The sequence below is a fragment of the Caretta caretta genome, chromosome 8, assembly GCF_965140235.1.
Source record: "Caretta caretta isolate rCarCar2 chromosome 8, rCarCar1.hap1, whole genome shotgun sequence".
Classification (NCBI taxonomy): Eukaryota; Metazoa; Chordata; order Testudines; family Cheloniidae; genus Caretta; species Caretta caretta.
Genome location: NC_134213.1, coordinates 11,467,852 through 11,539,940, shown reverse-complemented (window position 1 = coordinate 11,539,940; position 72,089 = coordinate 11,467,852). Strand labels below are relative to the sequence as shown.

Here is a 72,089-nt window from a genome sequence, read left to right as displayed (position 1 = left end):
CAAGCCTGTTTTTAAGCTCTGAAACTCCAGGGAGCCCAGATGGTTGGCAGGTCACTTCCTGGAGGACAGTGAAGCTCTGCCATCAAGCATTTTTGTACTCTTTGTGTTCAGATTTACATACCCTGTGATAATCCTGATGGGGTGCAGCTGTTTTTGAAATTCTGTTATGAAGAATAGACAGGAAAGGAAAATGCTGGACATTCCAAAGGAGTTAAAAGAAAAAAGGCAACAAACCCCACAACAATGAGCTGGCGTCAAAAGGAACTGAGGTAGGAAGAAAATAACAAAACAGAAAATCTAAACAACTCTTCTTGAACAATCACTATAGTAATGTGGTGGGATAAGAAGGGATAGAAAACAGGATCATATTCCTTAAGGAGATTCAATAGACTCAAAAGGCACAGAAAACGTTATTTAGGTGTACCACAAACAATAACAAAATCTAAAGCACAGAGTCTGGCTGTATGTTATATTAGCTGGCTGCAGCCCTGGAATGGGCGACAAAAGAACGGGTTGCAGCTCCTTGATTCTGGGGCTGGTTCTATGCCAGCCCTGGCCCTGCTGTAGATTAGAGCAGCCTAGCTGACTATGACCCCAAACAACTTTTATGCCAGCGGCAAAGAGCCGTAGCGCTGCAGCCATTTCCCCTCCTGATCCAATACACAACCCTTGCCCAACAATGCAACATGGTGCCTACACAGAAGCTGGGGAGATCTAGTGGTTTTTCCAGTCCGTTTGTGCAACTAAGGGGCCAGATCAAAGTATAGAATCTTTATTGTCTGGAAAAGTGACTTGCAGTTACCACTCATCCAGTCTTCAGACAAACAATTTTAAATGTGTTGTCCAGGGTCTGCCCAAAGTAGGAAACATATTGTCTGCTTAAATAGACTGAATATTAGCAAACAGCTCATGTGTATCCCTAATAAAACAAGAAGTTAGCATTTCTATTTGTCATTACGTGTAATACACCAGTATGACTTAATTCCTTGATGTGAATTTTGTATGTTGTGTTCCAACGTTTTCATTGACCAGGAAGCAGTGACCAGCAATGTACGGAGTTTATTGAACTATTCCTGGGGAGGATTTGGGCATTGATTTGTTTTAAAAGCACAAATGGTTTCATGTGGAGGATATGTAGCTCAAAAGAAAGATAAGGACCATAGCATCAACACTAAGATTTTGGAAGGTTCTCAAATGAACACTAGCCAAGAACCACCATATTAGATGGTCTAGAAAGAGGGGAGCTTTGGCTTTTTCCCCAATCGCTTTATTCTAGGATGATATTTCATGACCTTATTCCCTCTGTTCGGTGACAGCTGTCGCAGTGCATTTCCTCTGTCTTCTCTGAGACCTTTTCCAGTGCAACTCTCTCAGATTGCTCCGTTAGAGAAACCAGCTATCAACAATCTTCCCTCAGCCCCACTCCACCTCAGAGCCAATGTAAAGTGTCATCTCCATCATACCTCTGAGCACTAGCAGCCCAGAGCGTGATCATTCAAAAAGGTGTGATGCTAGGGTAGTTCACACAGACCCGTCAGGGATAGTGTCACTGCCTGCCCTATAACCCTGGGTGCTTCTGTGCTGGGCAGCTTTGGCTCAGAACCCTAACACCAGCAGCATGTTCACGGCACTGTAGCCTCACCCTGGCTTCTCCTTGCCAGAAGACACTAACAGCCCTTCCTGTCCCAAATCTCCCCCAAACCATCTCCCTGCTATGTTCAGTCCCTCTCACTGGACCCTCACAAAAGCTATTGACTTTGCTGCCTCCAACCAGATAGAATGCACCCCAGACTGCTAGATTAGCTGTGAATTTTACCCTTTTGTTTAATATACAGCACTGAGATGATCTTGTAAAAGGATAACAAGTTTATTAACGGTAGAACCCAGATTTAAATGATGCCAAGCAGAAGGAACAGGGATAGAAATGGTTACAAATAGATACAAGTACAAATATGCTTCTAAATCTAAAATCCAACTTAACAAACTAGAATCTTTTGTTCAAAGTAGTTTTCATTCTCACCATAGTCATTCTTCCAGCACAGCTGGCCAGTCTTCAGCCAGGATCCAACACAGAGCACAAAGCTCTCTGTTTCCTTGCCTCCTCAGGTGAAGGATAACCCAACATCTTTTTTCCAGGTCCATATATTCCCCCAAAGTTCATTGTCCTGGTGTCAAGAGCCAGGAAGGTGTCCTGGGGGATTCAGTCTTCTGTCTCTTCTGGGGGTGGGAGGGGGTGACACCACCTTGATCAAAGCGCCCGCTCCTGGTGAGTTCTCATATGATGTTTCCTGCTGCAATTTTACAATGCAAATGCAGTCTTCCCCTCTGCCTGGGAGCTGATTGCTTTGCTTACTACTGGTGTATCCCCATTGTCCATGGCTCGCAAGGTAGACAGGGCATTCACAACCCTTTGTGTAAGAAAAACCTGGTTATCAACTTTTCCTGACCTGCTTAGTTTAAACACATTTTAGTCACATATTTCTAGCACATCTGCATAGCTCTTTGTATGTTAACTGTTCATACGTCATGCCAGACTACAAATGGTCAGTGAGTTACTAGTTTTCCAATGAGATATTACAAAACACCTTCTAAGTAATTATCATGACAACAGTGTGTGTGGGGGCGGGGAGGGGAGTGGGGTGCACTGAGCTTGTCAGGCAGCTGAGACTCAGTGCTACATACCAGGGAGCCCCTTGCTCTCTGACTCGTAGGGTCACAAAAGGATACTCCCATACCTGGGGATTCCATCTAGCAGAATGTGGCTCTGTTGCAGAGCAGAGTGGTGGCCATGTTAGCCTGTATCAGCAAAAACAACGCGGAGTCCTTGTGGCACCTTAGAGACTAAGAAATGTATTTGGGCACAAGCTTTCATGGTCTAGAACTTCATCTTTTGTAGTGCTAATGAAAGCTATTTTTCCTCCCTTGGTATCCTATTGTTAATTGAATTGTCTTGTTAGACTGACCTCACACTTGGTAAGGCAACTCCCATCTTTTCATGTATTTATACCGGCTCCTGTATTTTCCACTCCATGCATCTGATGAAGTGAGTTCTAGCCCACGAAAGCTTATACCCAAATAAATTTGTTAGTCTCTAAGGTGCCACAAGGACGCCTCATTGCTGTTGCAGAGCGGAGATGGAACAAAACGGCAGACTTTTATCCCACCTGCCCAGAACTTTGGATAAATTGGAATTCCTCCAAATCCCCCTGTCTTTGGTTCTCCAAAGCTGAGGAGGCTTTTCAAAACCAAAACCAGGCCTCCTTTGTTGTTTTCTCTAGCAAAGCCCCTGAAAGGGAACACTCCTCCCTCTGACCCTTCTTCTCTGCCTCTTTCCAAGTGAAATGCCTTGATTGTGTAAACAAGAACTTTGAGTGTAGTTTTATTGACTGGATCCTCCATACCCTGTATGAATGTACTATATGCACAGAGCATTTTAGGTTGGAACTCTTAACCTTTCTCCTATTTCCCCTTCTCTACTTGAACCCAACTCCTCATATACCAGCAATAAACTGAAATTCATTCAGCTTTGGATTTACGCACCTGACTTATTCTTCCTGAAGGGTATAAGCAGAAATCCAGAGAAGTGGTGATTGAAATACAACATTGTTGTTTTTTTCATCCTGAAAAGATAATAGCATTTCCTTCTGTAATATTTTCACTGTCAAAAATAATGAGGGTTTAACAGCCTCTTGTGGCCATTTAAAACAAGTGCACCAATTGTGTCTGCTACCTGTCACCAGAATGCACACAAATTGGACATCGAATAATTGCACGCATATCAAGCCAAATGCGAAGAAGCACCGACCTCCCTGTTAGTCCTAGAGGTAGCCCATGCCAGAGACACAGACATGAGATATCTGAAGCCCTGTTCAATATGAATGCAGGATTAAAGCAAATCCAACAGCAACCAGGAGCAAAACCATGGAGAGATTTATAAGGAAGCAAAACATATTTTAAAATCATTGAAGAGTTTGCGAGGAGAGAAGGAGGAGGGGTATTTAATACTGAAATGAAATGGTTTTAAAAGCTACCGCAGAAATGACCTTAGCAGCTGAGTTACCATCAGTATAGGAAATCGGAGCGGAGATCAGAGAAGAAAAGAGAAAAATACTCACCTGCACTTGTTCTCAGAAGACAGTGTTCCCATAGGACCATATTCTTGGCTACATGTTCTTGTACATGGCAGTGAATGGAATTCTCAGGCAGGTGACATTTAAAAAAGAATTGCCTTAGTAGTGGGTGGGATGCGTCTAACTAGTGGTCCTTAACATCCTCAGCTATAAGACTAGATTAAAAATAACCTCCCATAATAGGCAAAACCCCTCAGTCAGTCGTCATTATCTGCACTGAAAGAGGGAAAAGAGCACAGAAAGAAGAGATGACACAGCATCACGTGGAAGGAAAAAAGTCTTGGTTTTATTTTTCATTAGAGGAAGAAAATGCCTTTTACAATGGAAAATGGATGAATATCAAAGGCCAGAATTCTATTAAAGAAGTAAAACGACTCTTAACAGCTCCTAAAACATTAAATTCTAGAGAGGATCTGGTATGATATCAGTAAGCCAAAGCCTAATTTTATCTTGTAATGAGCCCCAACAATAAGTTAGAATCATAGAATATCAGGATTGGAAGGGACCTCAGGAGGTCATCTAGTCCAACCCCTGCTCAAAGCAGGACCAATCCCCAACTAAATCAGCCAAAAGTTGCTTTTGTAAAGATCAGATAAGTAGCAAGGTTTACATGGCTGCTCTGCTTCCTGGAGAAGAAGAGCATGGCTGTTTCCACCCCGAATGAGCCTTATCAGGGTGTCCATAAGTCAATCCAACACTAAGATAACAACGAGGGATACAGTCAAATGATTATTACAATACAGTTCTGACTGACCTTCTGTGTTGGTGTCAGGCAAACAACCTACCAGACGGATATTCCTATATATTCAGGATATTCCTGAGTTTGGCCATGTCAAACCAAAAGACCTTTACAAATCTAACAGCTGAAGAAGAGATTGTCCAGGACTTGTCTGAGTAAAACACTGACTGGTTTCAGCAGCTTTGCGACATATTGAGGGCTACTTGGTTAGAACAGAAAAAGGCCACTTATTCTTTATGGAATGTTATAAGGGCTGGATGAACTGCTAGAGCGTGGACGAAACTCAGCTGAGTAGGAACCATGTTAATATCCTATGTCACTGTGGATTTTTAATGAGGGTCCAGGGTGCTTACATTTAAAAATTCAATATATCATTCGGGACCCTCGTCACTCAGGGCTAGATTCACAAAGAGACTGTGGCAGGCAGAGTAAAACAAATATTTGAAACACTGCTGAGGGAGAAGGTCTCTCTGTGGGAGAAGGGGGAGAGAATCTTATCAACTCTATTTCTTTTATGAGCTGAGGAATACAAGTGTTCCGTCCTCCCTCCTGAAGTGTTTCTCCCCTGCTTCTGCACATTTCAGTGCCCACCTTTTCATCCATTCTGTGACCCATGTCCCATCCATGCTTCCTAGGCCAAATAACTTCCCCATCTACTCCAGCCCAAGAGTCCTTGTACATGGTTTCACACTCACACTGGACCCACAAGCGAGATTGAACTGCAGTGCCCCCTGCAGGATCAGGGAGGAGAGACATTTTAATGTGGTCTTTTAAACAAAATGAAAGTTTTACAGCTGTGCTTCAAATAAATGATTCCCCTGGAGACACAAACAGCATTTCCAGCCAGAGCCCACGATCACTGAGGGCCCAACCCTGCTGGACTCACACTGGAATCATTCCCATTCACTTCAGTGCGGTGGAATCAAGTCCCCAGGGAAGCGATATGAACACACAGCACACATCCAGGGCCTGATCCCTTAAGGAGCTGAGTAGGGTTGTCAACTTTCTAATTGCACAAAACCGAACACCCTAGCCCCGCCCCTTCCCTGAGGCTCTGCCCCCTTCCCCAAGGCCCTGCCCCCACTCACTACATTCCCACTCCCTCAGTGGCTCGCTCTTCCCCCACCCTCACTCACTTTCACTGGGCTGGGGCAGGGGATTGGGGTGCGGAGAGGGCTCTAACTGGGGGTGTGGGATCCAGGGTGGGGCCAAAAATGAGGTGTTCAGGGTTTTGGAGGGAGCTCCAAGCTGGGGCATGGAGTTGGGGTGCGGGAGGGGGTGAGGACTCTGGGGTGGAGCTGGGGATGAGGAGTTTGGGGTGCAGAAGGGGGCTCCAGGCTCGGGGGTGGGGCCGAGGGATTCAGAGTGCAGGAGAGTGTTGTGGGTTGAGGCAGGGGTTTGGGAGGGTGTGAGGGCTCTGGTCTGGGAGTACTGGCTCAGGGCTGGGTCGGGGGTGGGGTGCTGGAGGGGGTGAGGTCTCTGGGTTGGGGTGCGGGCTCTGGGATGGGGCCGGGGATGAGTGGTTTGGGGTGCAGGGAGGGCTTGAAATGAAGGAACTGGAGGAAGTAGAAATGCTCACAATCATGGCAGTTTGCTGACAGATTAGTGATACTAAGGTTAGGAAGCTGGGTCATGGCTCTTAAATTCTTTCAGCAGATCTACTCTCTTTGATCAATCCATTACTTTCCATAAGTTTAATTAAACTATATGCAATATAGGTGACACCTATTTTAAAACAAAGAAATCCTTTCTTCTTACACCTGTCATATTACCCCTTGGCATAGAGAGCAGCAAAGCCTGTTCTGATACTTGCTCCTAGTGTGCACTATGGCTGATTACTGGAAATGCTTAATGCCATGATCTGTGACAGGAGTGGCGGGTGATGCACACATGACTGACTGATAGGTATCTGAGTTTAGGGGGTCTAGGACTCGGCAGATCATTACTGTCAGTTCTGTTACACTGCTGCTGCTTGACAGACTCTCCATGTGATTCCTAGTATTAGTCGGTATTTTCAGGTGTTCATCAGTGAGGACACATATCAATTCTATAGACGTCACCCACACAACGAGAGAAAGGAGATGCTGTTGCTGATCTACATGCTTATTACCCCTTATTATGATAAAGATAGATGTAGAATTATAGATATAGTCGTAGTATGAATGCATCATATCTGCAATCCATAACCAACTTCTGCTGGGGCTAGCAGCTGAGTCCGGCGCAGGGTTGGAGCCACCAGCCAGGTCTTCCCCAATCCCGGCCCTTAGCCCACAGTGATTTATCTCTCTGCTAGCTGCCCCGGGCACCTGAAACATACTTCTGGGGAGGGTCGCATGATTGCTCTTGTGGCTTCTTTTTGTTTCCCCAACAGAAAGTCATTTTTCTGTGGGGAAGCAAAGGAATCTGCGGGGGACATAAATTCTGTGCATGCTCAGTGGTGCACAATTCCCCCAGGAGTAGTACATGCTCTTTTGCATACATGTCAAACAAAGCACAGTTTGAAAATAGCCATATTTCCTCTTGAGTGTCTTCTTTGGATGAGATGTTAAAGTGAAATCCCTTCTGCCAATATCCAGTGGCTGTCCCGATAGAACTTAAAGATTCCAGGGGGTTATTAGATGGTAAGAGCAGGGGATAGCCCTGGTTTTCATGGCAGACAACTGCTCTTCCAATAAACAGATTCTGAAGTTCAAAGCTGTGTGTGAATTGTAGCTAAGCACATAATGGGTATTGTGTTTGCCTATGCGTCCATTGTAATAATCACTTTTCTAAACACCCAGAATATGAAAAAAACACCATGAAAAATCCACCCCAGGACCTATTGTATTTGACATAAATGCTAATGGATAACTTCTGCTGTCACACACACTGTGCAAACCTAATGGGGAGGGATAGGATGTGAGGGTAGAATCTGGCCCTTCATAGTTATACTGCATTAAAGTATTCAGATTTGATTCTAAAGTGATGCAATTGTACTGTATACAAGAAGGGTCTAATGTCTTTGGATTCTATATTAATTTCCTAACAGTGACATCCTTTCCTATTCCCTGCTGGAATTTACATATCAGCTGTAAAAACAAATCTTTGGATGTCTACACTAGGTGAATTTCTTTTTGCTTTTTGACCATTTGCATGGTTTAATAGAGCATCCGCAGCAGAAAGCACTAGTCAAATTCTCTCTGTGTCTGAGAACCACTCTATGCCCTATTCTTTGTACATATTGCAATAATGGTTTTTACTGGCTGCATATTATTTCAAGGTAACTTGGCGTTTTGATATCACTTTTTTTAAAGCATCACCACAAAACTATGCCAATAGGACTGATTCTGGTCTCACGTACACCACTGCAATTCTAATTACTTCAGTAGGGTTACTACTGAGATATACCACTATAAGTGAGAGCAGAATTGGGCCCAATATGTTAAATTGAATCAAAGAAAAAATCCAAACAATGACAATAATTGTTTTATGGACCAGGGAAAACACCATTTTTTTCAATCTCCTGTTTGTCTAGAAGGAAAATGAGGGAGAAATTCGAACAAGGAATAAAAGGAATACACAGAACGAAGGAGTAGAAGGACTAAAGTGATATTTTATACTCCTAGAGATAAGGAAAAATAATCATTGAAAATACTAAAAGAAATGAAAAGGAGTACTTGTGGCACCTTAGAGACTAACCAATTTATTTGAGCATGAGCTTTCGTGAGCTACAGCTCACTTCATCAGCTACAGCTCACTTCATCAAAAGAAATGGGAGTTCTTAGTATGTTGCTATTTATGATCAAAATGGCTAAAAACAGTGCCTTGTATAGATCCAGATAAACCATTGTATGCTGAAATAAAAGGATAAATGATTTGCTTTCTTTGGTAGAAGGATTAAAAAGATTAATTCCACACGTGCATTTTTCCTTATAATTGTGTATATTGGATATAATTGTATATCTAACAGCTGTGTTGTTTCACAAATAATGTGAGAATAAGTTAAACCTTTGCAAATTACACAGTAAGTAACCACTCACCAGACTTTTCTAATGAGTCATTTATCCCATTTCTGCAAGATGGCAGTGTCTGCCCAGACTTTATCCAACTATTTTAGACACTGTTTCAAATACTCGTTCTTCTACTGTGATTAGTATCTGTCAAATACTTTTTGGTACTAAAAATAAACAGCCTAATGGAAAAGATGCTCAATCACGAAGGGGTTTGCAAAGAAAAAAGAAAACACCCAAGTTATAAGAAGTCATGAGATATACACAGAAAGTATGTATTGTAGTTTCTAATGCTGATAAATACCACTTATGTCTTCAGGCTTGGCTATACTTGCGAGTTACAGTGCAATAAAGAAACAGGAGTACTTGTGGCACCTTAGAGACTAACACATTTATTAGAGCATAAGCTTTTGTGGGCTACAGCCCACTTCATTGGATGCATTAAATGGAACATATAGTAAGAAGATATTTATATACATACAGAGAAGGTGGAATTTGCCATACAAACTGTAAGAGGCTAATTAATTAAGATGAGCTATTATCAGCAGGACAAAAAAAACTTTTGTAGTGACAATCGAGATGGCCCATTTAGACAGTTGACAAGAAGGTGTGACGATACTTAACATGTGGAAATAGATTCAATATGTTTAATGACCCAGCCACTCCCAGTCTCTGTTCAAACCCAAGTTAATGATATCTAGTTTGCATATTAATTCCAACTCAGCATTTTGTCCTTGGAGTCTGTTTTTGAAGCTTTTCTGTTGCAAAATTGCCACCCTTAAGTCTTTTACTGAGTGGCCAGAGAGGTTGAAGTGTTCTCCTATCGGTTTTTGAATGCTGTGATTCCTGATGTCAGATTTGTGTCCATTTATTCTTTTACGTAGAGACTTTCCGGTTTGGCCAATGTACATGGCAGAGGGGCATTGCTGGCACATGATGGCATATATCACATTGGTTGATGTGCAGGTGAACGAGCCCTTGATGGCGTGGCTAATGTGATTAAGTCCTATGATAGTGTCACTTGAATAAATATGTGGACAGAGCTGGCATTGGGCTTTGTTGCAAGGATACGTTCCTGGGTTAGTGTTTTTGTTGCGTGGTGTGTGGTTGCTGGTGAGTATTTGCTTCACGTTGGCAGGCTGTCTGTAAGCGAGGACTGGTCTGTCTCCCAAGATCTGTGAGCGTGAGGCATCATTTTTCAGGATAGGTTGTAGATCTTTGAAAATGCGTTGGAGAGGTTTTAGTTGGAGGCTGAAGGTGATGGCTAGCGTGGTTCTGTTATTTTCTTTGTTGGGCCTGTCCTGTAGTAGGTGATTTCTGGGTACTCTTCTGGCTCTGTCAATCTGTTTTTTCTCTTCAGCAGGTGGGTATTGTAGTTTTAAGAATGCTTGATAGAGATCTTGTAGGAGTTTGTCTCTGTCTGAGGGATTGGAGCAAATGCGGTTGTATCGTAGAGCTTGGCTGTAGACAATGGATCGTGTGATGTGTCCTGGATGGAAGCTGGAGACATGTAGGTAGGAATAGCGGTCAGTAGGCTTCCGGTATAGGGTGGTGTTTATGTGACCATCACTTATTAGCACAGTAGTGTCCAGGAAATGGACCGCTTGTGTGGACTGGTCTCGGCTGAGGTTGATGGTGGGATGGAAATTGTTGAAATCATGGTGGAATTCCTCAAGGGCTTCTTTTCCAATAAAGGAATAAAGGAGCCCCGGGCGCACTATCTCACTACGCGTCCACACTGGCAAGGCACATAGAGCGCTCTGACTCCATGGCTAGAGCGCTGCTGGTACTCCACCTCGGCGAGTGGAATAACATTTGATGAGCCCTCGCTGGAGTGCCGCGGCACCAGTGTGAAAGAGCTGTTGCTTTACTGCACTCTGATCAGCCTCCAGAAATGTCCCATAATCCCCTTAAGTCAAGTGGCCACTCTTGTCATTGTTTGGAATCAGCTGTAGGAATGCGGAAATGTCCTTTGAAAGCTCAGTTTCTGACAGCCGGCTGCTTATCTGCTCTGAGACAAAGCAACCATTAGTGTGGAATGCAGTGTGAGAAAGAGCGAGGTGGGAGGGGCGGGGGGTCTGCTGCTGTCTGAACTTACAAGACAGCATGCTGACATGCTCTCAGCCCCCCAAAAACCCACTCTCTCTCCCCCACATACACATAACACACTCCCTGTCACACTCCACCCTCCCCCCATTTGAAAAGCACGTTGCAGCCACCTGCATGCTGGGATAACTGCCCATAATGCACCACTCCCAATGCCACTGCAAGTGCCACAAATGTGGCCATGCCAGTGCGCTTGAAGCTGTCAGTGTGGTCGGACTGCAGCGCTTTCCCAACTGCGCTCTCCGAAGGCTGGTTTAACTCAAAGCGCTCTACATCTGCAAGTGTAGCCATGCCCTTAGCTTCAGATTTTCTTCTGTCATAGGTCCTTATTATCCTACGCAGAGGGCCTATGTACCCATTAAAACTCCTTAAGGGTGTAAGTGGGACTTAAGTAATGCATAGATTTTGCATTGGCCCTTTCCACCAGAGTGATTTCTAATCTAAATATTAGAAAGCTGCCCTACAACAAATTTCTGTATACAATGCCCATAGTCGGAGTAAAAGTCTGAGGGTATTAGCTTATTCAAACAGTATCTATGGTCCTATAAGCAGGCAGGATGGGCTTTATTCCCAACCAAAATCTTGAAGTGTGTGCATAGGTCCTGGAGCTAGAGGTGCTGGGGGTCCTGCTGCACCCCCTGGTTTGAAGTGGTTTCCATTTACAGTTTTGTTCAATGGCTTTCAGCACCCCCACTATAAAAATTGTTTGGGCATGACGGAGCATGTATCAGTGTTTGCTGTGTTCCCCTCCGTGCCTAATCTGGAGGGAATATAGAGAATTCTTAAACCTTTAACATCTTTTTCTAAAAAACACCTTTGCATTTTACCTTTAAGAACAGATGGTTCATCAGACTGCCAAAGGGCTGCAGCTACTTTCCTTGGTCCTGGAGACAGAGAGCATAACCCTGTTACAAAGATCAATGATTAGCCTGAGGTACTAGCTTTTGCTTCCAGTTCTTTCACTTAAGACTGGAGTGGAACCTAGCTCTGTATAGAAAATGCAAGATGCTCTTCGACTTCATTGTATATTGTTTGCTTCTGTCAAACTATAAAATGATCATTCCTTTTCATTTACCTACTGAATCCTACCTATAGGTCAGATTCTTCTCTCACTCACACTGGTGTAACTCAGTTGACTTCATTTGAGTTACCTATGACTTGGCCTAGTGTAAATCAGATTAAAACCATGCCTGCATAAAACAGTGGACACTAAGGTAAAAAAAAAAATTAAAAGCCCAGCAAATATAGTCACACTTCGTGTCATGTTGTCTCTGTAGTATAAATATCTGCTTATGCTGTATGAGCTTTCTCTAGTCTCAGCAATAATCTTTGCTACTGTCTCTGCAGAGATCAGCAACAGCTGTGTCTTCAGTTTCATTAACCACATAATGTAGGCTTTAGAATGCTATGTAACCCTGATGTCCAGTTACAAATTATGAGACTGATCCTGCAAGATGCTGAGTGTTTTGGCCCCTGTCCTGCAACACATTTCAACTTGTGCTTGACTCTGAGAGTACGCTGAAGTCAACGAGGCTACTTATATGCTTACAATTAAGCATGTGCTTAAGTCATTTGCAGGATCAGGGCCAGAATGCTCAGTATCTTGTTGGGTGTAGCCCTATGCACTTGGTGGGGCATATCCTGTGCTTGCTTAAGTTCTTGAAGATCTGTGCTGTCAAGGAGTCCCTGCTATGGCGTGGAGTATTTAGAAAGAGAGGTTCCTCCCCCAGATTTTGTTGTACAAACTAGACTCTGTCCTGGTCCATCTACTTAATCATGAGCCCTTATTTAGTTGGTAAAGTGGTTTCGGAAGCACAATCCTCTCTGCATCCTATTGGTGACAATGCAGGTCTTGAAGCAGAGCCTTCTGTCCAAGTGTCCTTAGGAAGGATACCAATAAGTATATGAGGGGTCTGAATGATGGTTTTTGGAATTCACAGGCTGTGATCATGTAAACAGCTGCAGTCATAAGGTGAAATTCTGCTCTCTGATCCAGAAAGTAGATCTCAGCTCTACTCTGGTTCTCTTCTGACATGGCTGGGACTCCGGTGGTTGTCAGTGGGACTTCTGGAGAGGGGATTAGAGGACTCAAGATCTGTCATATTGATCTGGGAAAATAATTTTCCCCTATGGATCCAACTTTGCCTTTTCCGCACTGTTATATTTCTGTGGCGAGCTCTGTGAGTGAAACATTCACCTCTTTGAAGAAGCTCCCAGTCTTCTCTAATAACATAGTAATGTAGTGCTAACACTGGATTGAAATTTGCTTCTGAATGGGGAAACGCTGAGCCGTGCACTGTGCATTATTTGCTGTTGAAATGTTTCACTGGGATTGCAATCACAACTTGGAGCCTAGTTAATACCTTTGAACAAACTGCTCCATTTACGCTCATTAGTAGTATAGCCACATAATTCACTCCGTGCCCTTTGAGCCTTCTCTGCCAAAGAAACTTCCTGCTCATTGAGGATCTTATAAATCGCTGTTATGTCTCAAATGTGGGGAAGAGAGGTGGAGAGAAACAGTCATCACTCACTGAGGGTGGCCTGGCCTTTATATTGCAATGTTTTGGAAAGAAGTGTCTTTTGAGCCATCTGCTTGTTAAAGCATTGCTCAGGCACACATCCCCTGGGAAATTTCTTCACCTTCATAGGTCACTGGGAAGCATTGATTTCAGTTTGTTTGGAGTTTGCAAGAGCATTCTAACTTGCTGGGTTCCTTTCAAGGTGTCATCGCTTCTCTTGTTCTCTGATGAGAATCTTAGCACTGGGAAAGCCTTTGACTGTGGACAAGGATCAAGTCCAGGATTTTTACGATATCTCAAGACTTTTCCTACATGACATTCTGGACAGAGCAGCTCCTATCACTGAATGGATTGTCGGACACTGCGTGGGAATTTCTTGTGAGACACTTACGCTGACAGTTGGCTCATTGGTCAGCTACACTCTGAATATAAAGGATACTGTGCACCTAATTTTGCACTGGTGTACAACTGGAAAATCAGTATGGCACTGTGGCAACCGAAGGCAGGATGTGGCTCCGTAGCTCTATTTCAGAGTTGTACGAGTTCCTTTGTTGGAAGGGGAGCATTATCAACATTTGTGGAAAGCTTGCTGTTCTCTGATGACCCTGGGTCAGCACTTGCCACTTTCATTAGAAACCTTAGATCTAGTGATGATGATGATTCTCTGTGTCATTTCTTAATCCTGGTGCTGCTTAACAACAAGGAAAGATGCTTTCCCCACTCAACACACGATCAAAACAGCTGAGGTATGAAAACTCTACTCTGTCCACAGGGAGCCAAATGCTACTGATGGAGGACATTACTACAGAAGGAATGAATGTTGTAATGATGGATGTTATGAAGCTAATGGATGTGCCTAGTTATGTAGAGGAATCATCTAATAATAAAGCAGTTGCAGGCATGTATCACAGATAATAATGAATAATCTGGAGCCCTCACTGGCAATCTATTGGGAATGCAGGTGGCTTTCTCCCTGTACCCAATTGTAACCTAGATATTCTGGCCCTGATTCAGTGGCTCTCGCAATTCTGTTGGCAGGAACATTGCTAGGAAGGATGCGAAATCTAGGGTGATGTGATTAGCACTAGTAAACAAGCTATTCAAAGGACAGCAACTCTAGGCCTGCCCCTGCTCCTATTGAACTCAATGGCTATTCAGACACATTGCTGAATTCTAAGTCAACTGTACCCATCAGGGGAAAAAACCAAGGCATTCCCCTGTGGACAGCTCACTGCAAAACTCTGCTCAGTGTGCAGCAGTCTAAAAAGCAAATGAATTGCTCGGTCACATAAGGAATGGGGTAGAATGTTGTATGAAAAATACTGTAGTGCCATTTTATAAATCAATGGGACACCCTTCCCGGAATAGTGTCTTCAGTTCTGGAAACCTTATCTCCAAAAGGACATAGGGTGGGATTGTCAAAAACTGTCTGAGTGATTTAGGCACGTGGTGCCCATTAAAAGTTAATGGGACCTGTGTAACTGAATACCTTAGGCACTTTTGAAGATCCCTCACATAGAAATACATGAGTGACAAAAATAATTAGGGGCAGGGGAAAAATCTATATGAAGAGAGATTGGAAAGCCTGGGACTCTTTAGGTATTAGAGGCAACAAGTAAAAGGGTCCCCTATATGATATGCAATGTAATAAGTGGCAGAGTGAAGGTGAATCTTGCACTCCCATGTACCCTCTCTCATAAAGCAAGAACCAGGGGACATGTGGTGAAATTGAAAGGCAGTAAACTGAAAACTGATGACACAGTGGGATCCATATCTCAAGACATTACTGAGGCCAAGAACTCAGCAGGGTTTTAAAAAGGAGTTGGCATCTATATGGGGAACAAGTCATGTGCGATAGGATGAACTGAATTATAAGGGGCATAAAGCCTCCTTCAGGGCAGAAGTCAACCTCTGACTGAGGGAGCAAGGCAGTAGGAAGAACACCTGCCTCCTCCCATCAGTACCAAAGGGGCATTGGCTGGGCTCCTGTACATACATGCCAGTAATTTTAATAGCTTCCACCAAGCATTCCCAATTGATCATGTGTCTTCTCTGAAAAATGTAATGCCCCAATGGAGCATGTGCAGCAAGCACTAGGTTTTCTTTTTAGTGAAAGGCAGAACCAGGATCTGCTGCTGCTTCTTTCAGCAGATGGCAGTGTCCTAGTACCCCTGGCTGCAATGCTTTGTTCGGGGTTAAATATTCTCCCCTACCGTTTGAGCTTTTTAAGGGGTCAAGCTCTGTAATGGCATCTTTACCACTGAAACTGCAGAGCCTCAAAATTATGCAGTTATTAGGACCATTCCCCTTATAACTTCCTATGGTTCGTGATGCATCACTACATCTTCAGCCACAGGTCTCCATGCACCTTCCAAGTATCGCAATAAGTCTTTTTGACCATGCAAGGGATTTAATATGTTCCTGGAAGCCCCTGTACCATTCCACTGGGGTGAACTCTTCCCCCAGGTAACTGATGTGCCCTGAGAACAATAGTGTCTTTCAATGCAGTCACCGATGTGTGTCAAGTCTCACAAGCTTCCTGACCCAGGTTGATAAATCTTAGTTGATGCTTAGGCAAAACACCATCATTTATCCATATTGCTGATCCTGAACAGAAAATGTGCATTTGGATCCTAGTCAGAACCCATTAAGGGCGGAGCAGGTAAAGGACTGAGGCCATAGTGTCAGTCAGCGCAGCTGAGATGGCAAAGGGGGACTTGTAATGGGCCAGGAGCTCTTTGAGCTAGGGGGTGGTCCAGAAGGAATCAGAGCTTTCTCTGAGGTATAATGCTATAATGGTGCAGCCCTTACTCTGGGCAGATGGCTAATACCCAACCCAGCTGTCAAGGTTCCTCCCCCACTCTGAACTCTAGGGTACAGATGTGGGGACCTGCATGAAAAACCTCCTAAGCTTATCTTTACCAGCTTAGGTCAAAACTTCCCCAAGGTACAAAATATTACACCCGTTATCCTTGGAATGGCCGCTACCACCACCAAACTAATACTGGTTACTGGGGAAGAGCTGTTTGGACGCGTCCTTCCCCCCAAAATACTACCCAAAACCTTGCACCCCACTTCCTGGACAAGGTTTGGTAAAAGCCTCACCAATTTGCCTAGGTGACTACAGACCCAGACCCTTGGATCTGAAGAACAATGAACAATCCTCCCAACACTTGCACCCCCCCTTTCCTGGGAAATGTTGGATAAAAAGCCTCACCAATTCGCATAGGTGACCACAGACCCAAACCCTTGGATCTGAGAACAATGAAAAAGCATTCAGTGTTTTACAAGAAGACTTTTAATAAAAATAGCAGTAAATAGAAATAAAGAAATCCCCCCTGTAAAATCAGGATGGTAGATATCTTACAGGGTAATTAGATTCAAAAACATAGAGAACCCCTCTAGGCAAAACCTTAAGTTACAAAAAAGATACACAGACAGAAATAGTTATTCTATTCAGCACAATTCTTTTCTCAGCCATTTAAAGAAATCATAATCTAACACATACCTAGCTAGATTACTTACTAAAAGTTCTAAGACTCCATTCCTGTTCTGTCTCTGGCAAGAGCAGCACACAGACAGACCCTTTGTTTGTCTCCCTCCTCCCAGCTTTTGAAAGTATCTTGTCTCCTCATTGGTCATTTTGGTCAGGTGCCAGCGAGGTTACCTTTAGCTTCTTAACCCTTTACAGGTGAGAGGAGCTTTCCCCTGGCCAGGAGGGATTTCAAGGGGGTTTACCCTTCCCTTTATATTTATGACACCAGCCCTTTATTTTCAGTTCATCTTTGGTTTAGGTTGAATATGTCTTTTCAATTTTCCTCCCATGTTTGGCTGGTGTCATTACATCTCTCTTCATAAACTGAGGGCTAATCTACCTACCGCGGCCAAGGACTTGAGGACTAGTCTTGGGGTTTCATAAACCCCACTGTCTCCCACTCTCAGGCTGGAGGCACAGGAGCATTTTGGAGTAAACAGGGTTTCATAAAAGAGCTGCTTGTAAAATCAGTTTGCCTGGCTAGTGAATTTCACTGTACGTCAAAGAGGCTAAACGGGTAGCCCTCAAGTCTGTTTATTCACAGCCCAGGTACAGCCCAGGCCGGGGTCTACCCCTGCCACTGTGCCTCAAGGCTACCCTGGAGACACCACCTCTGGGAGTGAGAGGATAGCTCAGGTTCCATGCCTGTCTGGTCCTTGGCCCTTTGCAGAGATTGTTAACAGTGGTGCCTAGATTGTAAGTGAAGAACGATCATGGAGCAGGGGTGTGTCTAGTGGTGTCCCACGGGGATCAGTTCTGGACCCTACACTATTTAGCATTTTTAACACAGATCTGGAAGAAACCATAAACTCATCACTGATAAACGGTGCTGATGACAAAGCAGTTGAGGAGGGGGGTGGTAAATAACGAAGAGAACTGATACAGGTTACTGATACAGAGTGATCGGGATCATTTGATACACTGGGTGCCAACAAACAATATCCATTTTAATGTGGTTAAATGTGAATGTAGACTTTGGGGAACAAAGAATATAGGCCACACTGACCGGATGGAGGCTAACATCTGTGGCACACTTTTTCGCTGGTGTATCTTCAGACAGTCTGGATTTACCTGGTAGTCTTTGCATATGATGCTGTCTGGTTTACTTCATTTACACATTGGTTAAATTCATTTTTAGTCATTTTGTAGCTTCATATCATTTTTTTTTAATCTACTGGCCTTGATCAATTTTTTTAGGTCCCAGTCATGCAAAGAGATGCAATGCCGTAGACCCTGGGAAGGCTGAAGGCTTTGCACCCGTGTATCTGTTTGCAATATTGGGGTTGCAGTTATGCTTTTATAAAGAGGTTAACATACAAAGAGGAGTTAATCCTGGACCAGAGTATCTGAAATGTAATGGATCATAATAAAGAAATATTGTACACTTGTCCAATCAAGTTTAACCTGTATTGTAAGCCTGGGAACCCATGCTGCACTTGTTGATGTGCCCCCATCATGATTAAAGCATGGGCCAGGACTGAAGTATCCAGTCTGTTTGGGCACATACAGTACAGAGATGACCTCCATAGAAAATATATGGATCCTTCCAGGGCTGGAAGGAGGCTTCTTTACATCCCACAAAATCCCACACATCTCCTAGTCATATAAATGAAGGCTCTTCCAAGTTCCCATGACTCTTCCCATTGAATCCCCTCCTAACTTTTTGCTGATAGATTACCACTTTACAAGTCTTTATAATTAGCTCCTTGTCAGGTATCTCAGCCCTTTTCCAGCGCTGGTTTGAAATAGTAAAGTGAAGTATCTGATTCATTGTTGGGAGCTAGTTATTCCAAGTGCTGTCAACTGCCCAGCTCACTGCAAATAGATTGGCACCCACTATGTTCAGAGATACATTTCCAGAAATTGAGCTCATCCTCCATTTCAGTTCTAGCTTCCCAACTCCTTCTGAACTATATCCAAGTTATTTGCAGTGAAGTCTGAATAACAGCTGGCTGCAATTCTATTTTACAGTAACATGAAAATCATTTAAAAATATTTCACACTTAATGGGATACTATTCAAAATGTGGTGGGGGAATTTAACTGTGTGACTCCATTAAGTTAAATTGAAGACTTGGCGAATCCACCATACATCCCTCCTTCTGAATAGTTATCCCACTTGGCCAGATTTTTCAATGGACTTCATGAAAATAATACACACAAAGTCCAGGTGCATCCATTTATATATTATATTATTTTTATTATTATTGTTATTTTATTATTTATTTTATTTATTATTAGAGCTGGTTGAAAAATGTGGGGGGGGGTCAGAGAAAATTTAAATATTGAAAATTTTTGGTTGAAAGCCACAATATTTTGATTTTCAGGCATTCTGTTTTAATTAATTTAGTCCAAAAGAATTTTTTTCTATCAAAACAGTTTTGATGGAAAATTTCCAGTCAGCCCTAGTCCCAGTGGAAATTTAATCCATTATGGTGCAAAGTATCCCATTGTGTAGAACACTTTTGATACTGGGGGAGGGATAATCCTTTGGGAAATTCCCTTTTTTCTCACTTTCTTGCCCCTCTCCACCAAGGGCATGGCGCACCCACTAGACCATCTGGCTGGCTCATGGTGTGCTCTCTTGAGAAAACGTCCCACGGACTTAATAGCGGTACATGAAGGGTCACTTCGTTTTTGTCATTTTTGTCATCTCTTTAGATCTCACTTGTACAGAGTCTAGCAGAACGATATGATAGCTCAGGGTGCCTAATCTTTTAACTTGGGAGTTCATAGAGTCAACTGGTTTAATCAGACCTATTGCACCTAAATCCTAACCCAGTAGTTCCTGGCTTTGAATGTACTTAAGTAAAGTTTCCTGGCTATAAGTTGACTGAATAGGAGTAAGTTCCATTTTTCTTGTTCCTCAATAGCAACAAGTTTAGGTTTAAGTAGGGGCCCTATCCTACAAACCCTTACGCACATAGGTGTTCCTTATGCAAGGGCATTAACAGCTGGTTTCTATAGGGACAGCCAGGGAAATTAATCCACATGAATTAAAGGTGTGAATTTGAAGTAGGTTAGTTAAATGACATTAAACCCCTGTGTGAACATTGTCACTGAGAATTAAGGCCACTTTAATTCTGATTAACAGTGTCCACACAGGGATTTAATGAAGTTTAACTAAGTAATTTTCCTGGATGTCCCTATGTTGACAAATCCTAAAGTGTGAATGGTGTCATTGGCTTCATGTATGGAATATTGAAGTCAACAGGGCTACTCGTGTGGGTAAGGTCCACTCATATGAGTAAAAGTTGGCAAGATTAGGCCCCAGATGTACAACTTCCCCAAGGATAGCTATACTATGTGCCTTAGTCTGTACTTAGAGGACCAGATTCTCAGCATAGCTGTGTTGAACTCAGTAGAGTTACTCTTATTTACATCAGTTGACATTCTGGACCACAGTCATTTTCCCTTGCATTCAGGGGCCACAGTATGAACTCTTTACTCATATTGTGATCGCATATGCGGCTATGTATCACATGAGAAGCAGTGTGGCTTAGTGGATAGCACAGAGGGTTGCGACTGAGGAGACTTACGTTCTGTTCCCAGCAGATGACCTGGGCAGATCTCTCAGCCTCAGTTTCCCCATCTGCAAAATGGGAATAATGATAACTTTTCTTTGAGATCTATTGACTAAAACACAATATAAGAGCTAGGTATTGTTGTTGTTGTTATATTGTGACTTGTGTGAGGATCTGCTCACCGACATAAGTAAGTAGTTCATACTATGGCCCTAACTCCATGCATGCCAGACTTGGAATTTCATATTAATTCACGTTTTCAAAATATTATGCCTATGGAAAAGCCCTACCTTTTCAAATGCAATTATCATCAACTATCATTATTGCAAAAAGAAAAGGAGTACTTGTGGCACCTTAGAGACTAACCAATTTATTTGAGCATGAGCTTTCGTGAGCCACAGCTCACTTCATCAGATGTGTACCGTGGAAAGTCTGCTGCAGTTTCCACGGTACACATCTGATGAAGTGAGCTGTGGCTCACGAAAGCTCATGCTCAAATAAATTGGTTAGTCTCTAAGGTGCCACAAGTCCTCCTTTTCTCTTTGCGAATACAGACTAACACGGCTGTTCCTCTGAAACCTATCATTATTGCCAGTAACATAAAATCCCTTTTACTGATTCTTCTTTCAAAAGGAACAATTAGAACACAAAGTAATTTGACCTGCAATACATGCATGGTTTGTACTTAGTCAGTAACCTTCCCCATTTGTCTCTAAAAGAAAAAAAAAAGTGTGAAAATTCCTATGCTCTGGTTGTACTGTGCCTTTAAGGTTTGGGGGAGTGATGTCACAGTGGGCTTTGGAGGCACTTTGAGACAGGCTGTGTGAGAGGTTAGAGTCAGAGTTGTTGCAGATTTAATTCTGCTGAAACATGTGAAAGACACAAACTCTTACTACAATCCCTTTGGGGCACCCCAGGGTGTCGAATTCACTTTTCTACATAACAGAGTCAAAGAGACACATTCAAGCGAAATTGACTGTGAATTGCAAACTTCCACGAAACGATTTGAATAGGAATTGTCCAGCAGTTTTAAAACATGGGCAGTCTTCAATTAGAAGATTTTGTAGCTGGTTGGATAGGAGGTAAGTAACACTGGTGGGATATTTTGGGACAGTAACACCAGAAATTTACCAAAAATAGGTAAGTGTTTGTGCATTTTTAAAAATGAAGTCTAGTGATGGATGCATTTATCAAGTTGCGTGCATTTATTCCTGTCGGCGTTTGTATGTGTCATTTGCCACATTTGTACAGAGAGGATAGCTTCAATTAAGCAGTAACAGAACATCACACAGTTTTATCTGTCTGTTCTAAGATATCAATATGCAATGAGCTGTGGGATATGACATTATGGTGTCATCTTTACATTACACATTCCTGAAGTAAGTGTATGATCTACAAGGCTGAATGTCTCTAGCTGAGAAATATGTAAAATGATATTGTAACCCAACACTTAAGACTATGGTTTTATAAAGGCATTCTAGTGTTTGCCTATTGAGTTCAGATCCCTGTGCATACAGCCTCATATTTAAACAGCTGGCAATCCTCACCAGCCAATCAGATGGCTCCATTAATCCACACCCTTTTATGAAAGGCACAGATCTGGTTCTGAGTGGATCGTCCTGATAAGGATGTAAGAGTATTATCAGGACAATTCTCACTATCAGACTAGAATTATTGATCAGGCAGTTTTCTGAAAGAATTGATTCTGGCCTTCTGTAAAATAAGTGCCATCTTAATTAGAAAGTGTAGGAAGAAGTATCTTACACTTCTAGAGAGCTCCTTTTATCTAGAAAGATCCCAAAGTGCACCACTAAAATGCAGCTATCACTGGGTTGGAAGACAGCTGGCAGGTGGACAACACAGCAGGGTAGAGAAAAAAAATTTGGCTAAGAGCAGGTGGCTACTGTTAAAAAGTGCTACTGTTGTGGATTTTTAATGCCCACACAGAGCACATGAGGCTTTTGTATTGGCCCCACACAAGGGTGTGAGACCACTAAATAGTTTGGGTCAATGTCCTCATTTATTTGGGAAAAACTGGAATCTTTTCCAAATTACCAAGAGAAAGGGTGAGGCTTGATTTCCAAAGCCTGAGGAGACTGGAGTGTCTGTTGTGATGTTATTCTGGCTAATTTGCCCATGTCTACTACTGCAAAAACATGCATACATGGGGCAGGAAAACTGGGTGAGCAAATAGCCAGTTAGGGATAAAATTTGCCAATTGTGTGTGCAATTTTCATGCACAATTGTACTCAATACTCACATAAATCAAATTCACGAATGCATGTGATGCTGCGCTAAGCTTCCGGAGCAGTTTTTAAAAGATTCTTATTCTCTACCCCCACTTTGCTTCTCTCCTCCCACTTCTTGTTGTTCTCCCTTTGATGGGCCATAATGGAAATGTTTCTTCTGGGCATTGCAGGGCGGCGGCTGATTTCCCACAACTGAGTAATGTGGTAATATTCCAATTCTCAACAGAGCTATCGATTAACTATGAAGCCATTTGTCAGGAGCCAGGGCTTGCACCAGAGCTAATCTCCAGGCAGCCTCATCAGTACAGCTGGCCTGCAGCAGGCTGCCTGATTGGCCTCGCCACCATTGGCCATGCCAGCTGATGGGCTGCTGGAGCTAGCAAGCCTGCTCTTAGGCCCGCAGCAGCAGCAGCTAACTGGCTGCTCAGTGCTCATGGCCACCCCGTGCCTGCTGCTCCTGCTTTCCACCCAGCCTAGCCTTTGTCCTGCCCCTGCTTTGGACCCCCTTTGGACTGCCTGCTACCCTGCTTGCTCCAGTTACTGACCCTGAGCTTGAGCCATGGCTTTGGCTTCTGACTACTTACTCTGGCTTGACCCTTGGCTCTACTATCCAATTCCTAGCATCCGGTTTGACCCATGCCTCTGGTTTCTGACTACGGCTTAATCCTCGGCTCTGGTTTCCAGTAACTGTCCTCTGGTTTGATCCATGGTTCTGACTGCTGACTCTGGTTTACCCCTCAGCTCCAGCATTGAGTGCTTGACCTTCAGCTTGACTCTTGGCTCCACCTTCCAACTACTGACTCCAGTTCTGACCCTAATCGCTGGTTCCTGGCATCTGCTCCAGCCATGAAGTCTCACACCCGCTCTGATCACTAGGCTAGACCGCCCTTGTCCCGCCACTGAATGACAGAGATTTTCACAAGCAGCCTCAAACGCACGCACACAAAACCTGGTTAAGAGAAAATAGATTTTGCATGGGAAAATAGGTTTTGCATGTGCAGAGGTTGAGTATAAAAATCTGTCCTCCATGTTGCAGACAGTGCATGGGACAGCACCGCAGCCCCTCCACTTATGCTATTCCAGCCCCTGGTCTGCAGTATCCTCCATAAATCATGCACAGTGCCCTTCATGTCAACCGGTCTCACCACCACCACCTCTCTGGGTTGGCTCTTGGGGATCTGGAGCAGATTATTAGCTCCATCTCACAAAGGGAATGTCAGTTCTCCCTGTGCATCTGCTCTGCAACTGACATCATTGCTTCAAGGTGTACCCTCAGGTTCTACTGACGTGTAAATTTTCATCAACTAAGTAATGAGCAGAATGACGGCGAGTGCTCTGATTGGCTGAGGGGAGCTCCTATGCAACAGGGCACGGATTTGAGTTTCATTGGGTAAATGTTACAAAAGTCTCTCCTTTTAGTTGACTCACCCAAATGTGTTTTGTCTAATGACCTTATTTTAATCCCCAGGAGCTGCAAGTGTAATTGTGGGGCATCCTCTGGACACAGTAAAGGTAAAATATTTTAAGGCGCACTTTCACTTACACAGATGGTGAGATTCATCCGTTTGCAGAGGGCCAGCAAACAACCCACACACTAGCTTCCTGTCCAGGGATAAAATTAACCCCTAAGGAAAATGCACCCACATTTAGTGATATTTCTCCTTGTATTTTTCTTTCTTTGTCTCACCTCTGATTTTAACACAGAAAAATTATTGAAAGACCTTTCAAAAGGAAGATATGAAAATATGATTATCAGGTAAATTCCCTGGATGGGATCAAAACTGAAAGCGAAAACTACCCATTATATAATGTTCCGCATACTGAAAAGGTCAGCACACACTTTATCAACCTGTGTAATGGTTGAGTTTACAAAGGCCAAAAGGCAAGCTGTATTTGTCTTTGCTGAAGAGGTATTTTTTTAAAGGTTTTCCTAAAGTTGGCAGTACTGTAAGGACAAAGTACAAATATAGCTATCCCGAAGCTAGGAGCTGCAGTTATTCAATAGCCATTCCTATCATCCTCTTTCCTACAAAAGAAATCTTTTTTTTTTCTAGATGGATTTACAGGTGTGGTGTTAGAAGATGTTTGTTAACAGGTTCTTATACTGCAGTGCAGACAAGGCAGCATAGTCTTTAACACAGATAAAGCTAGTTGAGTTGAACACACAACTGTTGGGGCACGTTAGTATTTTACTCTAATCATTGAAGCTTTAGAAGAACATACCACTCCCTCTCCTTCTCCACTGGCAAAGTATGTTATACATCCCCCTCTGTGGATGTATAGAAATACCGTTGCTAGCTAGTGGATTTACTTCTTCAACTCAAGTGGAAGAGGCCTGTGCTTTAGGCCAGGATTCCCACCCTGCTGATGACTCCTAATGGAGGTCATTATACTTGTATCTCAGTGCAAGGCCCAGTAGCCAGTAGAAATACCGTGGCTCTGCAGCGGGGATGATCAGACCACAAAGATTCTGAAGCCCTTTCATCAAATGTTCCATGGTGGCTATCTCCACAACTGCATGGAGGAGTTGTGGTTGGGCAGGGGAGGGTTGTGTCAAGAATCCAAAATGAACTGCCTGCGTCAGGCACTCATGGAGCACCACAGTTACTGCTATAGCCCAATGAGCTGCCGAGTAGGTCCTGAGATGCACCATTGGCTGAGAGAGGATTACATAGCTTGTTGGGCAAGAACAGTGGCTCTGAGAACTCTGAGGGAAGTGTAGGCCAAAGTGGCCTATGCGGTACCCTTTCTACAGGTTGAAGAAGATTGTCCCTCTCACACATGCTGCAATGGGAAGTGGGGCCAGGGTTCCTCTTTTGCAGGGAGGCTAATGCTGATATCACTATTACCCTGGAGCAATCACAGTGCTGTGTAATAAGAATCTAGCCCCTGTGCATGGACCTGGGAGAGGTGGTGGTGGTGGTGGGGAAGTAGGCTGGGTAGGAAGGCTTCTTGCATCATCTGCCCAGCCCCTGCAAACCTGTGCAGGGACCTGTGCAACATGTGGCTACATGATGGTACATTTTATTTTACTTTCCTGCTATTTTCAAAGCCAGCTAAGAGATTTGGTAGCCAAATTGCGATGAAAATGAACAGGAATAGGGCTTTAAGAATCTCAGCTTATAGTCCTTGTGCTCTTGCTCCAGAAAAGCTGATCTTGTGTTTATTAAGAAGTTAGATACCATCAGACTGAGGATCATTGTTGCTTGAGGTACTTGGGTTTCTTCGGGGACGCATGGTGCTGACTACTGAACTGTGTCACTGACTGCAGAAGCAGTGCCAGTGAATTAACAAATGACACTGGGAAGCCAATGTTCAGAGCCGAGTATGTGCAGCAGGAACTGTGTGTTGGCTATGTTGTCTATGAATGCCTCTGGAAATACTGTTTGCTTACATCCCAGAGAGGTGTCTTCCTTTAAGTCCAGCAATATATGGCTTTGATGTCATCACAGTGTGTGGGTGATGGACACGGGCAATGTATGTTGTTGGGAGCGTTTGCGTTCTGTTTGTTCAGGAGCTGCCAAGTAACAAGTAGTGCATTTTTCAGTGCTTATAAAGACAACTGTCAGGCTGACACCTCTGTTACATTTGGTTCTGGATGTCGTTTGGGAATACCAAGTAGGCAGTTTTGTTACTTTTCCAAATTGGAGGGGGAAGGAATCTAACCAATATTGAACTACAAAGTGAGCACCTGAACAGTGTTTACCCATGAACATAGTGCCCAGTGGAATAAGGAATGAAGGTTTCCTCTTTCTGGGAGCTGAGAAACTTGGGTAAATACATGCATTATTTCATGTATATTAAGTTACCAGCATGGCAATTCTCGACAAACAAACCAAACACTTGGTTCAGCAGTTTTTTTCCCTTCCCCATCCCCTAAAATCCAAGCAAGTTTTTTCCCTTGTATTATGAGGTTATGTCTATAAATGGTCTTAGCTTCATTCACCTTTCACTCCACATCTTTCATTTTACCCTTTATACACCAGAACCTTCTTGAGTAGGCACTGTTGCTGTTCTCAGCTTTTGCATGTGATTCGAGATGCTGGGTCTTCTCCAAGACAAAAGCCAATTTCACTAATGAAACCAGAAAATAAACTAGAAAGCTGCTCCTATGCTCATGTCAGGGGAGGACTCCACATGCACCTTCAAATTAGCAATTATCCCCTTTTGATCTGTTCACTTTGTTTATTCTAACCAATGGCTTCACATCCTTCTCCATGCTGGCAGGAGCAGCTTACATGAGCTATCTCCTTATGGTTGTCCAAAGTCAGGGTTCTAAACTAGAACCCAAAGAAAAGACCATTCTGAGACTCTGTTAAAGAGAAAGCCCTCCCTAGTCATTTGCTGGGACATTCCCTTTCACTTGTGTTACCTCTGTTGGGCCATTGGTTGCTTTTCCTTGCCTCTGCTTATTAGTGACTGTTGCTTTTGTCAATTTTAGGTGGCTTTCATTTCTAATAAGCCACTGTATGCATTATAGCAGTAGAACACACTTATCCAGCTTCTTCAAGGGCATGCCATCAGTGTCATTTTGAACTGGAGTCTGTTTCAATTCAGAATAAGGTTTAACTGCTATGCCTGCAGTGCTTTCATGGCTCACTCATGTGGAGAGAAGCACATTGAATGTTGTATTCACTTGCCACTGCAGTTACCCAAGTCAGACTAACATTTGAGGAATGCTTTAATTAATGAATTTGTTTATTCACAGATATTAGTTTGCATTCTTCTCTCTTATATATCACAAGCCAGTTTCACACACTGGCCATGCAGGTAAGAGTCCTCCAAGTGAAAATATGATTCTTTGCATTCATGCACGATGATGAACCTTTAGCGTGTATAAAAACAGTTCTGCATTTTAAGCATACAGTGATGATGGCCCTGATCCTCAAGTCTGGCTGACCTGCACTCAAATGCGATCTTTATACCAGCTATGTGCTCCCAGATCTTGGGGTCAGTCAGAAAAGCCTCAGTGTAACAAGATGCTTTGCTGAATACTCTTATCCCTCCTTATTTCCAGAAGAAAATCTCATTACACTGTGAGAGGTTTCAAATTCTACCTTTCCTGCACTGCAGAGTGACTGCTATTGAATGACACTGAGTTTCTGTAAGGAACAACCGGTGGAATTTTAAGGATCCGGGATAGGAGATACAATACTGTAAACCTGGAATAGCAAAATCTAAGAGGTATCGTTGGTTGTGAGGGTAGCAAGGCTACTCAAGTCTGAAATCCTTGTTGTGCCATAAATTAAAATGTAATATGGAGGAATAAGTTCCAAAGGAAACTGGTGTAATAAATTCAGGACCAAATTGTCCACTAGTGTAAATCCATTGACTTCAATAGAATTATATCAGCAGAAAATTCAACCCTCACTGTTAGTACGCAGAGGACAGTTTAGTTAAAGAATACTCTCTGTGATGAGAAGAGATTGTCCTTTGTTACTCCAAAACGCATTAACTTTAACCTCTAGGAACCTGGTTAGTGTGTAAAAGAAAAGAAAACAAACCTGAGGAGATGAAATGGAAAAACCCCATGTTAAGGACGCAAATCCGTGCAAGAAAGAATTCAGAGTCACAGTAAGCAATAACCATGATGGCAAGGGCAAGGCTTACCCTTGCAAATAGCCATTCAGGCCCATATCTATGCAAATATCTGAGTTACTCCTGCCATGATGGTAACTGGATGCACAACTCGGGTATGCTGCTCTCCACACAACTGCAATTCTGTGCCTGTCTTTTTGAAATCGAGACCTGCTATATGCGGTATATGAACAGCAGCTGCCGCCTGCCTCTAGAATGGCGAGTGTTTAAAAAGGCTGGTGAAAATATTTCTCTTTGATTGCACATTTTAAAAAAAATTATGGACCATTCCTCCATGGACTCATTTTGTTACGTGAGGAGTTATGTGCATCGTGTCCCATACATCAAGACGATGGCATATGGCAATGGCACTCAGTATTCTAGATAAACCTGCAAAGCTTGGGTTTACTCTCTCATCCTCTGGGGCTAGGATCCCAGTGATGATTCCCGCAGTAGCTCATTCCGTGCTTTCAACGTGAAAACTCCTCTCCATGGGTCGTCTGTGGCATGTCCTTCAGTGAGTTCTCAATATTCATCTTAAATATATAGCATAGATAGCTATTGATATAGCCAGAGTAAAATACCTGGGGACTTCTGCTTGCTAAAGCAATTGGGTGCAATATGAAATGTCCCATTCATTCTTGGAGGGAGAGGATGCTGCTGCCAGCTATGCTGATTTTGGAGCAACTGGAATGATGTAGATGTTGAGTAGGGATATGGTTGTGTATACTTATTTCGTAAGCAACTTTTATCCTGATCTGGAGAAAATGGCATGCGTTGCTTTCTCAGCTGTTAGTGTGGTGCCATAGTGTGATGATGATCAGAGGAAGAGGGAGTGGGGAGATGAAGCAGTAGGTAACGAGGGAGGAGGTTTTACATTGGAGGAAAATGGATAATAGTCTGCAGAAGGGGAAAAGAGTTTTGCCAAATCTGGGGTTCCTGTATATGAAAAAAATGTAATTAAATAATGGAAATCGAAGGCTGGGCTGAGGGAAATCACCGTTTGCAAGAGAGAGGTCAGAGAGCATTAGTGATGGTTAAATCTTGATCCTACTGAGGCCAATCGCAAAATTCCTTATGTTTCATGTAAGCCTTTGTTTCTTGTTTTTCAAACCTCCTTCCAACTGAAGAACTTGCCAGTGTCACACATTCCAATTTTCTATATGTTGTAAATAACAATTGGGCCAGATCTTTAGCTGGTGTAAAATGGTGTAGCTCCACTAAAACCAGTTATAGGTAGCTGGCTGTTCTTTTCTGAAAGACAGTTTGGAAACTGTCCGGGTTCTGTTATTCAGAGATATCCTACCAACCGCCTACTGATGTGTCCATTCTAAAGACTATTGCACTGGGAGTATATGCTGGGGGCAAGATATGGTGATGCAGATAGCTAGCGATAGGGCATGCTGTGCAGAGGGGTCATGACAAGGGGGAAAATGTCATTGCAGATTTAAGGGGTGGATGTAAACACTACAGGGTCATTTAGGCCATCATTCTGTGCAGCCACTTACAGAGGGGGAAAGGGGGTCAGTGCTCTTGATATCAGGATAAAAAACAGGGACTGAATTTCCCCTAAAATAAACCTGCAAGCTAAGAAAATTTGTCAGTTGATTGCAATGACTTTTTTTCTATTAAAAACATGAAAGCAGCTTGATGGATGAGCTATATATGTGAGAGGTGAAATATCTGTTAAACAACACAGGGTTTGTCATGGTTAATGTGCTGGGTTTCATTACTGCTGTTGGTCCTTTTAGAAAACATATAAATATCTCTTTCCAGAAACAAATCCTCTTGGTTTGGAGCAATGTCTAAAACACCTTTTTTTCATTAGAAGTTAGATATTTCTGAGGCTTGGAATGATTGCCTTGGCTCCATTTAATGTTTAGACATCTAGCATGAAATTCACCTAGCACTGTCAGGGCCATGGAAGGCACCTTACGCAACAGAACTGCTGCAGGTCTGATCTGCAGGGACGGGCAGCTAAAGAGCAGGTAGGTGAGGTACTCTGCACGCCCTGCATAAAGTGCAGCTAAGCTCTGCACCAGCTCCACCAGCAATGAGAGTTAGGTTGCAGATGGGGCAAGGCCATTGGATCTATGATCTAGTGGCCACAATCCCCAGTGGAGGGGGTTTAAGGTTTGTGGCACCGATTCAAGCACATATGCTGATGTAGAAGCCATGGAGCCATGACCTAACATATGTTGAGAGTCTGAATTCCAGAAACCTAGCACTCATTTTCTTCTCCTGCCATTTACTTGGACTTTGGGGGAGAGGGTAAGTTTTCCTGCTATTCAAGGTTTCTTTCAGGCATATCAACTAACTTAAAGGAGAACACATGATAAATGATGAACTACCTGCTACACTCCCTGAAGGCTAATAACAAAAGGCTTAAAATCATAGGCAAGCTTCCGCTTACATTAGATTAATAGAATTTAAGGCCAGAAGGGACGATTATGGTCTAGTCTGTCCTTCTGCCATAGAATTTTAGCCAGTGATTCCCACATAAAAGCTATAACTTCTTGTTGACGTAGAGTATATCTTTCAGAAAGCTATCTGATTTTGGTTTAAAGACTTCAGGTAACAGAGAATCCACTGCATTCCTGGGTAGCTAATAGTCTCCTTTGCAAATGATATTATTCTGCATAACACATGTGCTAATGATTCTGTGCAGAGCTGGGAGGCCTTGCCTTTCCATATTTCATACCAGTGTGACAATCACGGATTCTGGATGAAGCAAAGAGCCCCGAACTTCTGAGGTTCTGTTTGGATCTGCCACTAGCTCAGTGCAAACTGGGCTGCTGCATGTTTATTTACTTTATTGTCCCATTTGTCCTAGGAGCAAAGCCATAATTTACTGTCAAATCAAAATGTGCATTGTTTGCATAGCATGAGCTTTCACTGACTTGAAAATGCATTGTTTCAATTACATTTCATCAATATATTTTGCAGACTCGCTTACAAGCTGGACAAGGATATGGAAATACACTTAATTGTATTCTTACCGTGTACAGAAATGAAAGTGTAAGTACCTTGGTTTGTCTATAACATGCCAGAATAGAAAATGAAAAAAGATATTAAAAGTGATTACAAAACAGTATGCATTCAGTGCAATAGCATTCAAAGCCCTTACGTGAAGAGCTGCAAGCATCCATCCATCTCCTCTGCCCCAGCTAACCCTGACCTACAAGAGAGACTCCTCCTCCTCAAAGAAGTGCCTAAGGATTTTTGGCCCCTTTGAGTGGGCAGGACACAGGCTTGTATGACTTTCAATTTCCTTTCTATTTCCGGAACACTGTTTTTCCCAGAATAAACCTGCTTGTGAGTGGGAGGGCAAACAACCTCTTTCGACACAGGTCCGACCTAGAGCCTAAACTTTGGAAGTACAGAAGTGGACTTTATGCCCAATCCTGCTCCTATTGACCTCACTCACAGAGCTTCCCTGGACTTCACTGGGAGCAGACTAATCTCCTTTCTTGTTACTCTTACTGAGAAATCCAAAGTTGTTCCTAAACCAAATGCTTGTCTACATGGGGAGCTAATGCGCACCGGGGAGGCATGAATTCTAATGCACGCCAACATGTTGCACGCTCACTGGCTCATGCAGACCTGTCTGACATACACTAAAAGTTCCCTAGTCCACGTTTCAAACAATACTAGGTTTAATGCACGATAGTGAGCTTTCAGTTTGCGCCAGTCAGGTCTACGTGGGCCAGTGAGTATGCAACACATTGGTGTGCATTAGAATTCACACCACCCTGGTGTGCCATACTGCACCCTGTAGACAAGCCCTAAGGTGTCCTGCCCTCTTGTTCAGATTCTGAATTGTTAGAACAGCCAGCCAGGCCCGTTGAAGGTAATTTGGGGCCAAGTTCTGTGTTGACTTAGTCCCCCTGTGACAACATGGAAGTGAATGGAATGGCCTGGGTGTAAATCAGTACAGAAACTGGCTCATAACCATGACACAGATTTAGGTCTTATGACACTGATGGTCCGATCCTACATTCTTTACTCGGGCAAAACTCCCAGTAAACATTAAGCCAAATGATTATTAGAAACAAGGTTATCCTGGGTAGTACACTGCTGTACCTTCACTGTGCTGTCTAATCCACTTTAATGGGAGTTTTGCCTTAGTGAGGACTGAATAGCGTGGCAAGATTGGCTTAGGTAAAATGGGCAAGTTTTCCACCTGTGTAATTTGACAAACAATGCATGGGGGAAGGGGGCAACCTCATGAAAGGTTAATAATGCTGAACTGATAGTGCACCACCATCTGCTTTATATGTACAGCATAGTTAACATATCATTACTCGTGACTGTCTCTTTTCTTGTGCCTGGTTCAGCTTCCCCTGTTCACCATATTGCAAGCTCCAGTACCTCTTCCTTGAAGTTTTACAGGCACAATTTTCTGCTGGTATCCGTCCATTGACTCCAGAAGAGAATTTGGCCCTAAATATTGACAGTATTTTCCTATGTCTCCAGATTTGCTATATTAAGAATATTCCCTTATGCTGTATAATCTGTGAAAAGCACTGACAGTAATTTCTTAGTGTCCTAAATTCACTTCCATTTTCTAAGTGTAACTGCTCTGCTCCAAGAAACATCTGCTATTCAGTTTTCGCATTTTCAGTCTGACATCCATCTTGGGTTTTAGCTAGCTAGCTAGCTAGCCTGACATGACATTAGTTAAAGAATTGTTGAGAATTTACTTAGGGCATTACATTTCACATCCAATTAGCTCTGTGAAGGGATCAAAGAAAACATAGGTTAAAAAAATGACAAGAAAAGTATTCAGTGATCAATTTCCTACCCCGTATAAAAGCAGACTTATAATTCCTGGGAAACTGAATTGAAGTGGAGATATGCAAAGTCAAGTATAGCAGGACGTGACCAGAATCCCAGGGGTGCCAGCTGAGGTCACTCAGTTAGAGTGAAATGCAAAGAATGGGGCAGACAATCCCCAAAACTGGTGGATATTCCAATACTTAGATTTACCAAGCCAGCACAAAAAAAGCTTCTAATATACCTCACTGGTTACTCAGAAGTCAACAACACAGTTACCTTAAAGTAACCCAGCCTCAGGCTTCCAACTAAACACCCAAGTCAAAAATGATGAGGATTAATGAAAATCATATTCACCATATAAAAAAAGCTCTACCAATCTTACTAATCTATTAGAGTTCTTTGAAGGAGTCAACAGACAGGTGGACAAGGGGGATCCAGTGGACATAGTGTACTTAGATTTCCAGAAAGCCTTTGACAAGGTCCCTCACCAAAGGCTCTTACATTAATTAAGTTGTCATGGGATAAGAGGGAAGGTCCTTTGATGGATTGAGAACTGGTTAAAAGACAGGGAATAAAGGATAGGAATAAATGGTAAATTTTCAGAATGGAGAGGGGTAACTAGTGGTGTTCCCCCAGGGTCAGTCCTAGGACCAATCTTATTCAACTTATTCATAAATGATCTGGAGAAAGGATAAACAGTGAGGTGGCAAAGTTTGCAGATGATACTAAACTGCTCGAGATAGTTAAGACCAAAGTAGACTGTGAAGAACTTCAAAAAGATCTCACAAAACTAAGTGATTAGGCAACAAAATGGCAAATGAAATTTAATGTGGATAAATGTAAAGTAATGCACATTGGAAAAAATAACCCAAATTATACATATAATGTGATGGGGGCTAATTTAGCTATCACTAATCAGGAGAAAGATCTCGGAGTCATTGTGGATAGTTCTCTGAAGACATCCATGCAGTCTGCAGCGGCAGTCAAAAAAGCAAACGGGATGTTAGGAATCATTAATCTTATTGCCCTTATATAAATCCATGGCATGCCCACATCTTGAATACTGTATACAGATGTGGTCCCCTCATCTCAAAAAAGATATACTGGCATTAGAAAAGGTTCAGAAAAGGGCAACTAAAATGATTAGGGGTTTGGAACAGGTCCCATAGAGGAGAGATTAAAGAGGCTAGGACTTTTCAGCTTGGAAAAGAAGAGACTAAGGGGGGGAGATGATAGAGGTATATAAAATCATGAGTGGTGTGGAGCAAGTGAATAAGGAAAAGTTATTTACTTGTTCCCATAATATAAGAACTAGGGGCCACCACATGAAATTAATGGGCAGCAGGTTTAAAACAAATAAAAGGAAGTTCTTCACTCAGCGCACAGTCAACCTGTGGAACTCCTTGCCTGAGGAGGCTGTCAAGGCTGGGACTATAACAGGGTTTAAAAGAGAACTGGATAAATTCATGGAGGTTAAGTCCATTAATGGCTATTAGCCAGGATGGGTAAGGAATGGTGTCCCTAGCCTCTGTTTGTCAGAGGGTGGAGATGGATGGCAGGAGAGAGATCACTGACCATTACCTGTTAGGTTCACTCTCTCTGGGGCACTTGGCATTGGCCACTGTTGGTAGACAGGATATTGGGCTGGATGGACCTTTGGTCTGACCCAGTATGGCCATTCTTATGTTCTTAATCCCAAAGGATTGGGCACATTACCTCCCAGATTAATGGATATTCCAGACCTTTCCCAAATACATGCTTACAGCCAATTCTTATTAACTAAACTAAATTTTATTTAAAAAGAAAAGAGAGTATAGGTTAAAAGATCAGTATACATACAGACATGAGTACAATCTTGAGCTTCAGATTCACAGCAGAGATGGTAAGCTTTGTAGATGCAAAGAGTTCTTTCAGAAATAGTCCATAGGTTATAGTCCAATGTTTGTATTCATGGTGGTCCAGTCAGCACTGGGATCTCTAGACTATCAAGGTTGAAAGGGACCTTGGGAGGTCATCTAGTCTAATCCCCTGCTCAAAGCAGGACCAATCCCCAATTTTTGCCCCAGATCCCTAAATGACCCCCTCAAGGATTGAACTCACAACCCTGGGTTTAGCAGGCCAATGCTCAAACCACTGAGCTATGCCCCCCCCCTCCCCCCGCCCAGTCATTGTGGCTTAGGCTTCCGTTACATGAGGGCTCAAGCAGATCCGAGATGACAGGATCAGGACCCACGCCATTTTTTTATTCAGTTTCAGGCCCTCTTGTGACAGCTCGGAGTCCCTTGGCAAACAATAGACACTCATTTCCTAAGCATCACCGGTAATTATTCCCACAGATCCACATAAAGCAATTGCCTGTTTTTCCACCATTCGCAGATGACTTACTATACATTTCAAAGATAGAGGAATACAGTGATATCCTGTGTTTACAGTTGATTTAAATGTTAAGATGTCCTTTTGATCTCTGAATTAACAGAATACAGCATAGACAGTGACTATTTGATTACATTATTGACCTCTACCAATATATATATAAAAACACAAAAACATAAACATATCTACCCATATGTCTTTAAGGGTTGAATTTCGGTTATTTAGCCTGCAGGATACTTTCTGGTCATGTGTCACACAGGGACTGTGGAATTCTAAGGTTTACTGTGAAGTGTACAAACTAGGAAAAATAATCAAATTGATACATCTCCTTTAACTCTTGCTTTATTTCATTGTTAGGTTCTCGGATTCTTTAAAGGGATGTCATTCCCATTGGCCAGCATTGCTGTCTACAGCTCGGTGACATTTGGTGTCTTCAGCAATACTCAAAGGTTTATTAGCCAGCAGCGCTATGGAGATTCTAACCATGCCCCAGCACTCTCAGACTTGATTGTTGCCAGCATGGTAGCAGGGGTTGTCTCAGTAGGAATTGGTGGTCCTGTGGACCTAATAAAGATAAGACTACAGATGCAGACACAGCCATTTATTAAAGGTAAGAAGGTTGTTTTTCAGTCTTTTCTGCTTATTCAGATTAATTGAATCTGTGATTCAAGGCTGGATTCACCACTGTTTTGCATCCATGGCGCTTATTGACACTAATGCAAACACTCTACCAATTAGAATTCTCCAGTCCCCCAGAGCCTGATCAAAAGGCCATTGGAACCAGTAAAAAGACTCCCATTGACTTCAGTGGCCTCTGGATCAGGCCCTTACACCAATGGATATGTTCTACAACCACTTTGCACCAACGTAAATGACTATGCCAGATGCAAGGCAACAGAGAATCAGGTCCATGGTCCCTAAATTAAATTGTATGCCATAAGATGCTCATAAACTGCAATAAGAAAAGGAGTACTAAAGTGAGCTGTAGCTCACGAAAGCTTATTCTCAAATAAATTGGTTAGTCTCTAAGGTGCCACAAGTACTCCTTTTCTTTTTGCGAATACAGACTAACCCGGCTGCTACTCTGAAACCTGTCATAAACTGCAATGAATCCAGAAAGATTTTAATTTGCAGCAGTTGCACCAGCCAGGCCTTGAAGGAGAGGTGATCAGCCACGGATTAGACAGTGCATTAAAGGCACAGTCACCTGAGACACAGGGTAAACTTTCTTTTCAGTAATAGTCTGATTTTTTGTTTGTTTGTGGAACAAGTGACCCAACAGGAGGTGGAACAATGTGAGCCAATCCTGCAGTCTTTACTCAAGCTTCAATTACAATTTTCCCTGAATAAGCACTGATGATGGACTATAGTATTTGGCTCATGGTAGTATCCTCTCACCATTTATCATTAAGATCCACACTGTTGAGAATGATTTTTTTTTCCTATAGATTTGCTACACAAGAACACATTGATGGAGTCTAATTTATGGGCATTTTCATCCTTTGTTCCTTCGTTAAAACTGCCTCTGATGTCCATAGGAGTTCTGGGGGCAGAAAGCAATAGAATATTCAAACCCTTTGTGTTCATATAACTCCCATTAATGTTAAGAAGAGCAACTATGCTTATCAAGTGGATTAAAAAAATTCTCCATTTTCAAGCACGTTATTTAGAATCTAGGCTACAGGAAAACAGAACGCTCAGGGTAAAAAAAATCTCTAATTCAGTTCTGTCACTAGGTAAGTGTTGCATGCTAGGTCAATACAAAGTATCTCCAGAGCATGCCACCCACTCAGTTATTTAGTTCACATTTAATGCAGTTCAAGGTGGGATTTTTGGAAGTGCTCATTGTTGGCCTAACTCTGCTCCCGTTGAAGTCACTGATAAATTGTCGTTAATAGGAGCAGTGTCGACGCAAAGGTGAGCACTCATAAAGATGACACGCACCGTCTGTAAAGGAGACAAATATATGAAATTGGGAGGTATCGCATCTGACTGTTAAAAATAAAGTCCTAGTGAATTATCTCCACAGAAACCCCCTTTACATTAGAAGTTTGGGCAAGAACTAACTTTGCATTTTTAACAAATTTAGTTTGTCCTTTGTGCCTTTTCACCACCCCACTTCTCTCAGGAAAACTTACTCCAGCCTGAGACGGTAGGAAAGCAGCTTTCCTGAAGACAAAATAGATTCATGGTTTAGGGTTTGACATCTCAGTTCAATGCTGGGGGCCTGAATTTCCTGTCTGTTGGCCCCAATGGGTGTTACACCCACCCTGCAGTGGAAGGACTGAGCCTCAGAACATCCACATCTGTAGCAAATTGTGCTATTGTCCTACCACTGAGCATTTTAAAATGAGTACAACACACTTCCAATCAAACCAGTTTTCCTGAGTGAGATTCCTGCAGAAGTTAAGTACAATCCCTCACAACCACCAACAAGATCTGTGAGAGACAAGGAGGGTGAGGGAGTATCTTTGATTAGACCAACTTCTGTTGGTGAGAGAGAGAATGGATATTACCTCCCCCATCTTGTCTCTCTAATATCCTGGGACCAACTCCGCTACAACAAAATTAAGTGATTGGGCAACAAAATGGCAAATGAAATTTCATGTGGATAAATGTAAAGTAATGCACATTGGAAAAAATAACCCCAACTATACATACAATATGATGGAGAAAGAACTTGGAGTCATCGTGGATATTTCTCTGAAGACGTCCATGCAGTCTGTAGCGGCAGTCAAAAAAGCAAACGAGATGTTAGGAATCATTAAAAAAGGGATAGAGAATAAGATGGAGAATATCTTTTTGCCCTTATATAAATCCATGGTGCGCCCACATCTTGAATACTGTTTACAGATGTGGTCCCCTCATCTCAAAAAAGATACACTGGCATTAGAAAAGGTTAAAAAAAGGGCAACTAAAATCATTAGGGGTTTGGAATGGGTCCCATATGAGGAGAGACTAAAGAGGCTAGGACTTTTCAGCTTGGAAAAGAGGAGACTAAGGGGGGATATGATAGAGGTATATAAAATCATGAGTGGTGTGGAGCAAGTGAATAAGGAAAAGTTATTTACTTGTTCCCATAATATAAGAACTAGGGGCCACCACATGAAATTAATGGGCAGCAGGTTTAAAACAAATAAAAGGAAGTTCTTGTTCAATCAGCGCACAGTCAACCTATGGAACTCCTTGCCAGAGGAGGCTGTCAAGGCTAGGACAATAACAGGGTTTAAAAGAGAACTGCATAAATTCATGGAGGTTAAGTCCATTAACAGCTATTAGCCAGGATGGGTAAGGAATGGTGTCCCTAGCCTTGTCAGAGGGTGGCGATGGATGGCAGGAGGGAGACCACTGATCATTACCTGTTAGGTTCACTCTCTCTGGGGCACCTGGCATTGGCCACTGTTGGTAGACAGGATACTGGGCTGGATGGACCTTTGGTCTGACCCAGTATGGCCATTCTTATGTTCTTAACAAGATTTTTGCAGTCCCCCCGTTTTACATACTTTTTTTAAAAAGTGGTTATGGTTGTTATCCAGTGGAATATTTTTAACCACCACTGAATTTAATGATGTTCCACTTTTCTGTGCCTGTCAGAGAACTTTTCTTACAGAAGTCCAATGGGGAATCAAAACTAAATTAACTCATATTTGCTGAATCCTCCCGCTTGCCAAGAACATCAGTGACACAGTTTTTCCTGTGTGAGGGAGGTGGCAAGACTAAATTTTGCTTGCTGCCCTAAGGCACTGATGAACCTAGAATCTTTTCTTGTTCAGATTGTAGTTGTTAGTAATTCTAGCACTATTTCCACTCCTTTGGCTTCACCCGTTCTTATTTCAAGGCAGGACACTCTTTGAAACCTTGGACCTATCTGAATCCTCTGCCCATAAACTATTCACTCAGTCCCGTGGCATTCATGGTATTCTACAAAATATAACATTACACAAAGTTTTCAAAAGCAAAACCTTGTGCCAGTTGATCATCACAAACATAAAATATTGCGGCTGAGCTTATCTGTAAACAGACTTCTCCATCTGGTGAAAAAGCAAATTCTCCCACTTGCCCATCAGTGGAGTACAGCCACACAGCACAGTTTTGCCTGGCACCCCTCCCCAATATGGAACAAAGTCCCAGGCACTCCCCTCAGCTCTTTATACATAGAAACTTTTTTGGTTCTTAAAACCAAAAGCAGTGATAATGATGTGCCTGGTCCTGAAAAGCTGCCATGTGCAACCTGCCACAGGCTTAAGCATTTATGGTTATACATGATTTATAAATATGATTCCCACCTCTTTTTTCATTCCTTCAACGGTCAGAAGCTTTCATCACTGCAGGCAGTTGCAGGTAAAACTGAATGAAGATTTTTTAGGTTAAAGGGGAATGTCTTGATGATGTTTTTTATGAGAAATAAAATCACAATAGAAATACACTGCTTAAGGGCCTGATCGGCAGTCCATTGGAGGCTTTCCATTGACTTCAGTACTGCCAAAATTCTGAATGATTTAACTTTGAAAAACAGCTACCTACTTCCCAGAATTCATTGTTCTATACCAGGATAATACAATTGCTGCTCTTGGTGTACCATTCTCACTGTAGGAATTGTAATAGCTCTATTAATTCGGCTTTGGGTCCTTAGGAATCATAGTGCCACTGACTGTGCAAGTCCCATTGTGTGGGTGTTATTTGACTCTTTCATTGTATTATTTTTACATTACTGTTCTGAAAAAGCTATATTCGAAACCCTTATGCATCACAGAGAGGGAAGGCATGCTTTAAGAATGGTGAGACCATATGTCTAATCCAGTTAATACCTTAGAGCACAGAGGTGCTGAGATCTGTCATTGCTGCAATATTACAAAGATATCAGAAATGATGAGACAACAGATAACTGGGTATAAAAGCCATGACAACTTGGCTCATTTCTAAAAATCTTGGACCAGATTCTGCCTATTTCCAGGATGGTTCCAGTTGGCATGTGAGGCATTGCAAATACAGGATTGCTGAGATTTGGGAAGGCAAATACAAAGGACACTTGAGTTATTTTCTAGGGTTATTTTCTTGAGTTGTTTCTATTTATGCTGGGCAGAGCAGGCAAAACTGTGATAGAAACTTGGGGAGCTTAATTATAAGGGTTGTTGATACACAGTAAGAAGCAGTGACTAAGTCTCTTTGAAGACTTACTTCCATATTTGGAGGGTAGCTGGTATTGGAAGGGGAGCAGAATTGTGGTTTTTGTTAGATCATAATTTTGAGCATATTCCAGTAGTGTATAGAGCAGGCGCCCAGGAGCAAAACATTTGCTGTACTTTGTGTCCCCAGATAAAGGAGCAAAGTGTTTTCTAACAGGATACATGTTTAACTGGGGCTAAAGAGGTTTAAAAGATGCTCCTGGTTAGTGAAGAGTTAACTGTTTCTCATCAAAATGTGCATGGTCTGAATACCCGAAAAGAGAGCCCTACACCTTGACCCCAAATTGTGTGAGTGACAGAGGAGAAGTAGGGAGAGCAGAGGCGGAGAGAAATATATAAAAAACATAGAAACAGTTTGTTCCTTTTTTCTTTACTTGTTTTTCCCAGTCCAAGTAAATAAAGGTTTCAAAGTCAATGACTAAGGGCTGTGGGGAGGGGTCTGAGAGTTCTGGACAGATGAGTTAGGACAAATAAATAAGTACTCTATCCTTGTAACAAAAAACAAACAAAAAAGCAATGGTGTTTTTCTGTAACCACCCTTGTTCTAGCAAACTGCAGAGGAATGGGCCAGAGAGGAGGCTGTGATTGAGGAGTAGAGAAAATGCCATGCCCTTTAACCTGCGAATAACTAGGGCAAGATATCACGTGGGTACTTTCCATCTGACACAAGCGTTCTATATAAAAGGAAACCTATTGCCATGTCCAGGAGGTTGCCGTGTTAGGGAGGTGGCATTTTGTCAGCAGGGTGGGCAAACCTGCAAAGGTACAAGACTCAGCTACTGTAAGTCCTGCAACTTTTTGAGCACCAAAAATAAGCGGTCTGGGTCAGGGACTGTTTTGTTGTTCTGTATTTGTACAGCACATGGCACAATGGGGTGCTGGTCCACGATGAGGGTGCCTCGGCATTACCAAAATACAAACGATGATAAAAAGGAGAAAAGATAGAGGTGCTTTTGAAAACTGAATATTATTTTCATGAGTCCAGCAATGACTCCGGCTATCTGTGGTACTTAAAATATTTACAGTCTAACTATTAATTAACATCAAAGCCATGGTCGTGGATTATACTAATCACATTATGCTTTGCTATAAATGACAGTATAATGGCAAATGCCCCTGACTAGCCTAGGTGATATTATCTATGTTGTTGAGGCATGGAAAGCTAAGAAATGGAGTCTGATGTTTTTCCTGGTAAGGTCAACAATGTGGAAATGTTGGGTTTCAGGCCCACGGTTGTTTTTGAGATTAGGTTAGTCATCTCTCAAAGATATGGTGGAACTGTACGGTATAGGGATATGTTTGCTCAAGCAAGCAGCTGAGGCAAATGACCAATGGGCTATCTTAGTGAACTAGGTGTTCTAAAGGGCAAGTTTGAATTCACATCAGGAATCTGATTTCAGGCTTCAGGTTCTCATATGAAGGTAACTGTTGGTCAAAATGGCTTTATGCCTTTGGGTATATGGAATCACTGAAACATTACTTTAATTCTAAGACCAGAACCCTCTTTAAGCAGCTTCCTGAAGTTAAATTTGGTTAGCGCTGAATTCAGACTCTGAAAATCCTAGTGCCAGCCAAAAGGACCCCTCCTCCCTCTGGATCTGGAACAATTGCACCTATACTCTTGAGCCCGCTCCCCTGCCGGTGTAAATCAGTATAGCTTCATTGCATTGCTTTCTGGGCATCGCAAGGTGATTTTGACAAGCAAGAAGCAGTTCAGAGAAGAGCTACTTAAATAAGGAGGGATTTGTTACGCCTATAAATGTCTAAGGGTATAAACACTAAGCAATGTAGAGCGTGGCACTTAAGACCATTCCTAGTCTTCATGAGATGAAATTCAGAAGGGGAAAAGTTGAGCTGGTATCAGGCAAAGCGTCCTGACAGCAAGATGCACTAGGTGGTGGAATTGTCTCCCATATGAAACAATGAGATTTAAATAACTTTTTCTGGAACATAGCGCTGCCATCGTTTCAACCACTTCAACAGGAGATGGTTAAAGGCCATTCATTTGGGACATTTAATACTAGCTTGGACAAAATACTAATAGAAAATGTGCTTTATGGCATACTGCTGATGAGCAGGAGGTGGGCGGGGTGAGACCACAGGTCTTTTCTGTTTTGTATTCCTGTGATTGTCTGTTTTTAACTCGAGGCAGGTGTTCAGCTGTGTCACTTCAGTCAGCTGCCTGATTGAGTCAGTAGTAACAAACAATGCTCTTTAGAAGGTGGGCTTCTTTTGTTTAGTTCCCCAGTGTGAGCTGGGTTAATCAGCAATAACATGGCATTCTAAAAATGGATTTTTTAATGGATTTTCTAGAACCTCTTATAGGAACAGCACCCAAAATATTGGCTTTTAATTCACTCTCTTGTGATCTTTCTCTCTTTCAACTTGTTGAATTTTGCTCCAGACCAAAGGCCACTGGTAATGGGCTGAGAGACAGACCACGACTGACATACTGTATAAAATGCAAAGAAAAAGGTCCCAAATAGACATGTGAAGAATAGGCAATAGTTTTGCTTCTTGCTGAGCTTGTAGGAATACTTGAAAAAAAGCCCACAACCAGCAATGTATTGTTTCCTGACTCTAACTACATAGACACAACTTTTCTTTGCAAACATTCAGGTTCAGATGTACTAGAAGATTGATTCAGCTAATCTCTCATGTTGAATGTCCAAAGTCTGATCTCTCTGACCCCAGTGTATATCTGGAGTAACTACAATGACATCAATGACTCTGTTGTTCAATTACACCAGTGTATCAGAGATCAGAATTTGGCCTAATATATTTATTGCAATGAAGAGCTATTTGGAATCATCATTAATGCTGGCAGCTGAGACAGAAAATAAAAGTGTAGCTTGAGCTCCTGGAAAGCTGTCATGTCTGACAATGATTTTGACTGTAAGTAGTGAGTTCTGAACTCAAAGGCCAAATATTAGTGTCCTACTAAGATTTTTATTGTTAGCTGCTAGTACTCCTTTAATATAAGTTTTTCACAGTCTCTCTCTTTGCTATGTACTGGTATATATATTTCATTAGGATGTGTGACAGAGAGAGAGAGAGTATATCTGTATTTATACAGTAGAATCTCAGAGTTATGAACACCAGAGTTATAAACTGACTAGTCAAGCGCACACTTCATTTGGACCCGGAATTATGCAAACAGGCAGCAGCAGAGACCAAAAAAATAAAAATAAAAATGCACAGTACAGTCCTGTGTCAAATGTAAACTACTAAAAAAATTAAGGGAAAGTTTAAAAACAAGACTTGTAAGGTAAGGAAACTGTTTCTGTGCTTGTTTCATTTAAATTAAGATGGTTAAAAGCAGCATTTTTCTTCCGCATTGTAAAGTTTCAGAGCTATATTAAGTCGACGTTCAGTTGTAAACTTTTGAAAGAGCGGCCATAACGTTTTGTTCAAAGTTAGGAACAACCTCCATTCCTCAGGTGTTTGTAACTCTGAGGTTCCACTGAATCTCACGGAAATACATATACTTACCAAAGAGAGCTACAGTGAAGAGCTTAGGGGGAATGATAAACATTCTATTAGAATACCAGTATTTGACGTATATGTACCAGAGAGATGCATCTATCATCTGTAACTTTATATCACTGCCTATAGAATTTATTTCTAGTGTTTATCCACAAAAGGTTTGCACACAAGAGAGATCTGGTATCCTGACAATCTCTGTTCATTACATACAAGTGGAATGAATGGTGACATTAAAAATATATTTGAAAAATAGTTGCTGGGGTAACTGTAGCAATAAACTTCAAAGGGAATACATTTTTTACCAGGTGGAAATGACACCCAAGGCAGGATATCCACAGGCAGGCACAAGTTAGCCTAGGCCAGCATAATAATGAGCCCATTTCTTTGGGTAGAGATTCAGTGAGATTTATATTGCTGACCTCCAATACAGAACAGATTTCTGATTTTGGGGAAAGAATTCTTAATGAAAAACACACACACAAATGAGGGCAAAGCACTCTGCATTTTAGGAGTTCCTGGCTTTTGTCAGCTTCTTTACTAACTGTCCTGTTATTAAAATATTAAGGGGGCTTTTGGTATTTAATTAGCAATACTATATAAAATACAAGAAGTTTACATATTCACTTTAATTTAAAAAATTTGGGTAACGTTTTCAAAAATGCCAAAGTCACTTTGGTGTCAAAATTGCCTATGTCTCACAGCCAGATTTAGATGCCTAAACTTGTCAGCAGGTGCAAAGTGGGGTTGAAGTCAATGGTACAAAGGTACCTAACGTGCTTAGGCATTTTTGAAAATCCTACTAGATGCCTGTCTGCATCTTTAGGTGTCTAAATACATTTGAAATCTGTCCCTGAATACCTAAGTCTCTTTTGAACACAAGACTTAGGTTCCGAAGTCACTTAGGCACTTTTGAAAATTTTACCCACTGATTGTTTTCACGTTTCACTTAAATAATAAAGAGAAAAAGACTTCAATGGATTAATTTTAAAAGGAGCAACTACATAAGGGAAGTTAAACAAACTAAAATGTGAGAATGCCCAAAGTATGTGCAGTTGTTAAAATGATTTGTATCTGTTTTTGCAGCAAACATAAACTTAAGGCACAGGGCAACTGGGTTTCCCGCATACAGAGGCCCAATTCACTGTGTTAGTTCAATCCTTCGGCAGGAGGGCTTAGCAGGAATATACCGAGGTGCCGGCGCAATGCTTCTGAGGGATGTTCCTGGGTATTGCCTATACTTCATCCCTTATACATTTCTCTGTGGCTGGATTACTCCTGAGGGATGCATATCTCCTAGTCCCTCTTCTGTGTGGATAGCAGGAGGTATAGCAGGTAAGGTCATTTTTGTTTCACAAGGTTGGGAAACAAATTAACATGAAGCTTAATCTAAACTTCAGAAACGTTATAGAAGTCGTACTAGTAAGTATTAGTCAGATCCTTGCCATACCCAAAACCAGTAAAAAGCAGAACAGCCAAAGCATTAATTTTATTGGCAGGGTAAGATTTCTTTATTGTGTTTAGTCTTTGTATATTAGGCACAATATATGTACCTGTATATTGGATAATTTTCTGCAAAAATCAATCTGAATCATAAAATGTCAGTGTTTTAAGGCCTTATTTTCTTCTCATTTACATCGCCGTAAATCGGGCCTAGTGTTGTTGAAGTCAGTGGAATTACCCTGGAGATTCAGGCTTTCATGTTGTACTTTTGAAGCAGTGACTTATGAACTCAGGATATAATCGTGGCCCGTTTCTAGTCAACTGGAATTTTGTCTTTGACTTCAATGGGGCCAGGATTTCACATCAGGCCCCAGTCTGTGTGCAGTGGGACTGCTCATGTGGGTAAAGTTAAGCACCTATATAACTACTTGCAAGATTAGAGCCTCAGGTTTTTATTTTCTTCTCACTAAGGGCCTGATCCAAAGCCCACTGAAATAATTGGAAAGACTCCCACAGATGTCAATGGGCTTTGCATCAGGCCCTAAGCCTGTGTAATTAGTATCAGCGTCAGTGCACTGCAATTCACTCTTGCCTTTCAGCTTTTTGAATGGCCCATAAGCCTGGAACGAAGTATGTTACCCTGTATGTACCTCATAAGGATAAACATGCATCCACAGCAGGAGAAGCCGCAAAACTCAGGGAGTCATTGTTAATCTTGTCTCAGTGCTGGAGGCTGAAGCCTGCTTTCTCTGTTTATACTGGCCAGTACGACTTTTACATATACGTTTAGATATACAAAATTGCCCTTAAACGAGCTAATGGTTTATTTATAATTCCTTCCTAAATCTCTGGATCCCAATGAAGACAGTTACTTATTAGCCTTGGTAATGATTACAACTCACTGGCTCTGTTTCACTTGCAGACAAACAGAGCACTGGTTGATTTGAACAAATTCTCTAGTATGTCAGGACATTGGCACAGCTCTAGGCACACTCCTTCCATCCATCTCCCCCATACAACCCAATCACACAGTCACTGGCATGAAAGACCACAGGTTTCATTATAATACTGAATTAATATGCATGAGACTTTCTCAAACCATTAAATCTCTCAGCATGGAAACATCACATTCCAGAGGCAAAAAGGGAGCAAATAGAGGGCTAGGTTTTCTATATGTGAGCAAGATCCTGAGTAGCTGGAAGACCTCAGTCATAAGTGATGTAAGCCCCACTGACCTTTGCAACCAGGAAAAACATCCCATCCGATTGTGGAGTAATCAACAGGATTCAGATTCAGTCCATCCGCATGTGATTAAATCAGTACCTCATCCACACCCACCTTCTTAACCCAATGCCCTCTTTCTCAATATACCCCCAGGATTACAGTTATTTTAAATTGCTTCTATTAGCAACCTAAATTGTTTAGAAATTGGGTACATTTTTGTAGATTGTGGAGCCTGGGAAGTTTTGGGGTTGGGGGCGGGGAAGAGCCTTTCTTCACAAATTTGTACTAAGTGATACTTTCTCAAGTCTTAGTCCTGGGCACTGCAGCAGTATCCCCACACACAGGGGCACTTCTGATCTGCCTGTAATTGGTTACCTGCCTTGCTCTTTACCTGTGTTACACTGACAACCAGTTCCTCAAACAGTTTGTCCAGAAATGTGGTACATTACCCCCAGAAATGCCATGTTGATGCCAGAAATGCTACTTTACACTATCATTCCAGTGTATTCATCCTTCCTGGAAGTGCCACCAACTGGATGCACTAGGTGAGTGGTGAATTAGTGGGGGTAGCAGGCTGGGGTTAAGGAAGGGTGTGTATAGGCATGCACTAGCAGAGATTATATTATTACCCACATATCTCCAGTCATAATCACCGCAGCACGGTTGCACCGCAGCAGTATACAGAAGGAATTCTCTTTTCCTTATTTCTAGGAGCAATTTCCTGGGGGACTGCTACTCCGATGGATGTTGTGAAAAGTCGACTTCAAGCTGATGGGGTTTATTTAAACAAATACAAAGGAGTCATTGATTGCATCTCCCAGAGCTACCATAGTGAGGGCTTAAAAGTAAGTGGTATTGCAAGAAAAAAATTGCTACTAGACATTAATCTTTAGTGAAAAATTAAATGGCTGTGAAAAATGAAATGGCTGTTATCCAAACTGCAGTTAGACAATCAATCATTAAAGCCAGTACAATTAATTACAAGTCATAATATTGATGACAAGAATATGTCCTAAAGAACCAAAGATTTAAAAGATGTAAGGTCAGGTTCTGCTACCCATTTTGAGTAGTACTTTACTCCATGGGAAACACCATTGAAATTAAAAGGTTTAATTGAGACTAGAGTGCTGTTCATCATGAGGTTAAATGCTGGCCCCATTAAAGTCAATGGGAACATTGCGACTGACTTGGCTAGGACCAGGATTTCACCCAGAATTATTATGTACTTAGTTATTCTTGGATAAGATTTGATGGGTCTGTTTCTCTGATGCCCTTTAGCACCTAAAGTCGTTTCACGCAAGGATGAAGTGGGTGTAAAAAGCTGTTAAATCAGAATGACAGAGAATGAAGCCCACGGGTTTACTGTATTATACACCGACGATGACTGAACATTGCGTCATTGTCTCTGACACTTGAATGCCATGTGCATCTTAAGCCTTCACCAAAACATTATGTAGTTCTTAACTAAAGAGTGCTAAGTTCCAACTTCTGAGAGGAAAAATAACCAATTAGAAAAATAACTGGCAAATGTTCAATTGTCAGCCGCTAAATATTTGGCATCTTTTTGCAACGTGCCAGTAGGTCAGACCAACAGCCACAGAAGCTCAGAGTCTGATCCTTTTCCCAGATGAGGGCTGTTTCCACCTTTTATTCTCACTCATATGACGCAGGGGAGTATGGAGCATGGACAAATATACAGCAAGTAACCATGTAAAACAATGATTGGACGGTCACAGGAATAAGGGCTGCAGGAGTTCAGCATTTTGTCTTTCTGATCTTACCCCATCTACCCTCGATGGCTAAATTTCAATGTACAGAGTCTGCACAGCCAGTCATGGTTGTGCTGCTGTCACTTCTAGTGCCAGGAGAGGGAATCTGCAGGTCCACCAGAGAGCTGAATACAAGGACAGTTTCATAAGGAAAACCTATTTCTGTCAGTGTCCTATTGGGTGAAAACAAAGTAATGGAGCATTGCTGGGAGATGTCAAACCCTGATTTGGATGTTTATATTAGGGGAGATAGAAACAGGGTTGTTAAAACCCCAAGTAACCTCAGAGTGTACAAAAAGGAATTGTGGCCCCTTTCCCACTCAGTATCCTGCGTGTTCATTCTGAATATAAGAAGATCAAGTCCTAAGGCCTTTCTCTGTAAATCTCAGTTGATATTTATCTTTGTCCTTGAATGTGACTTTTAAAAAATGCGGAGAGGAGTCACACCTTTGTCATATAAAATTCCATCATCTCTAAAAAACAAAACACACAACTCTCCCGCCCCATAGTACAAACTCCACCATGTTCAGATACTCTGTCGTACATTTCAGTGGCATAAGGGACTGGGGAGTAGGTGGTGTGGCCTAGCGGTTACATCTGGGCTCAGGTCTGACCACCATGGGCGGTAGCTGCCGGGCAGGAGCTGGGCCACTCAGAGGGCCACAGGGTATTGTCACTCTGAATCTCTTGGGCGGTACATCCTGTAGTGCCTACTCTGCATACTGCTCTCTGGGTGTACTATTGCTTGGCCTCCTGGTGGCACCGTGGGACTATCAGTTGTTCCAAGCTTTGTAAAGCTGGGTTCTATTCCCTGAGGCCTTTTTATTTGATTAGCAAATTTCTGGATTTCAAAGAAAATGCTTTTAAAATTTTAAATGCTAGACTTCCTAGTACTGGACTACAATCAGGCAAAATTCCTTTTTTCTTTTCTAATTTTTGCCTTTGTAAGGACTGAAGGATTTTTTAAATGCATTTATTTTGTAGCCGGTATCAAGCGGAGTGCCCCAGGGGTCTCTCCTGGAGCCTGTTTGGTCCAACATCTTCATTAATGATCTGGATGATGAGATGGTTTGCACCCTCAGCAAATTCACGGATGACACTAAGTTGTGGGGAGAAGTAGATACACTGGAGGGTAGGGATAAGATCCAGAGTGACCTAGTCAAATTGGAGGATAAGGCTAAAAGAAATCTGGTTTAACAAGGAGAGTGCAGAGTCCTGCGCGAAGGACAGAAGAATCCCATGCACTGCTACAAGCTGGGAACCGACTGGCTAAATGGCAGTTCTGCAGAAAAGGACCTGGGGATTACAGTGGACGAGAAGCTGGATATGAGTCAACAGTGTGCCCTTGTTGCCAAGAAGGCTAACCCCATATTGGGCTGCATTAGTAGGAGCACTGCCAGCAGATCGAGGAAAGTGATTATTCTCCTCTATTTGGCAGTGGTGAGGCCACATCTGGAGTATTGCGTCCAGTTTTGGGGCCCCCACTACAGAGAGGATGTGGACAAATTGGAGAGAGACCAGCGGAGGGCAACGAAAATGATTAGGGGGTTGTGGTACATGACTTCTGAGTGGAGGCTGAGGGAACTGAGTTTATTTAGTCTGCAGAAGAAAAGAGTGAGGCGGAATTTGATAGTAGCCTTCGACTACCTGAAGGGGGGTTCCAAAGAGGATGGAGCTGTTCTCAGTGGTGGCCGATGACAGAACAAGGAGCAATGGTCTCAAGTTGCAGTGGGGGAGGTCTAGGTTGACTCTTAGGAAAAACTATTTCACTAGGAGGATGGTGAAGCACCTGAATGGGTTACCTAGGGAGGTGGTGGAATCTCCATCCTTAGAGGTTTTTAAGGCCCAGCTTCACAAAGCCCTGGCTGGGATGATTTAGTTGGTGCTGGTCCTGCTTTGAGCTGGGGGGTTGGACTAGTTGACCTCCTGAGGTCTCTTCCTACCCTAATCTATGATTTTATGATTTTGGTCCCCACTCCTATTCCAAAATTCAGTAATCTAAATTTAGATATTAATGATAATTTTATCAGTGAATTTATTTAATAATATGATTCTGTTAGTAGCTTGCTAACTGAAACACTCCACTAAACATTCTGGAATTAGTTAAATGGGGTGTTGGTAAAATCAAGTTGATATTGGTTTTTAGTACAGTGAGGTCTGTGCAATAGTGCAGAGGTGGGCAAACTATGGCCCGCGGGACTGTCCTGCCCTGCCCCTGAGCTCCTGACCATGGAGGCTAGCCCCCGGCCCCTCCCCCGCTGTCTCCCCTCCCCCACAGCTGTGCCCACCAATCTCCCAGGCTTTCCAAAAAGCCTGTCCTGCCGCTCTGAGTGGCATGGTAAGGGGGTAGGGGGAGGGGAGGTTGGATAAGGGGCAGAAGGTCCCAGGGGGCAGTCAGGGGATGGGGGCGGTTGCATGGGGCAGAGGTTCAGAGAGGGGGGGGCGGTAGGAAACAGGGAGCAAGGGGGTTACATAGGGAGTCCCAGGGAGTCCTGGGAGCGGGGGGACAGGGAGCAAGGGGGGGTTGGATAGCAGATGGGGTCCCGGGGGGGGGCGGTTAGGGGCGGGGGGTCCTTGGAGGGGGCGGTCAGGGGACAAGGGGAGGGGAGTTGGATGGGTCGAAGGTTCTGAGGGGGTAGTCAGGGGGCGGGAAGTGGGAGGGGCGGAGCCCAGGCTGTTTGCGGTAGCACAGCCTTCCCTACCTGGCCCTCCATACCATTTCACAACCCTGATGCGGCCCTCAGGCCAAAAAGTTTGCCCACCCCTGCAATAGTGCTATGTGGGATGGCAGAATTTTAAAACAGGATACAAGTTAGCACTAGAAGTTTGTTATTAATACAATGACCCCTTTTCCACTTTACTGTTCAAGCAATCAAAAAATGAAGCCCTTTTCACTCTCAGAAACACATATCAGTTCAAAATATGATGACCAAAATTATCAAACCTGGGTATCTAAATCCATATTTTGTCACCCAAATAAAAGAGATGCTTAAATATGTACTTAGGCCCCTGACTTTAGGAAATCAGATTTGGAAGTGTTGGCCTATATGAAATATTGCTGTTGAGTCCGTTCTACAGTCATGTGAACGAATTCTCAATAAGGCACAGAACAATTGAACATTTTTCCTTGGATTGGAAATTGTTTTGTGAAAGCAGAAGAGAAAACTACAAAATATTCTACTTGCGCTGAGTTGGAACAAAGCAAAGACAAGGGGGTATAGGTCCTGATCCAGAAAAGCATCTACGTATGTACTTAACCTTAAACCCACAAGTGGCTCCGCAGAAGTCAATGGGATTATTCATGTGCTTAAATTTTAAGCATGTGCTAAAGTGCTTTGTTGGGTCAGGGCCTTAAAGCTGTCATGAAGGAGAAACTGGGAACTGCCCTGTCATAAGTGACTGCATTCAGGGCCCGGCTAGGAGACTCTATGTTCCTGGAGCCCCATAGAGCCAGTGTAGCTGGTTCTCTGCCACCTACTCCTGCCCTGCTATGTGGATGGTGTGTTCATGTCTCCTGAGAATAGGAGAGGGGCATTCCAGCTATCCTTGGAAGAGACCTATGGCTTCTCCAGCTTGCAGCAGAGACTGAATCCACATTGTAACACCTCCTCTTCTCTCTCCCCAAGTCCCAGTTGTCTCACACACAACTCTGGTGCAACTGAAGACTAGCCCATAAATTCTGAGCACTTCATTTGCAAAGGCAAGCGGCCCTGTAATCTTGCCTTTCTTTTTCTCAGCTCGTTCAATATAGTTTTCAATGCATGTGCAAGAGAGGAAGGGAGAGACAGATAAGAGAGGGGTGATTAAGAAGAAGATTTAGATTTCCTGTTTTCTGGTCACAAAGATTTAAACACGTATTAGTTAGCCCACTTTTTACCTAATGCAGGAAAAGAAACTTCTGAGAGCCACCTCCTGCTTTTCACTGCTGCTTGGAAGGCATTCTGTACAAGCAGCAGAGTATATATGCAGCCCTGTCAAACTAGCAACTTGCTATTGTGTTTTGACTCTCTGGTGCTCAGGCAGAAAATGCACAGATGCATGAGCATAGGAACTAAGGCACTAACTCCTCCAGCTCACAAAATGTCTATGAGCAGATCACAATTTACCATGTTTTGTTATTCACATTTCCCAATGATTTAGCTTGGTGTTGCCTTCAGAAAAATATCTGACCTATTCCTTTGCTGTCATCTTTTCCCCTCCTGAACAGGTCTTTGTTAGGGGCATCACAGTCAATGCAGTGCGAGGATTCCCAATGAGTGCAGCCATGTTTCTTGGATATGAACTTTCACGCAAAGCACTAAGAGGAGACCAAGCTGAGACCAATCCTTAACACCCAGGTCAGCTTCACAAAGATCTTTATTGATTTCAGAGCCACCAACGCTATTAAAAATAGAGACCTCATCACTGAAATCAGTGGAAGTTGTGGTTGTCCAGAACTCCTGAAAACCCTCTATCTAAGGTACTTATGTGGCCCCCTCCCCGTAGTATCTGAGCCTCTCACAGTCATGTATGTGTTTATCCTCACGATACCCCTGTGAGGTAGGGAAGGGCTATTTCCCCCATTTTACAGATGGTGAATTGATGTGCAGAGAGACTAAGTGACATGTCTAGGGTCACACAGCAGCAGCTTGGGATAGCCTGAGTACAAAGCCGCCCCGACCCTGTGAGCCTCTGCCCACGCTAATCCTGGCTACAGTGCTATTTTTAGCATGCTAGCTGCAGCTGAGCTAGCGGGGGCCTGTCGACCCATACTGGGAAGGACCCTCCCAGCTGCAGTGTAGACGTACCCGCAGATGCCGAAATATGGATTTAGGTGCCTAACTTTAGCCACCCAGCATTGTAAATCTTGGCCTAAGTGACTTAGTCAAGGTGACAAAGCTCCCAGTAGACCCAAAAGGTTGGCTCTAAAATATGCCTCAGCTTCAAACATAGTGGGCGTAGCTGTAATCCCGTTTAAATCTGTGGTGCAGAACCTCCTCATATCAGATCTCAGTCTGGTCTATTGCGTCCCTTGAGCCTTTAGCTTACTTGGATCACCATAACTGCCCTTGCTTACACTTTTAAAAAATCTTCATGCTATCTTTCCTAAGGGGCAGGTGTCTGGTGCAAGCTGTTGCAGCCTAGCAAGTGGAGGCAGATGCAAGGTTTCTGGTGACAGGTGAGAGTAAATAGGACCCAGTGCCAGGGCCGGCTCTAGGTTTTTTGCTGCCCCAAGCAAAACATTTTTTGCCCCCCCCCCCTTTTTTGGCCGGAATGCCGCTCCTAGAAACATGCCACCCCCGGAAACGTGCCCAGAGGCGCCGACTCGGTGGGTGCTCCGGAGCTGGAGCACCCCCAGGGAAAAATTGGTGGGTGCTCTGCACCCACCGGCAGCTCCCCCCTCCCCCCCCGCCCCAGCTCACCTCCGCCTCTGCCTCCTCCCCTGAGCACATTGCTGCCGCTTTGCTTCTTACCCCTCCCTCCCAGGCTTGCTGCGAAACAGCTGTTTCGCGTGGGGAGAAGCGGAGCGGCGTGTGCCTGTGGGAGGAGGCAGGGCCAGGGATTTGGGGAAGGGGTTGGAATGGGGGCGGGGAAAGGGCAGAGTTGAGGCAGGGCTAGGGGCGGGGGGGGGTGCAAGCACCCACCGGCGCTGGGTAAAGTCAGTGCCTATGAATGTGCCGCCCCTGGAAATGTGTTGCCCCAAGCACGTGCTTGCTTTGCTGGTTCCTGGAGCCAGTCCTGCCCACTGTGGTGCTGTAACCCCAGGGGGAAGGGCTGTGGGGCCAGAAGCATAGTGGGCAGAAGGGCAGTGCATTAGGTGAGCAGAGGTTGGGAGCTCTGGGGTATAGTCCCCTCGGTCCCCTCCGTCAAGTTGCTCCATGATTTTTTGGTGGGGGAAACAACAGGAGCAACTCTACCTAGAATTTCCCCCTCCTTGTGGCCCCTGCAGACAAGCTGAGAAGGGAATGGAGTAGCAGCCAGGAGGGTGCTCCCACTCCCCTCCACCGAGCCAGAAGAAGGAAACAGGGAGTTGCAGGCCTCCCTCCGTTCCTCTCTCCAACATTAGAAGAACAGTGACTAGGTGCAGGGCCAAAATGTCCCGCCCCCTAAACCCAGAAAGGAGCTGCTAAGCATGTGGGCTCTAGGAGGCTTTCCCTATGCCCTGAGACTGGATTGGGTCCCTCCCCTTGAGCCCAAGACAAAATGGGATTGGGGCCAAGAGGGTCCCTATACCACTAGGCCTAAAAAGGAGTAGAAGCAAGGCCAAAATCTCACCCCACTTGAGGACCAGCCAGACTGGGAGGTGGCTCTCTGGGCTAGGATGCTCATCTGCTGCCTGCTCTTGGGCCTCGCATTTGCTACTGCTGAGATTAACCAGAGTAGTCAGTTTTCCATAAATGAAGAACAAGATACATCTGGTACAAGCGCCCTTTGAGCAAAAGTCCTTCCATCACTGATTACATTTAAAGCGTCATTCTCTCCGCATTACCTACTCTGAAACACATCGTTCTCATCTAAGGACAGTTGGGAATATTATTTCCTTTCAATGAAAACTAAATTATATGTCATTTATTTGCTTATTCTGTGTAAAATGGAACATGAATGAATTAAAATGGAAAGTCATGGGAAGATTGACTATGAACTGTGTATCTGAATTGTTCTGCCATGCATGGCATCTGTGCCTTAAACAGCCAGACTTTGGTTTTATTTGCTAAAATGCTGGAAAGAGAAGAATAGGCCAATACACTTCCCTTCTCTTCCCAGCACAAAGCAAAGGAGCACAGAAGACTTAGAAACTAGACCCAAGATCTTGCACCATTAGGTCAGTAGGAGCTTTACTATCGGCTTCAATGAGCATAGGATCAAGCCTCAGCAGAGGAAAGGGGGATGAGCCAGCAGAACATGCTGCCTGCTGTCCCCATTTCTGAGCATGCCCATCTCTACCAGAGGAATAATGTCTCCACGATCAGTCTAGTCACAGATCCATGTGGCTGGGGCCACTCTTACTGCCGGATCCCAATAAAACCTTCACATTTGTTTGCCCTGCAAGATTTCCCTATTGTCTCCTTTATTTCACCCTCCAAGGCTCAGTAACTGGCCATTCCTGTGGGGCCATTTCAACCAAGGATGGCTGGATAGGGTTGCTCCCGTCCCCAGCATTCTCCCAGTACTGCTCCAGGATTGGACACAGAAGACCAGCCCCTGTTTGAGAAACACTGGCCTAAATATTAACTCAAAGCTGGATGCTGGAAGGAGAGCACCAAAAATTGCACTTTCCAGCAGCTTACACATTAACATGTGATTAGCTCTGACACATGGAATTGCAGAGAGCAAAGAATGAAAACAGTCTTTCCTTAACTCTTTATTTCTAGGGACATAGCTTTTTTGTGGAAAGATGAAAATATAGATCAAATTAAACAGAACAAGAGCAAACAATTATTCTCCTAGTTATATAGAGAATTTACATCACATGAAACAATTTTTAAAATGTACCAAATGTATCTAGAGATTCCATTTCATCCTGTAGAATAGATGTGTGTATCTATTGATTATTTTTTGTGTAAAAATGTGAATTGCTGTGTTAGAAATGACATGCCTCAGGTCCAGTGCATTATAGAACTTAATTTTATGGGCTAAGAAATATAAGCAGAGCAAGACTGCCTGACACCTGCAATGTTATTACATCTGTTCACTGTGCCTTAGGGTTTCTTGTAATGCATAATATCAATTAAGGACCTGATTCTGCCACCCTTCTTCATGCTGAGTAAGTGAGTAATCCCACTGAAATACGGTTGCCAGGCATTCGGTTTTTGACCAGAATGCCCAGTCAGAAAGGGACTGTGGCAGCTCTGATCAGCACCGATGACTGGGCCATTAAAATCCGGTCAGTGGCACAACAGGGGCCCAAGGCTAAGGCAGCCCAGAGCCCTCTCTCACACCTCAAAGCCCTCATCTGCAGAGCCTGCAGCCCCAGCCGGAGCCCTCACTCCCCTCCTGCACCCAACCCCCTGCCCCAGCCTGGTGAAAGTGCGTGAGGGTGGGAGAGAGCAAGCGACAGAAGGAGGGGGGTGGAATGAGTGGGGGTAGGTTCTCGGGGAAGGGGCGGGGCAGGGGTGTTTGGTTTTGTGCCATTAGAAAGTTGGCAACCCTACAGTGGAACAAAGTGTCTGAATAAGTGCATGAGGAAGTGGGCACAAAGGGGTTCTACATGTTTATGAAAGGTACATCCTGGAGCCAACTGTGCTCCTGGAAACCAGTGCATGATGGGAAATCTCCTACAGGGCAGATGGGATGTTAAGGCTTTAGGCCTTTTAGCATACGGATAATATTGTTTAATTAAAAAACAAAACGAACTCAAGTGGAATAGGCACTTTAGGCCACGACATAGGTCCACTGAGATTGCTTAGCATTTTTAAAATGTTAGGGCTATTGTAGGGGAAGGACTCAATCCAGCAAAAACGTTTAAAACAAAATTAAGCAAATATTTATATGCTTTGCTGGAGTGGGGCCTATGGGAGGAGAGCTGGAGGGATTTGGGAACAGAATCTCACTGTAGAATTTTCTTGTATTACAACGTTTGTAAAAGTGCTAATCAACGCGTATTTGAAATCATTTGTTCTTTTGCTTTATTCTTTCTAGTGCTCCTTGCATACACAGCACTGAGAGCAACATGGGTTTCTCTCAGTTATTTTTATTGGTGTATTTCTGTTTGGAGCAGTACAAACCAAACTGAGATAGGTCCTGCAGTGCTTACTCAGCCAAACTCACATTAAATAGAAGACTGCAGGAATGGGCCATCAAACATAGTAGCATATTACCTAAGTGGCAAAGAAGGAGGGGGAGAGAAAGTTAAATAATAAAACAGAGAAGAGGTGGGGAAAATAGTAAAATATAAAACAGGTGAAAGCACTGACCACATGATGGCGCCATACCCTGCCTTAAGAAACGGGAAAAGGCAGCTTATTACAGAACAGCTGAAAGAGTTGAGAACACTCAGAACTCTGCCTGGCTTCATTCAAAATGCTGACCAGGCGTGCAGGAAACAGGTCTGATCAAAACATGGCCCAGTTTGATGGAACCATTTGCTGGCACTGGACAAATCTTTTGATGAGCTTAGCTTGAGTTTAACAAAACCACAAACTAAGCAAAACACTGCAAGGTTGCTTCATGACACTTTCACGCAGATTTGCTGCTCAGGCTTTTTGCAGCGTTGGTGGTTCAGTGACAGAATTCTTGTCGGCCATGCAGGAGGTCTGGCTTTGAGTCTCAGCCAATGCATCAGTTCTGCGGTGGGCTTGAGGCCGAAATTAGGGAGTGAAGTTCCACGGCTTGGTTATGGAGATCAGACTAGATAATCATAATGGTACCTGCTGGCCTTCAAGTCTATGGAGACTGACTCTGAAAAGGTTTAAAACCTGTCTTCAAAGTAATAAAGAATGAAGGGCTTAAAACGTGTTGTGAGTTGGTTTTTTTTTAAATGGTTCAGATATTACTATTGTTGTTGTAGTTGACTGAGGTAGAGAAAACGCATGACTGAAATGTTCTCACTTTTTAAATGAGTCCGGTTACAGTATTTGACGTTACGACTGGCAATTTCTCTGGATGATAACATCTCCCAGATACTTGTTTTTCTATCTTCTCCTGACCATGTTAGGCTTTTCTGGCTGCAAGGTAGGATATGGGTGAGGCATAGGGTAGTTATAACTCTACTTGCAGATCAGCATTCACAAGATCTTTTTGAAGTCCTTAGGCAGAGGCTTGAGGATGCTCAATTTCGTAGGCTGCTGTTTCCCCCCCTCTGTTTAAAATGAGAAAAAATCCTTTGTTTTAGTGTGTTTTTGAACTAAGGACCTGATCTCCGACAGATCCTAGGAGCAAGGCCAAATTGCTCCCTAATGACCTGGAAATTTAATTTAAAGGCTCCGTCTTTTAAAAAGTTACTGGGGCTGGGACAAATAATGCCTCACGGAGTTCGCTGGTACACATGGGGAGCAGGCCCCAGCTGTTGAGCAGGGATGCAACAGCATGAGAGGGATTCATGAACTCCCAGCCCCTCCTTGCACTCCCATGCGGTAGCTGGATACATCCAGGACCTATGGACTTGATCCCTTTCCCAGGGAAGTCACTGGTACTACTCCCATTGACTGCAGTGGAGACTAGCCCCCAAAGTTCAACTCTAGTCATCACTCGGGACTTGAAGTAAAAAATCACTCTTAGGAATGGATTTCAACTTTTGTTAAACCAAAGTCCTCTGAAACAGTCTCATAAAGTAGTCCATTCCTGTTGAGTTGTTGGGGTCCTGCACTGTCCTGTTTGCTAGCCAATAGGATGTCTTCCCCACTGCACCTACATCTCTTTCTGTTACCAAGTGCACCACAGGACTAAGGCAGTACTCCGGACTGACCTAAGGTCAGTATTTCTGGGATAACTGCTACTGCTGGTCCAGTAGGGCCAGACCAAGCACCGGGCCAAATCAAAGGGGAGTTTAGACACAATCTAATGTAGTGTAATTTCCATTTTCTTATAGCCATACTACATATGTCAACTTAGACTCGTTGAGATTTCCTTACTGATATTCACTTATGGAAACTCACTTTGTCTCCTACCCACTACTTACTCCCTTCTTACACAACACCTTTGAATTTGGCTCCTACTGATTTTTACAGATCCTGTTAAAATCATAGTTATGATGGCGCTGCACCAGCCAGGGATTCTTCCACATCCAAAGAATCCCCAGCTGTTCATGTAGGCCAGCTGGATGGCCCTTTTGTTCCAAGAGAGCAGTATAAAAATACGATAGTAAAGACCAAAATCTGGCCCATTGTCTTCAAATTATGTAACCAAAATGAAATAGCTTCAACAATGGATACTATAGTATGATGCCGTTTACATTCTTATCTCTAGCATCTTCAAGACCACCACATAAACCAATATTCCGTGTGATAAAATTAATTTACCATGTGGCTCATATTTGATCTTCTCTCCCATGACATCTTTATACTTTGCTTGTAAACCACAGATTATAATCTATCTGTCAGAAATTAAGATATGGGGTTTTTTTTCCTACAACTCTGAGTGAAATGTCGTCTCCCCAATTTCTTTCAATATTCAGACATGGTGTTTCGTAGCAAACAGCACTCTGCTTCGTGAGAGATTTATCATCTCTAACGTATGACTGATTTGAGCTAAGAACATCAAATGACTTTTTGTAACCATAAAGGAAAAATAGAAGTGCATTCCAGGAAAAAATAATGAACTCCAGAGTAAGAAGTGGGAAAAAAACCTTAATTGTTAAAATTATACAGGACAAGCATGCACATACCCCATCTCCCCAGAATGCAAATTAAATAAATGTGTTATATGTACATTTTAAGACAACGGGAGTTTTGCCATTGTGTTCAGTGGATGCTGGATCCAAGTCTTAGAGAAAATTGTATCAATTACTGCAATTTTCAAAGAAATTCTTCAGAAATTATATATGCTAACAAAGCTCTAGAATCAAAAGTTAGAGGAGTAAAAGACTTATTAAGATCCACATGTCCTGCAGAATGGGAATGTCTTTTTTAATAATAACTCAATGGTTTTTACATGTAATTTACTCTTTAAGCCAAAAAATAAAGCAAAACCCTGCAGTACAGGTGGGGTATTAAGGCTTCAGTATAGATCATCAAATTCCTAGAGATAATATACACAGGCTCTTGAGTTATAGAGAAAAAGGCCATGCATGGACAATTAGCTGGACCACAACATCCTGGTTCTGAAGACGACAAAGAGATTTCTAATGACAGGGGCCAAAATTAGTGTAAGAACTGGGCCTGATGAACGTGAGCTTCCTAAATGAAAGCTGTTTAATCACTAGAGTGATCTGGGCTCTAGGTTCAGGCATGAGAACAGCAGGTTCCACCACCACGGGACTCCTTCCTGTGACAGCAGATGCTGGCAGTAAAAATGATAAAAGGAAAACCTTAAAAGATAAGAAAAAATGTGAGGTTTGGTGACTCCTGCTTTCCCCTGCTTCTAGAGTCTGTTGGGAGTGAGATACTCTTGCAACAAAATACCCAGCTAATTGCTCCAAGGGCTTCATACTTTGCAATGCCTCAAGTGTTACCAGACTTGTGACTGCTGTACGGGCAGAAAGGATCACCTGCAATGTTGCTTGTCCTCAGGGTCTGTCACTGCACTGGCCTCTACTGTGCTGTTAAGTGAGACCTGGATGACTTAGATCTGAATGTATTTTGGGAACTGGAAATGCGATGGTGTCCTCACCAGTTTGTTCTCAAGGAAAACAGAATTTGCCCCCTTTTCCTCCTCCCTCCCACCTGTGAAAAGAACAGGCTTCAGCACCCTGTTTTCCTTGAACATGTTTTGAATTTTGTCAGAACTTAGAAATTTGGAGAAGGTCAAAAAGAAAAGGAGGACTTGTGGCACCATAGAGACTAACCAATTTATTTGAGCATAAGCATCACGAAAGCTTATGCTCAAATAAATTGGTTAGTCGCTATGGTGCCACAAGTCCTCCTTTTCTTTTTGCGAATACAGACTAACACGGCTGCTACTCTGAAACCTGGAGAAGGTCAGTTTTTCAATGAAAAGGCAAACTTTTCTGCTGAATAAAACCCCACACTTCTTTTTTCTGACCAATTCAAGTACTATGGTTATTTATTTCTTCATAATATCTAACGATTTGACAATCATTAGTAATTGACTTCCGGGCTCCAAACCCACAGAGACTATTTCAGTTCTAAGGATCTCTCCAGTGACCATGACATGACTGATTAGAACTGGAGATGCTCTTCATAGTAAGCTCTCACTTCATTGTCTAGAAATAAAGGCAGAGTGGGAGTTTTACTTGGGCTCCTCTTGCTTTTGTCACTTTGAGTCCCAGCCAATCTCAGCATTCGTTCTGTATGAGTCACACTTTGGTGGAGAAACATTGTGTAGCTCGTTGCTTTTATTCGTACAGTTGCAGCAAGGTGGTGGCACATGAGTTGGCGTCAGCTAAATGAAAAAAAGTTCAAAGCAGCTTTATCTCCGGAAAAAGTAAACTATTCAACACTATCATGTCCCATTTGTGGTTAGCAAATTGCATGCTCTCTGCAACATCTTGATAAGTGTATACCGTAAACTTTCTTGATATTTAAAACAAGACAGCATGTCATTTTGGTGTTTTCCATCTGTAGGGAATCTTTCTACTGCACAGGGAAAGAATTATGAGAATATTCTTAGAAGCCTGGTGATGGGTTATCTTTAATGATAAGCACTCAAAAGTCCGGACGCTTATCCTGATTATCCACAATCCAAAGCCTAAAAGCTCACTTCCCATGATATGTTAGGCATACAAATTCTCTATATTAATGGTGGCACACATTCATATATTACTGTGCATCATCATAAAAATATATCGCGTAGGGTTGATACATAAAGCCAGAACATCAAAGACCTTTGGGCTGGAATTTTCAACGATGCCTAAGGGAGTTAGGTGCCCAGTCCCCACTGAATTTCAATAGGATTTGCATGCCTAACTCTCTTGGGTTCTTTTGAAAAATCCCAATCTTACTCTCTAAATTGAACCTAGGTCTGTAACCTGCCTGTCATTGCACTCTGCTAGCTAATGATGGCGTTTGCCAGAAATGCCATTGTGTAAACAAAAGTAACTTATAATGTTGCTGCTACTTCTGTATTTTGGGATATCCTGGAAACAATGGTGGTGCCGTGTGAGAGACAGAAGCCAGGATGAGCACAGCGCCTTGAATGCTGAATTTACTTTGAATTCACTTTCCTTTTCTGTGTTGAAATCCACAAATTTCTAATACCTCAATATATTTTGGCATGTTTTATTTAAAGAAAGGCCAAGGGAACGAAATAGATGAAGACATGATATACAAAGCAAAGGGCTTCTACCCCGTTTGATTTATATATATATATATATATATATATATATATATATATATATATACACAAAGCAAAGGGCTTCTACCCCGTTTGATATATATATATATATACACACACAAAGCAAAGGGCTTCTACCCCATTTGATATATATATATATATATATATACACACACAAAGCAAAGGGCTTCTACCCCGTTTGATTTATATATATATATACACACAAAGCAAAGGGCTTCTACCCCGTTTGATTTATATATATATATATATATATATATATATATATATATATATATATATATATATATATATATATATATATATATATATATACACACACAAAGCAAAGGGCTTCTACCCCGTTTGATTTATATATATATATATATATACACACAAAGCAAAGGGCTTCTACCCCGTTTGAAATATATATATATATATACACACAAAGCAAAGGGCTTCTACCCCATTTGATATATATATATATATATATATACACACACAAAGCAAAGGGCTTCTACCCCGTTTGATTTATATATATATATATATATATATACACAAAGCAAAGGGCTTCTACCCCGTTTGATATATATATATATATATATATATATATATATATACACACAAAGCAAAGGGCTTCTACCCCGTTTGATATATATATATATATACACACAAAGCAAAGGGCTTCTACCCCATTTGATATATATATATATATATATATATATACACACAAAGCAAAGGGCTTCTACCCCGTTTGATATATATATATATATATATATACACACAAAGTAAAGGGCTTCTACCCCGTTTGATATATATATATATACACACAAAGTAAAGGGCTTCTACCCCGTTTGATTTATATATATATATATATATACACACACAAAGCAAAGGGCTTCTACCCCGTTTGAGATATATATATATATATACACACACAAAGCAAAGGGCTTCTACCCCGTTTGATATATATATATATATACACACAAAGCAAAGGGCTTCTACCCCGTTTGATTTATATATATATATATATATATACACAAAGCAAAGGGCTTCTACCCCGTTTGATATATATATATATATATACACACAAAGCAAAGGGCTTCTACCCCATTTGATATATATATATATATATATATATACACACAAAGCAAAGGGCTTCTACCCCGTTTGATATATATATATATATACACACAAAGTAAAGGGCTTCTACCCCGTTTGATATATATATATATACACACAAAGTAAAGGGCTTCTACCCCATTTGATATATATATATATATATATATATACACACACAAAGCAAAGGGCTTCTACCCCGTTTGAGATATATATATATATATACACACACAAAGCAAAGGGCTTCTACCCCGTTTGATATATATATATATATACACACAAAGCAAAGGGCTTCTACCCCGTTTGATTTATATATATATATATATATATATATATATATATATATATACACAAAGCAAAGGGCTTCTACCCCGTTTGATATATATCTATATCTATATATAGATAGATAGATAGATAAAGGTGTAAATTAACTGTAGTTGCCAGTGGTGCTGGAAGAATTTTTATAGTGGGGGTGCTAAAAGGCGGAAACCATGTATTTGGGTTGTTATTACTACTTCAAGCCAGGGGGTGTGGCAGCACCCCGAGTTCCAGCACCTATGGCAGTTGCTCCAGATTTATCTGCAAATCAGACATGACAAGGATCTCATGGCGTAATAGAAGGGGAGAAAGAGACAAAAGATGTAGCGACAGTCCTGGCACTCCCAACAAGTGCAGTTTAAAGGGAGGAGTCATGTGGCTCAGTTGGCCGGTGAGGTGTATTTTTCTTTCTCTCTCACCCGCAGTGCTCATCCTCCATGGTTCTCTCCCATTCTCACAGGAGGACAAAGGAAATGCACACCATAAATATTGTCTGAAATCCTTTTGGAGCGAGACCTTCCAGAATCCTCTTCTATCTTCCTCCTTTTACTCACCTCTAGTCTCATTACCATGCCCCTCCTGACACAAGAAGGTTGTATGCAATGAATAAAATCTAATTGAAGTAATTACTCTTTGAACATTTTTGAAACCATCTTTGTCAGTGCACAGTGTATTTCTGAGGTTTTCCTGCTGATTAACCTGAGCCTCCCACCTCCTGCTGTCAGAGTGACTGAATGCTACAGATTAGGTAGATAAAGTTTCTCTTGAGAGTACATAAATGAAAAGAGAAAGTCTCTTTTATCCTCCATGCACTCCTCCAGTGTGATGCAGTTTTAGAAGTGATGAGTACATTTTCTCTATGCAAATGAATGGAGATATTCCTCAAAAAGCTCAGGGTAAAATAGGTCATTTTCCCCACCACGCAGCTTTTTAGAAAGCACCAAGCTTTTTCGGTTTCACCTAGGCTGTGCACCCATGGACACCGAATGGAAGTTTTGCCATTGACCTCACTGTGAGCAGGACTGGGCCTTTATTGTGTAAAACATTTCAGAACCCTTTACTGCTGGGGTATCTTTGAAGGACAATGCTGATGGTCATTTCCTTTCATTCTCACTGATGTTTTCTGGTTTTACTTTTGAATCCACAACGAAAGTGCAGCATGTGTCCTTTCTTTATGGTTTAACAAATGTTGTGGGACTAAAGTTTGGCCATACACCCAGCACTGACTAGCGATTCAGCCTTGGTCCCTGTGACATGGTACTGTTAGCAGCTATAAATAAAGCCCCTTTTGGGAGCCAGCCCACAGTGAGAACACACCAGGCACTAGGTAGTCAGAATAGGAGCAAGTTGGGCTTGGAAGGTTAGTGGGAATCTGGTGAGCTAACGCGGTGATTAGGTCACCAGCTGGACAGTTCGAAGAAGAAAGCAAGCAGTATAAAAGACTGATCCAGAGAGCAGGAAGGAGCCCCTTTAATCTGCAGCTATGTTGTGTTAGACCTGGAGCCTAAGGAAGAAATAATAATAAAGACTCTTGATGAAGGTACCCTGGTAGACTATGTGTGCTGTTTAGTCACCAGAAGGGCTTACCAGTCAGGGTTTCCAGGCTGGAGGGGAAACCTGTTTGCAAATGGGTGCTTGTCTGTGATACACCTGTCAGCTAGAGCCAGGAAGGTTTGAGAGGTGGCCTGTATGAGGACAGGTTGAGCCCGGGAAAAGATGGAGGAGCTGATACGGGGGCTAGCTGAGCAACAGAAAGAGATGCAGAGGAAGCTGCAGGCATTGCAGCAGACGGCTGGGATGGCAAGCACCAGGGAGAGCACCAGCAAGCGTTTTAAGAGTTTGTGAAGACAGAGACTCAGTACAGCAGCACATACAAAATTTGATACGTCCTGCTGTGGGAAACAGAAGTCGGAGGCAGGGCTGCAGCTCTGTACAATGAGCCCTGGGGGTAACACCAGTGCAGTCTTACTGACTTTTGAGAGAACAGCTATTGGCCCAGTCTGGGATAAAGGGTTATGGGCCCTATGGTTAGCCCCTTATCTGGCAGGAGAAGCCCAGGCTGCTTACATGGTGTTAAGCAAGAAGAACACCAAGAACTACAGTGTGTTAAAGGCTGCTATATTGGACCATGCAGGCTTGTCAGCTGCAAGGTACAGACAGATATTTAGGGCCACCAGGTGGACTAATGGGATACGGCCTAGAACCTTTACGCAGAAGTTGACTGATTGAGCCAACCAATGGCTGAGGTTAAAGAGGCAGGATGTGGAAGCAGTCATGGATGCCATGATCTTAGAACAGTTTATGCTCGCATTTGTCTGCTTGCTCCTGCGGAGCAGGTTGGTTGAACAGCAGTGGTTATGGGAAGGAGAAACTCTAGTCATTGAGTGCATACAAGGGGAGAAAAGAACTTAGTCCCATGAGAGGTATGGGGAGGTTCAGGTGAAAAAGTGTTGAAGTTGTGAAAACTTTTCCTTATCCCATGGTCTTAGGGTTGGGACCCATTCCCTTTAAGTAGGTGAAGGGAGGCCCTGTGGAAGGAACCTCAATGGATGGCAGAAGTTGAGATACAAGTAAATCCTAGATAGATACTAACAGGCCAAGAAAGTGGGGCCAAAGAAGGAAACTCCAGAGCAGAGGAAAAGCTGTAGAGAGTACAACCTAAACAGATATTAACAGGCTGAGAGAGCAGAGCCCAGGTGGAGAACACCAGAATGGAGGAGACATGAGTGAAGGAGCAAGGGTCACCTTGTAGAAGGACAACCCAAAGAAAGAGTGGAAGCCAAGCCCACTATACCCCAGTTAGAAGGCCCAGAGGCATGAGAGATCCCTAACATCTATGGGGAAACATAGATCATCAGACTGTGAGGTGCTGGCTGGGGAAGAGCCCCCGTGAGCGTTGAAAAGGATGGGATAGATCACGGGCAAAAGACTGCAGGATGTCCATTGTGTCATGACCTGTGGGCCAAAACACCTAAACAGTGTTTATTCTGTGGATGGAGAATGGAAGACCCTCACAGATGGTCCACAAAAAGTCATACTAAGGTGGTGAGGGTTTGTTGCCCCCACAAGGAAGACAGAGCATGGGCAGGGGAAAACTGAGCCCCAGTGGAAAGGGGGTCCTAGCTAACTAGAGAAAACACAAAAAGGGAAGAGGTATGTGAGAGGGTGCTGTTGGCAGCTGTAAATAGAGCCCCTTTTCGGAGGCAGCACCCTGGTCACTTAGAACAGGGCAATGGGTCGTTAGAGTAGTAGGGAGTTAGGTAGACTGCTTGGTTTTGGAAGGTTAGTGGGGATCACTTGCACCTGTAGAGAGTCTGATGAGCTAATGAGGTAATTAGGTCACCAGCTAGATAGCTCAGAGAAGAACGCAAGTAGAATAAGACTGTGTCAGGGTGCAGGAAGGAAGCCTTTTCCGTCTGCTGCTATGCTGTGTTGTCTCTGGAGCCTAAGGCATGAAATAATAATAAAGATACTTGGTATGGGTACTCTGGTAGAGTGTGCATGCTGTTTAATCACCAGGAGGGCTTACCAGCCAGGACTGCAGATGGTACCCATTTATAGTCCCGTTGACCTAGAGTAAAATACTGCGTTTTTAACAGCTATTTTCTTTTGTTCTGACTTTGTGCCATCCAGGCATGGACATAATCCCATTCCATGCACAGAAACATCCTGCTTCTGTGTCCTGGGTACACATTCAGTTTATACGCTCTGTCCTGTGAAGATGAATTTTTAGGTAACTTGGGAAAGATGCATTATGTCACTATGCTAGATCCCACAGAAGGGTATTGGCAGACTCCTGTTGCCCTGGAGTCAGGGAGAAACATGCTTTTTCCACACTCTGTGAATAGTTCCTCTTCTGGACAATGCCATTTGGCTTTCCTGGAGCATGCAAATTTCCCCCAATGATGGATCAAATCCTTCAGCCTCATAACCAATATATGTTGCATACCTTGATGACATGGAGATCTAACATGTTGACTTGGATACTCATCTACAGAAGATAGCAACGATATTGCAATCCCTAACAGAGGTAGACCTACTAGCAAACCCTGCTAAATACTGCATAAGAAAGCATGAAACTTATTACCTAGGTTATCCCCTGATAAAAGGCCAAATCTGGCTGCCAGTAAGCAAAATCTAGTGGATGTGCCTTCCCTTAACACAGAAAAGCAGTGGGAGAATTCCCAGGTTGTTACTGATAGTTCATGCCAGGGTTTGTCACCACAGCAATTCCCCCGTGAACATTACCCAGAATAAAGCCCCCAGACAACTTTACTGCTTGAAATCCTGTGAAATAGTCTTTTCATCTCTCTGAGACATTGAGTAGCCTGCCAATGTTACACGACACCAATTTTATTAAGGGATTTATACTTCAGGCCAACACCACTGAACGTTGGTGTGGGGCAGTTTTGTCCAAAGAAACAGAGAGAGGCACACCCACTGCTCTTCCTAAACAGAAAGCTCTTTCCTCAAGAGACAGTCTACATTGTAATCAAGAAGTGTAGCTGTGAAATGGGAAGTGGATAATTTCTTTTCAAGACAATCTTCAGAAAATTTCCACTCAGGGTACGCTCAGACTGACCAGTGGAGGATTCAAGATCTCGTTGCATAACAGAAGGGGGGAAACTTCAAAAACCTATATAAACCTATAAAGGAAAAGGGATGGGGACTAACTCTTGCACTGCCAATGAGTGCAGTTTGAAGAAAGGGTCTTTATGCCCCAGGAGCCTTGGTCCTGTTAGGCTCAGCCTGATTCACAACTTCTGCTATTGTTCTGGATTTGCAGGCTAATCCCTGTTTGGTCACGTTTTTGTATCCAACTTTTCCTACCTGCTCAGGCCGAGACTAGAAAAGGGACTATCCTGTCAAAGTTCTGCACCCATGAAACTGAGGTCAGATTTAAGTGCCCAAAGGAGGCACTCACAAGCTTTGCAGCTGTAGTTCACTGTGGATACAACTCTACCTGTGGAACCTGTAGAAAGGACTTGGGCCTTTTTACTGCCATGTTGGTGTCAACAAGATCCTGCAGCCTTTTTGCCTCTTACAGAAAGGTTCTTTGACTGAGGGGAAAAGCCACAGCCTGTGTGCCTCTGTACTGTCTTCTCAGACACTTTGCATTGGGCAATGTTGTTGTATATTTGCTTTCATGGTACATGATTTGAAATACAATGAGAGGCAAACTCCGCATCTGAACAAAAAAATGCTTTTGTGGAAGATTTTTTTCAACCTTTGTGTTTCCTGCTGTGGTCTGACAAAACAATGATAAAAATTAATCACTTCAGAGGAGCATTCATGAATTTCCCCACCATGAAGGAAAAGCCACTTCACTAGGTGACTCAGTTACGTATTTGATTCTTCCAAATGCAGTCCAAACTTAGAGGGAAAAATAGTGGGCACTTGGTATCAGTTTAGTAGCAGGGTTTTCCCCATTAGAAAGGGAATTTTGTGCAAGACTCAATTTAAAGGCGCGTCTGCCTGCTCTTCTGTCAACCATCAGATTGCATTGCATTTGAACACCAGAATGCTGTCATACATAGTCTTCTGTTGTGGCCTGCTGTATGTGCAAGCAAAAGGGTATTGCAAAGTCGATGAGATTATTAGGAATACGCATGAGCTACTTGTAAGTGATGTGATTATTTGGTATTTTGTGTAAAAATAGAGATTTGCAAATTATAAAATGATAGTAATTGTGGACCTTTCACTCATTATCATTTTAGGAAGAAAAATTTGAAACCTGCGACTGTAGTCTGACTGATGTAAGTGGCTGAACTCTCCCTTTGAAATTGATTACAAAATTAAATTGCAATTTGTATGCAAAATATTTACTAGGCTGTTAATACTGAATTGTAATGATTATTCTTTTCATTTTCAGTCATGTTTATGTCTCCCTATTTCTTGGGTAAGTAAATATGCCCGATTTTTCTTTAAATACTGCAGCTGTTTAAAGTGTTCAGTTTCCATGTTGAAATTGGTTTCGTTTGATTTTTAAAAGTTTGTGAAGAAGTTTCTTAATATATGAGCAACAATGAAACATATAAGGCTTGATCTTGCCTCCTCTGAAATAAATGGCAAAAATAGCTCTTCTAATGTCAGTGGAGCTGGATCAGGTGCATAATCAGTTATAAATTCTTTATGGGCCAGATTTACAAATGTATTTAGGTACCTAAAGATGTAGACAGGCTCCTATCTGCAATTTCAATAGCAGTTAAGTGCCTACCCTATTAGATGCGTTTGAAAATCCTACCAGGTGCCTATCTGAATGTTGGGGTGCCTAAATACCTTTGTAAATCTGGGCAGAGAGGCTAAGTGATTAGCAATCAAGACTCCTGGTGTGAGGGTTAAGCTGCAACACCAGGCCTCCACGTTTTTGAAATGTCCAGATATGCTGAGAAAATTAATTTTAGCCTGGATTATGTTTGAGTCCATATATCTTTAAATTTTCAGGTATCCAAGTCTTAAGTGAAATATGGCACTGATTTCTTACTAAAGATAGGATGCTTTTCTGTTTTAAAAACTAGCCAAAGTTCTTCAGTCAGTGTGCAATATAATGCAACCTTAATTACTTCAGTTGTGACATTCCGCTATGTTAATGAATTAGCACTTCTCCTTTCTTGTGATGAGTATAGTTTAAAGTAAATGTAATCCAGCCTGCATTAGGTTTTCTATAATGCATTCTTCATTTACCAGACTGGTTGTGAATTGTCGTGCTTTGTGGATGGATTTAAAAGAATGAATGAAACACTGCAAGTTGGTGTCAACGTGAGGGACAAGATTCGTCACGTTCATCGATCGCTTTGGCTACTGCAGAAGAAACAGTGCAACAATGTAAAAATTTCTTTTATTATTTTCTTTCTTTTACATAAGAGATTTTGAACCTAAATATTTTATAATTAAGTGTTTGACTAAATTTGTTGTGCCAGACAATAGCAAACTGTTTGCAAAGGTGCCCAACTTTAAGACGTGTCCAGCTGTGGGAAAGAGGCGTGAAAATTGACAACCCCTATTTTGGCTCCTTTCAAAACCACAGAGAGGAGTTTACATGGTCCTTTGTTGACAGAAGGTGCAGAAAGGTGTTCTGGAGTGACACCGATATGTGACAGGAGATGATCCACATATCAGAGCATGTGTCTCCTGACTCAACAATGTGCATGGACCTTTATATAGATTTTTCAGGCTCCTAAAAGGACAAATCATGTTTCTGGGGATACCCCTGGAGCTGCTGCCTGCCAGAATTTGGGCATATATTTCAATGCTGATTTGGCAATTTGATTTTTAAATCCTTTTTTAAAGTATTGATGTGTAAAGAAAAAAATAAACTTGCTGTGGTTTTGATTTACGCTTAGACAGCTCAACTGGCAACTTCTGGATGATCAGGAGCAGTATTACTAGAGCGCTGAAAACAATTCAGTGCAGCTTTCCGGGCCAGGCTTCAGAGCCCAAGCTCTGGCCTGAGCCCAAATGTCTACACAGACATTTTTAGTACCCTAGCACGAGCACAAGTCTGTCAACCGGGGTCAACTGCCATGGGCTGCCACTCGCTGCGTAGATGCACCCAATGAGGTCTGTGCATTTTTAGTACTAGGTGAAGGGTATACAGAGGGAAAAACAAAAGTTCACCTGAATTCCCCTTTTCTGGGGACTTAGGATTCATGAGCCAACTGTTCTGTCTGTAGAAGGCTGGCCAATATGAAATTTATGACACCAGGTAGCAATATGCAGTAGCCCTGTCATTCCCAGGATATTAGAGAGACCAGGTGAGTGAGGTAATATATTTTATTGGACCAACTTCTGTTGGTAAGAGACAAGCTTTCAAGCTTACGCAGAGCTCTTCTTCAGGTCAGGGAAACTTACTCAGAGTGTCACAGCTAAATACAAGATGGAACAGATAGTTTAGCATGAGTATTAATACATATTTGAAGGGACCATTCAAGGTGAAGTTAACATTATATTAGAACAATCTACAACCCATTAACAGCTCCCCCACAGCTGCTTTCCACCCACCCCCCTTCCTTTCCTCCCTATGACTTTTCACCTTGAATGGTCCCTTGAAATATGTGTTAACTACTTATGCTCAACAATCTGTTCCATCTGGTATTTAGCTGTATGCCGTGTAGTTGCAGCTGTGTTGGTCCCTGGATGTTAGGCTATGTCTACACTAG

At 42.6% G+C, this 72,089-nt stretch overlaps 1 protein-coding gene and 1 long non-coding RNA gene across 3 annotated transcripts; one reads left to right on the top strand and one right to left on the bottom strand.

The window, feature by feature from the left end:
* Positions 1-1,857: 1,857 nt before the first annotated feature.
* On the bottom strand, positions 1,858-4,370 carry LOC125641410 (uncharacterized). Its single transcript, XR_007358043.1, has 3 exons — positions 4,116-4,370; positions 3,541-3,620; positions 1,858-2,408 (listed from the first exon to the last, which is right to left on the bottom strand). It is a non-coding gene; the product is annotated as an uncharacterized LOC125641410 (long non-coding RNA).
* Positions 4,371-21,344: 16,974 nt separating this feature from the next.
* On the top strand, positions 21,345-55,656 carry SLC25A48 (solute carrier family 25 member 48). 2 transcript variants are annotated; one of them, XM_048861550.2, is made up of 8 exons: positions 21,345-21,626; positions 24,262-24,305; positions 31,317-31,388; positions 35,880-36,132; positions 45,278-45,526; positions 47,570-47,703; positions 52,835-52,964; positions 53,718-55,656. In XM_048861550.2, exons 1-7 carry the CDS (start codon positions 21,581-21,583, stop codon positions 52,955-52,957), a joined length of 921 nt encoding a protein of 306 aa, XP_048717507.1. In that variant the 5' UTR covers positions 21,345-21,580; the 3' UTR covers positions 52,958-52,964; positions 53,718-55,656. The 2 variants fall into 2 exon arrangements, with proteins under 2 accessions (XP_048717507.1, XP_048717508.1); XM_048861551.2 differs by lacking the exon at positions 24,262-24,305 and having other exon boundaries at positions 21,347-21,626; positions 52,835-55,656.
* The last annotated feature ends 16,433 nt before the right edge of the window (positions 55,657-72,089 follow it).

What these genes read in the sequence shown, in the direction of transcription:
- SLC25A48 (XM_048861550.2), top strand. Translation starts at nt 21,581, where the DNA reads ATGGGCAGTCTTCAATTAGAAGATTTTGTAGCTGGTTGGATAGGAG. An exon ending in TGTAGCTGGTTGGATAGGAG is followed by an intron (nt 21,627 to 24,261) that starts GTAAGTAACACT and finishes TTTAATCCCCAG; the next exon opens with GAGCTGCAAGTGTAATTGTG. An exon ending in ACCATAGTGAGGGCTTAAAA is followed by an intron (nt 47,704 to 52,834) that starts GTAAGTGGTATT and finishes CCTCCTGAACAG; the next exon opens with GTCTTTGTTAGGGGCATCAC.